The sequence below is a fragment of the Cornus florida genome, unplaced genomic scaffold, assembly GCF_030987335.1.
Source record: "Cornus florida cultivar Cherokee Brave unplaced genomic scaffold, ASM3098733v1 CherokeeBrave_3.0.0_Hap2_Chr09, whole genome shotgun sequence".
NCBI lineage: Eukaryota > Viridiplantae > Streptophyta > Magnoliopsida > Cornales > Cornaceae > Cornus > Cornus florida.
In genome coordinates this window covers 2358969-2431057 of record NW_026775579.1, presented here as the reverse complement: position 1 = coordinate 2431057, position 72089 = coordinate 2358969, and the positions used below count along the sequence as shown (strand labels likewise).

Sequence of the window (72089 nt, the reverse complement as noted above, 5' to 3'; positions counted from 1 at the left end):
TAAAAACTTGAACAAGGCATGCTCACAAGTTGTATATGCTTATAAAACAATTAATACAACAATAATATAAACCTAAGACACTCCCTACCTCAATTTGAGATCAAAATCTCAAAAGCCATCAAAACGAAACGGCTCCGAATCCGACAATACTTTGGGGTTTCGTCGGGGACAACGCCATGAACGATAAACTCCAAAGAGGACCCATGAAAATCACAACTTGACTTCAAAGCCAAACTTAAAATTTGGCCAGAAATGGGTTCTAATAAGGGTGAAAGAAGCGCGTAGTCAACACGAACACAAAATGCAAAGGCCCTACTATGTTCTGACAAAGAAATAAAGTTCAAATGAGGAGATAGATGGTGGCAGCCTCCCTTGGACTGCAATGGAAGCTTCAGGTCATGCAAGCGAGTGGGGAAGATGAAAAAAATAAAATATCTCATCCCCCTTTTATAGAAATTTCAAAAAGTGCCCCGAACGGGCCCCGCCGGGTCCGGAAAAGTGAAATTTGAGCAAACGCGCTCAAATGATGAAACTCTGTGAACGAAAAAGATTCAAAATGAGAAAATAAGAATAATGGAAGAAACGGCGTCAAGAACTGAGTCCCAAATAGAAAGTTATGCCCCAAACAAGTTTGGCGCAAACCGGGGCCAGAAACCCTAAAACTGGAAAACATCGACCAGAAGGGACTTCTAAGAGTTTACGACTCAACCAAAAGTGAAAATGAATCCCGTACGAGGATCCAGGCTCAAAACAAGATAATTTGCAACAACTTTCATTAATTGCACAATGGCCCCCACAAAAAGGGTTAACTGCAAAACTGCCGCAGAATGAAAATATCTTAGATAACCCTGAAATAAAATATCTTCAAAAGATATTTATGAAAAACACCCAAGAAAAGAAATTAATTTTAAAGAATTATGCATCCATGTCCCTATTGACACCGGGAGTAACCAGAATACTTTCCTACAAAAGTAAAGATATGTATTTCATGGAAACCACTCATGATAAAGATACATGAAGTCAAAAACCAACTCCGAGCACAAGAAGTGAGGTTTTACCAACAAAGTGACAAATGGGAAAAAGACGAAATAGGGAAAAGGACGAAATAGGAATAAGGACAAAAAAGTGAATAGTGTTGAAAAACGAAAATTGTGGAAATGACTCAGTCCTCAAAGGAAGTTGTCAATCTATGGAAAAGAGTCTCAGAAACCATTTCTGAGCACTCAAGAGGACACTAAGTGACGAAAAACCATCCACAGAAAAGAAAAGACAATGGAAAAAATTTATCCGCAAAATTTGACGAAAAAGGAAAAGGAAGAAAATGACCGGGTCATTACATACATGAACTGGCTCACCACACTTATTACATAAGCTATGTCTGACCTTGTGTGTGACAAATAGATTATTCTCCCAACTAAGCGTTGATAACATCCCTTGTCAATTAAGACCTGATCCACATACTCTCCAAGATTGTGATTCATCTCTATAGGTGTCTCTACAGGTTTGTAGGCTAACATTCTATCACATATTTTTGTTGTGATAGGGAAATTCCAGCTTTTAACCTTGAGACCTCAATTCCTAAAAAGTACTTGAGTTGATCGAGATCTTTCATTTCAAATTTTGCTGCCAGGTACTCTTGTAATGCTTTTCTCTCACCTGGATCATCTCCTGTCAAGACCATATCATTTACGTATATAATCAATGTCGTTACCTTCCCCTATTTATGTTTTATAAACAAAGTGTGATCCAAATTACTTTTCTTATAGCCAAATTCCTTCATTGTGGAGGAGAACCTTCCGAACCAAGCCTGGGGTAACTACTTCAGACCATACAACGCCTTCTTCAATTTACATACTCTAGTTCTACACAAGGATTTGCGTTTAGCTCCAGAGGGTAACTCCATATAGACTTTTTCCTCTAAATCTCCATTGAGGACAGCATTCTTGACGTCGAATTGTTGCAAAGACCAATCTCGATTTGCTGCTAAAGATATAAGAATGCGGATGGTATTAATTTTGGCAACCGAAGCAAAAGTCTCTTGATAATCCACTCCGTACTTCTGTGTATATCCCTTCGCAACTAATATCATTTTGTACCTATGAATACTGCTATCAACCTTGAGTTTCACTGTGAACACCCATCTACACCCAATCGTCTTCTTCCCTTTGGGTAATGACAAAGTTCCCAATTGTTATTCCTCTGAAGAGCCTTCATTTCTTCATTCATTGCCCTGGTCCACTTTGGATCTGCCAATGCATCCTACACACTACTAAGAATAGACACAGTAGACAATTGATTAATAAAAAATGCATACGATTCTAACAACCTTTGGGGGGAAACATAATTACTAATTGGGTACTTAGTCTTGGCTTTGGTATCGGGTTTATATTGTTTCTTCGGTACTCTCCTATTTGACCTCTGTGGATATTTATCGGTTACATCTTTTGCATGGATAGAAAATTCATTTGGTTCATCAAGAATAGGATTTAGGGTTACCTGGGGAAGAACATTCTGGGTTGATCCTTCGGTTAATGGTGTAGCCGTGGCTAACTCTGGAAACGAAGGGGGTCACTGCTGGAAAACATGGATCTGTGCACAATTCCGGGTCAGCGCCGCGGCCTTGACTAATGGGCGCCGCAGCGTTCGGGCCTGTTTCCTCAAAAACTTCAAAACATCCCCCATTTTCCTCCAATTCGAATAATTCTTTTCCACCATCTTTATTCTCTTCACTATAACTCTCTACCTGAAGAGAAGACCCAGAAACTCCCCTTATATAGTACGGTTCCAATTCACGAAACGAAGCATCCAAGGTCAGATGTAACTTCTGAGTTTGAGGATCATAACACCGATATCCCTTCTGAAACTTTGAGTATCCTACAAACACACACTATTTCGCACATGGATCAAGTTTACTCCGCAGGACTTTAGGCACGTTAACATAGACCGTACATCTTGTAATGATTCGGTCATTTTTTCCTTTTCCTTTTTCTTTTTCCTCAGAATTTTACGGATGAATTTTTTTCGTTGAAAATACTTTTTTGAGTTCAGTTTCTCATCACTTAGTGTCATCTCGAGTGCTCGGGAATGGTTTCCGAGACTCTTTTCGATGGACTAACAATTTCTTTTAAGGACCAAGTCATTCCGTATTTTTACTTTTTAGACACTATTCACTTTTCGTCTTTTTCTCTATTATGTCTTTTTCCTGTTTATCAATTTGTTGGCACAACCTCACTTTTCGTGTTCGGATTTGATTCCAATTTTGCATGCATTCACGATATTTAAATTTCATGCTATGTGTATTTTTACATTTGTAGAAAAACATTCTAGTTGCTTACTTTTCATAAAGGGCATGGATGCATATTTTCTTAGAAATATTATTGATTTTTTGGGTCTTAGTGTAATTATGAAAAGTAAGTATTTTTTGTCTTGGTGACCATTTTACAATTTAATTTGGAAGATATTTTGGAAAAAGGACCTTTTTGCAATTTTTAGAAAGTGTGACAAGTGTCACCTTCTCATGGTGCCACTTGTTGGCATTGGGGTGGAGTGACTTGGAAGCATAATCTCTTGACATTTGGAGGGTGGAGATTCACCCACTTTTTGGCCTAGGATAGGTGCACTTGTTGGCTTAGATGGTTGACAAGTGTAGGCTTAGAATTTAGCCTAGGAATGAGCCATGGATTTGTGACAAATGTAGGCTCACAATTTAGTCTTGCATTATGTGTGTGAGAGAGGTAATGTATGAGTACATAATGAATGGAGGAATACTAGATCCTCCACTCACCATTTTGATTTCATCTTTTTCATTTCACTTGTTCTTAAAAACCCTAACCTAGCCACCATTGGAGAAAAGCTTGGTTAATAGCTTATTTCTTCATTTTGGCCTCCTTCCACTCACCTTAGACCATAAAGTTTGGAATATATTTTATTCCCCTCATCCTCCTCTACATAACCTTTGAAGGGTTTGCCATTTTGTGTTGATTTGCCTTAGATTTAAGAGGAACAATCCTCTTGTGAGGTAGGGGATGTCTTAGGTTTATATTTATGTTGTATTGATTGTTATATAAGCAAATACAACTTGTAAGCATGCCTTTGTTCAAGTTTTAGAATTTAATTTAATTATTTTCTATGTTTAAGATTTAATTCTCATGAAGGTGTGTACCTTAGAATTAAATTGTGGCATGCTAGTAAATTAGGCCTTAGTATGTATATCAACATATATTAAATTGGGAGCATTTGAATAAGAAATGCAAATTTTATTTAATATTTATCTTTTGTGAAAGATTAATTCACATAATTGTAACAAGTATGAAATCAACTTGTAATGTGATATTAAAATAGGCCTTCATATGTTCTTCAATCTATGTAAAATTGAGGACATTTGGAGTTATTTGAAAATCTAGAGAAAATTAATTAATGAGTTTAATTAATTTTATTTTAAGTGTTTTAATCCCTTGATTCAATATTTAATGTGATATATGTGAAGACTATGATATGTCCCTTAACATATATTAATTAGAGATTATTTTGAATTGATTTGAAATCTAGAGAATTTAATTATTTTAGTTAATTAAATTCTATCTACTTATTCTATAGATTTAACTATGTCTTTGAAATTGTTTCTATGTTTAAATCAAGGAATTGGACTTAGAATGATATAAGATATCATTGTCTAGCAAGACTTGTTTAAATATATCTTGTGTAGGTATATAACTTGTTAGAATATCACAATTGTTTACCTTGAAAGCTAATTACTAAATTGAAGCTTATTTAGTACTTATGGCTTAGGATGGCAATGTAGCTCAATTGTTGTAAAATATTCTTGCTTAGTGTATAAATTGCATATTGAGGACATGACATGTCATATGCTATTTAGACTTGAATTCTAGGACATGGTTTGTGTGAATTCAACCTTACTTGCGCATGGAATGTGGTAACTTGCATTTGATTTTTTGTATAAGTTTTGAACTTATTGATTTTGGAAAACTTGTAAGGACAAAATACATGTGATGGCTAGGGTTTGGCTCTAGTACGGAGATAAGAGTCTTCTAAGTCATAAGTACACACTAGGTGGTACCTTGTGGGTCGTAATTACCCGAAAATACTTGTTTGGTCTAGCGACCGCATGTCCCAGTCTTTCCACTATTTGATTTCGCATTTAATTTCAAGTTGTTAATCATGGATTACTTATAAATTGTGAATTTGTGCTTGTTTTACATTTTAGATCTTATTTAGTATACTTGAAACTGTATACTTGCTTCGTGTATTTAGATGTTATTTAGTATACTTGAAACTGTATACTTGTTTTGTATATTTAGATCTTATTTAGCATACTTAAACTTGTATTATTGCTTGTGTATCTAAACCCTATTTAGTATACTTACGCATTGTATGCTTGATTTGTGCAATCAGATTTCATTTTGTATACTTGTGTCGTGTATGCTTGTTTTATGCGTAATTCATTTAGCTTAGTATACTTGTGCCTCTATACTTGATTCATGAGTTTTCCATGTTAATTGTATATTTGTATATGCATGCTTAGACATTGCATAACTTGTTTAATATGGTTTAGTATACTTGTAAATGTATGCTTGTATATCATATATTATGTTTTAATATTGACTTGCATACTTGAACATGTATACTTGTATGCCGTGGTTCAATTCAATTGCATGAGTAGCTTAGGATGATCCCTAAGTCTCACTTATGACATAGACGTTAAGTAGCATGATCCTTTCATGTTTAGTTTTCCCTTTTGTTTCCTCCGGTCACACTTAGTGCGTATGTAGGTTTTATAATGGTTCCATTATGAGATTCCTTGTGGAGGAGTTTTCACATTTGTTTTGTTTTGAGCTGTCTGCTTCCCTAAGGTGGGAAGAACGCTCTATTTTTGTGTTCGTTGTGTTAACACTCGTGGGGGGATAGGGTTCCTCCTCTTTTTCTTGGTTGTCTCTTGTCTTCGTCGCCTCATGCACAGTTGTGGGTTTGGTTGGTCCGTGCGGGTCACCGTGGTTGTCTTGAGTCCTTGGTGAGGGTTTGGTGGATTTTAGTCGACTTACTTCCAAGTAAAGGGTGAAGTCTTTAACTTTGTTGTCTTTTGTTTCAGAGGTGGAGTCGTGGTGTTGTCTTTCTTAGGACTGATGGTTTTCTTTCTTTCGTGTCTTCCCTTGGGGAGTTTTTACCGTGTTTGTTGAAGGAGTTATGGTGCTCAGGGTGGGTTGATTTGTGTGAGATCATTTTACGAGGACTTGTGTCCATATTATTGAGGATTTTTTTTTTGATTTGTGAGGTGAGCTCAAGGCTCTTTTGAGAATGTCTTTTGGAGACTTGTTTCGATTTTGGAGACCTGGATGTGGTTGACCCTTAGGAGATGTTTTGAAGGATCGCAGTTGGATTTGGCTTGTATGTGAAGTTTTCTCGTCCTAGTTATGGTTAGGCATCGTTTTGAGGAATTGTAATTCCAGTGATTGGGTATGGAATGAAATTGAGGAATTTTGATTTAGCTTGGTATTGCCAAGCACGGTTTTGAGAGACTCTGTTTTTATGACCATGGTTGTCAGAATTTTGATGTGTATGCCACGTGGTGGACTTGTTTTTCGAGGACTTAGTTATCCATGATAAGGATGTGGATCTGATGTTTAATTTCAGTGTAGTTTTGTAGTTGATCTGTTTTAGGGAGATATGTGGGACTTTCGATGAAATGTCTTGTATTGAGGTTCGTTTTGATTCATGGTGGGGTTGATTTACCTGTCAGGTTTTGGATTCCTGATTATTGTTAATAGAGGTATTTTGAGACATTGGAGATGTTGGTTTTGTTGTATTGAGGATTTAAGGCCTTAAGCATAGCGGTACCTATAGCATTATTGTCTGAGTTTTGGGATTGGCCAGGATGGTCCGGCCGGACATCTTTGGACCATATCTCAACTCTAGTACAAAATGTTGGTCCCCGTAGTGCTTTTGGTAATGATCATTTTTGACATTGATGTCATTTGTATCAAGAGGTTTCTTGGGTAGACCTAGTGGGGGGCAGGTTATGAATTAGTGCTTTATACTGCCATGCTACCATACAAAGTTGTGTGTTGTGGGTGAGTACTAGTTGCCGTCGATGCTACCTTACTGACGAGTAAGTGTGGGTGGGCACTAGGCACTGTCATTGCTACCACACATTTGAGTACGTCGTGGGCGGGTTCTGGTCGCTATTCGTACTACCGCATCATCTTGTTCGGTACCCTGATATGATACGTGGTTATCTTGGAGATCTTTTGGTGGTCGTTTTTGGATCGGTATGATGGTTCATCTAGAGGGATGTTTACGGTTGTTGTCTTCTGTTCCTTTGTCTCACCTTGGGTTCTATGTGTGAGTTCCTACTTGTTGGGTGGCCATTTAGTCACTTTCCTTTTGAGAGGTTGTCCTGTCATTAGCACGTGGGTGAGAATGACATTGGTCTGTGCGTTGTCTTTCAGCTTTGGGATTGCTTTTGGATCGCGTTGTGTGGGATACTCGGAGATGTACTCCGTAGTTATCCTGGTTTCGCCTTTTTGTTTTGGTTGGGGCTGAATTTCGGGGACGAAATCCTTTTAAGCTGGAAAGGTTGTAATGACCCGGATTTTCACGCATATTTTTTTTTCTTCCGTTATCTTTCCTTTCTGAGTTCAGTTCCTCTTCGCTTAGTGTCATCTCGAGTGCTCTAGAGTGATTTCTGAGACTCTTTTCTGTGGATTGACAACTTCCTTTGAGGACTGAGTCGTTTCCACATTTTTCATTTTTTCGACACTTCATTTTTCGTCATTTTCCCTATTTCGTCCTTTTCCCTATTTTGTCTTTTACCCGTTTGACACTTTGTTGGCATAACCACACTTCTTGTGTTCAAAGTTGGTTTTTGACTTCATGTATCTCCATCTTGAGTGGTTTCCACGAAATACGTATCTTTACTTTTGCAAGAAAGTACTCTGGTTGCTCCCGGTGTCCATAGGGGCATGGATACAAAGTTCTTTGAAATTATTTTCTTTTCTTGGGGTGTTTTTCATAAATATCTTTTGAAGATATTTTATTTCAGGGGTTTTTAAGAAAATATTTTTGGAAGATATTTTCATTTTGGGCCATTAGTGCAGTTTTCACTTTTTGGAGGGGCCATTGTGCAATTAATGAAAGTTATTGTTAAATGCCTTGTTTTGAGCCTGGATCCTTGTACGGGATTCATTTTCACTTTTCATCGAGTCCTGTACTCTTAGAAATTCCTTCTGGTCATTGTTTTCTAGTTTCAGGGTTTTTGGCCCCGGTTAGCACCAAACTTGTTTAGGGCATAACTTTCTACTCGGGACTCATTTTTTGACGCCGTTTCTTCCGTTGTTCATATTTTATCATTTTGAATCTTTTTCATTCATAGATTTTTGTCATTTAAGTGCGTCTGCTCAAATTTCACTTTTTCAGACTCGGAGGGGCCTGTCCGAGGCACTTTTTGAGATTTCTATAAAAGGGGGGTGAGATATTTTATTTTTTCATCTTCCCCACTCTCTTGCACGACCTGAAGCTTCCATGGCAGCCCAAGGGAGGCTGCCACCTTCTCTCTCCTCTTTTGAGCTTCATTCCTTCGTCAGAACATAGAAAGGCCTTTGCATTTAGTGTTCGTGTTGACTACGCGCTTCTTTCACCCTTATTAGAACCCATTTCTGACCATTCTTTGAGTTTGGGTTTGAATTCAAGTTGTGATTTTGATGGGGCTTCCTTGGGGGTTATGTGCACGATGTAGTCCCCGACAAAACCTAGAAGTTTCGTCGGATTCGGAGCGGTTTCCATTTGGTGGATTTTGAGATTTTCATCTCAAATTGAGGTAGGGGATGTTCTAGGCTTTTGTGTGTGTTATATTGAGTGTTTAGCATGATTATACAACTTAATTGCATGCCTTGTATCGATTCTAGAAAATTAGTATTAATTATTTCTTTGTATGAAATTTAATTTACAAGGATGTGTATAACTTAGAATGGAATTGTGGCATGTTAGAAAATCATGTTTTAATATGCTTGTTAACATATATTAAATTGGGATTAATTGAATAAGAATTGCATATTTTATTAAAGATTATTCTTTTGTGAAAGATTAAATCACATGGCCGTACCTAGCATAAAATTGACTTGTGATATGCTTTTAAATTATGTCTTGGCATGTTGTTTAACATACTTTAATTTGAGAGCATTTGGACAAGTATGAAAATCTAGAGATTTTAATTAAAATGATTAATTAAAATCTAATTAAAGGTTCTATTGGCCTAATTAAGTGTTTAACTTGATATTTGTAATAACTATGACTTATGTTCTAGCATATGTTAATTTGGAACCATTTGATGTTGTTTTAGAAGTTAGGGATTTGATTATCATGATTTAATTAAATTCCACTTTATTGTTCTTATGGCCTGATCGAGTTTTGATGTGGTGTATGTAATGACCATGCTATATTGTTTATCATGTATTAATTAGAGGCCATTTGATTGAGATTTGAAACCTAGGGAATTTAATTAGTTTATTGATTAAATTCCGTTTTTATTGTATTATTGATTAACTCATGTATTTGACATTGATAGTATGTTTAAAGCATGACTTTTGACTTATAATGGATTTATGAGTTATGTTTCAATATTGGATTATAATGTTATAGCATGTAACGAATCGCGCTCTGAAGATTCGACATTGTCATCCTATAGTATTTGTGGATTTAGAGCATGTGTTGTGTGGTTTCAGCCTACTTGTGCATGAAGGTAGTTTCGTGTACTAGTCAATACGTATATAAGTTATAAACTTATCTATTTATTTTGGAACCACTTTGGACATTGCATGATGGCTAGGGTTTGGCTTTAGTACGGGGACAAGAGTCCTCTAAGTCAAAAGTTCGCGCGTTGGGTAGGCTACCTGGGGGTTAGTAGCTCCAAATTAGCCCAGAAAAGTTCGCGCGTTGGGTAGGCTACCTGGGGGTTAGTAACTCCAAATTAGCCCTGTATCGGTCTCATCCGACTGATGTCCAAGTCTTCCACTATTTGTTTTCGCATTCAATTCCAAGTTATCAATCATGTTTATATTGTGACTGTGGTTTTGGCTATTGGCGATTTGATGTTGTTAAGTACATCCATACTAAATTGCTATATTTAGTTAATTCAGCATTTAGGTTTCAAGTTGATAACTTTGAGAATCTATATCTAGTTGCTTTGTGTAAGCATATTTCTATCTGGTTGCTTTGTGTAAGCATGTTTCTAACTGGTTGCTTTGTGTAAGCATGTTATATCTTGTTGCTATGTGCAGCATGCTCTTGTGTTGTTGAAATTGCATAAAGGATGTGTTTTATGCTAGAAATGATCTTAGGTAGCTAGGATGCTCCCTAAATCTCACCTTTGACATAGACGTTAGGTGAAATGAACCACAATGATTAAATCATGTACACTTGTAAAATGTAGGTCGATGCATGCTCATTTCCTACGAGTAGCTTTATATTACTCACCCCTACGATACTGGGGCATATTTCAAGTACAGGATACAAGATTGGAGATTGCAATTGCTTGGGTGATTTACTGAGTTGAGCTTCTTTAGAAGCATTCTTATTCACATGCAAGTGTTAGCATGTTCATGATTTGTCTATGAAATATAATTTTTCTAACTTGGAGGTTTGACATGTCAAATGTTGTAAATGTATTGTAATGAGGCCATAGGCCATTGTAGCACATCTATTTTATCATATTACATACACTTGCATGCTCACTTTGGCAAACAATACCTTCCTTGATGAAACAAAAACTCTAAGTAGCATTTTTAGGGAGTTTTACCCTATTCTGTTTCAGGGGCATTTTCGCGAGTCACGTAGAAAACTCAATTTTGAGGGGGGTTTCTTCTTTTTGTTTTTCCAGAAAACATCATTTTGGCCCTCAAAAATCAATATTTTTCCGAAAAGTCCTTGCTACCAGGTTTTGCAAATTTTTAGTACAAATGTAGTTGGTACTATTCATCGACTTTTTTTTTTAAATTGTCACGACCGATCCGAAACTTCCGAAGGTCTTGTGGGTGCATTTTAAGATTGCATTTTCAATTTAGAAAATTTAAAAACCTCCCGAAGCCCTATTTCCAAAACTTGGGCAGTAGCTCGGATTAGTTTTTTTCCTCTTGATCTGATTTTCTTGGGGGCATTCTGGGCATTTACAATGCACTTTTTTTTTTTCCGTTCGCAATCAGGGTAGGAAACTTGATTTTAGGGGGGGTTTCTTCTTTGAGTTTTTCAAAAAAAGTCCGTTTAGATGCCCGTTTTTACTCTCAGTTGCAGCAGTGGTGGGTTGTCCTCGTCAAGCCGCCACAACATCATTTTTGTTTTTGACCTTTCTCCCCTGTCCGGACTCCAAATTGAGTAAACTTTTTTTTGAACTTGACTAATTTGTCATTTTCTTTCCAGCGGTGTGCTCTATAGCACCTGAATCCACTTTTTGCAAAATGACCATTTTGCCCCTAGGTTCTTTTTATCCGTTTTTGAAACGCCACTTCTACATTTGTTTCCTTTGGGTTCCGTGACCTCATTGAGGGTCACATTGGGGTCTTAAAGACGCATTGTATCTCTAGAGACTGTTGTTTCACCTTTCGCTTCCGCATTTCAGATCCATTATCGGGTCATCTTTTAGTCATCACTGACGCACCGGGTTTACAAAACTTGGGCCGTCACAAAATACTTGTGGTTTAGGAGATGAGGAACGAAAAACAATGATTGCATCTTTTCCTATGGAGTTTGGAACTCTATCACACTAGATGGTGTTCGGTTGATTAAATAGGCAGTCGATTTCCTGTCTCGCCCTAATAGAATTTCGGTATATTCATACCAAAGAGGGAGGCCCGAACTATTTCCATAATCTGTCTATTCTTTCACTCTACCAGTCCATTTTGCTATGGAGTATAGGTGCAGGAGGTTTGATGTCTAATTCCTTGGTGGCCTAAGAAAATACCTAAAATCTTATCCACAAACTCTTTACAATTGTCAGATTGAAGTGTGCGAATCTGCCTTTGCTATTGAGTTGTCACCATATTATGAAATTCCTGAAATGTTGTACCTACATCACTCTTACTTCGAAGAAGAGATATCCCGGTCATTCGAGTACATTCATCAATAAACGTAACAAAATAACGAGCATTAGAAAGTGAAGGAATTTTTTCAGGACCCCAAACATCCGAGTGAATAACCGCAAAAGGTTATGAACTTTTATTCAAACTTGGTAAACAAGAAATACGATGACTCTTGGCTAGTTGACAAATTTCACAATGAAAGTCTAAATCACTTAAACACGAAAACAAATGCGGTTGTAACTTCTTAAGATAACCAAAAGAAAGATGCCCTAGCCTTCGCTTCCATAACCACACAATTGCTCGAGCTTTATCTTCACTACTTGTTTGATTCGCTTAACTGAACTTTAACCCCCTTTTCCCATCAACTCCAAATAATAAAGTTTTCACCGTCTAACACCATAACCAAGAATCTTTCGGGTTAGAATGTCCTCAAAAACACAAAAGGAAGGCCAAAAAGTTACAGCACACGCAAGGGTAGAGGTAATTTGGCTAACAGAAATAAGGTTATATTTAAGGAATGGAACAATAAGAATAATATCTAAAGTGAGAGAATCAGACAAAATAACAGACCCTTCCCATGTAACAGGAGAGGTACTACCATTAGTTGTGGAAATAACTAACTGAGAAGGAAGGTTAAGAGATTTTAACTGACCAGAGTCCCTAGTCATATGATCCGATGCACTTGTATCAATAATCCAAGCCCTATTCTTAGAAGTCACAGAGAGTACAAAAGCTCTACTAAGTATACTTAGGTGAACAACATTTGCCGTTGGTTGCACATGTTCCTCTTCCATAGAAGTTACCATGGTTTTTCCTCCAATTTTCTTCTGAGGCTACTTCGTAAAATCTCACCAATCAAGATAGCCAATAATCTCATAGCATCGTTGTTTCGAATGGCCTGATTCACCACAATGAGTACATACTCACCCACTAGATTTTCCAGTAGCCTAATTACTCCGATTTTTTGAAGGGCCCGATGGTGGTCCTTGTCGAGTTTGGTTGGCCATCATCGCCAAGCTCTCAGAGATTGGATGAGATCCTCCCATCGTCTGTTTCTACTGATACTCTCTTTGGACATATGCATATGCATTCTCGAGGTCAAGCTTTGGATCTTTTCGCAAGATTTCTCCACGACTCTATTCAAACTCAGAGTCTAGTCCGCTTAGAAAATATGAACTTAAAGTCTCACCATAGTCGAGTGCAATTGAACCACTCCTTCAACTGTGACATAGTCCAGTGATCAATCTCTTGAAAAATAGTAACAAGTTCATTATAGTATGTTGGCAGAGGGCGGCCATTCTCCTTGGTAGAAAAAGACCTCTGATTCAATTCAAAAATACACATTTCATCTGATCCATCATAGAAGGTTCTAGACACTGCCTCCCATATCTCCTCAGTCGTGGGAAGACAAATAATCGCTGCATCAATGATGGGCTCATCGAGTCAATAGTCAATGAGCCAACTCTTGACTCGATGATTTGAGGTTATCCATACCTCCAATTTCGGATCTCCAAGTGCGGGTTTTGTCGCTTCTCAGGTGAGACACCCAGCCTTGTTACAAGAGCCAATCCGTATCTCCATGAGCTGGAGACCATAATAAGTAATTAGTCTCATCCAGTATAATTCCAGTTGGAAATGCAAAATTGTTTTGGTGGGCTATGATCCGCAGTGCCAGAGTCAGGGTTGGTACGGTAGTTGCGCCTGAAGTAATCACCATTTAGACTAACAACAGGAATAAAATATGAAATACGAAGAAGGAAAAATAAATAAATAAAAATTCTTAGAGTTGCTCTGATACCATGTTAGAAATAGAGAGAAGGAGAGAATACAATGTATTGTATTACTGTATTGAATGAAAATATACAACCACTGATGGGGTTTATAGAAGTGACGATGGAAGGTAGGTGAGTGAATGTTGCCTAAGCAAATCTATACATGGATATAAAGGGTAGGTGAGCCGACGGCTATACAAGGTGAAAACCCTGACCCTAACAATCTAACAATAAGAAATAAATTACAATATATCGGTCAACCATCCTAATTATAACAATTAATTACCAAATCAATTTAGGAGAATTTACATAAATATATTAGGAAATACAGCTCATGCTAACAATAATTCAAATAAGTTAATTCATAAGTCAAAGGTTAATAAGGTACTTTTACCTTGGTTTGAGAGTGTCATTGTTCAATTTATCAAACTTGGGGAGTGTCATTATTATAATGGTGCCCAAGTTATAAATGACAGTCGTCTTTGACCCAAACCTAGGGGGTGTCAGTTCAATTTACCCTAGTTTCTTTGATTCTCTCCTCAATTTGATAGAATGAATACATATATAAAGCAATGGTGCTCATCATAGATATGCAAATTTTGAGAGCATAATAAATAATTCATTATGGCCATACAAAACATATGCAAATATGGAAAGCTGGTGCTCATCAAACAGAAAGCAATGGTGCTCAACAAAGATTTGGAAATATGCAAAGTTGGTCCCTTGTTTGCGTAGTTAATAAATTAAGCAATACTGGCCGACAAAGGTGGCACGAGCTTCTTTACAACCTGCAAACACACTTGTGATAACGGATTCTTTGCCCATGCATTCTTTAGATATGCTTGGCTTCTGCGCCTTTTGTTATTTGGGTTGGGTTTAGATCAAACATTTTAAAATTGATCAATTTAGAACGTATAGTATTTAAAAATAATAAAAAAAGATAAAGTACAACATCACCCCTTAAAATTTGCCAAAAGAATACACATATACAAGTTACTTATTTTTTGAACAATAACATCCTTTTTCTGAAATTCTAACCAAACAAGGCCTTAAATCATTTGAAAAAACAAAATTACCCCTTAATATTAAAATCAGATTTATTGTAAAATATTAGACATGTTAAAAGGACACAATTGCCCCTAAAAATTTAGGGGCACAAATTAGTGCCACTTGGATCCAGATTAAACCACCATCCTCTCAACCAAAGGTCAAGATTCCCTCACAAATCTCATCTCTCACAAATACTGACACTCCAAATCTTACCTATCACGCTCCACTTTCTCCTGTTATTAATTTCAATGACAATTTTGTCATCAGACATCTCCTTTCTTCAACCAAGATAAATAAAAAATCTCCTTTCTCCAACCGAGAGAGAAAAATTCTCATCTACGCACATGTATACATATACATGTTATAATTGAAGATAAATATAGAAAATGAAGAAAGCAAACGACACAAAGAGCCGAAAGGGATACATCACTCTTATTATATTCTCTCTTGAGATTGTTTACAATGAGCACATCTATTTATAGGTGAAAGAATACAAGTGATAAATATGAAAAATATATTGATAGAGGATTCCTAAAATCAATCACATAAATGACTCTAATCAATATTCTATTGTAGGCTAAAATCACTTCGTTAAAACATAACAAATGATATCTTACCGCGCCTCTTCTGCCAGCATTGTAGTGCATACCTGGGTTGCATTCCCAGCTGGTGCAGCTTATTCAATAATTTTTCATTTTGCAGTCTCAGATTTCATTTCAGTTACTAAATCAGAAGCAAAGGCCAGCAGTGTTTCAAAATTAGAATCATGTTTACAATCAGCAACAAAATACATTCAACATGAAGCTATATCTATTATTTACTATTAATTGGATCCAAGAAACCTCAAATTCCCCTCTAACAGCATACCAGCAGCTTTCTCAAAATTTAAATTCAGTTCAAAATCAGAAACAGAATACATCCAAAATGATGTTATCTTCTCCATTAATTAAAAGAAAATTTCTCCAAACTTCTCTATAAGAGAAATTTTATGAAGAAATAGCAGATAAGGGACGAAGGCTGTCAATGATGGAGTCTATAGCAGCGTGAGAACCCTTTGTAGCTGCGACCATAAGGTGTTTAGGCGCTTCAGCTCTATCAAAATAAAATGCACCCGTTACCAATTTTTCTTTTGGCTGTAAAGCCAACCAGATAATCGTATCTGCACCTTCCTCACATGTTCTAAGCTTTCCTGATAAGCTGTAATGCATGTACAACAATTGACTTCCATTTCCCTAAGAATTGGATGCTAAATATAGAATATTAAAGAAGTACTTGTAGAACAATATTGGTATGAGTGTTCTTACCTTTTCGAAAAACTAGGCAAACTTTTAGCAACCCCAGGTGTCTCAGCCCAACCCGGGTGCATTGAGTAGAAGCCAATGCCTTTGTTATTGTACATTTCAGCCCATTTTTCTGTCAATGCCAACTGAAAACAAAAAATTAGAGAGAAAAAACAAATTATATAATCATTTTTTTTTCAAGGACATACACTAATTTAATATAGGCCTTACGGCCTTTCCTAATTGGAAAAAAGAGCCGTTATAGGGTTTTTCGGGAGCTTGGAAAAACTAGTGTTTCTTTGAGGAAGAAGACGGTTTCACAGCCATGGAGGAGGGTCAAACCTCCTCCCAAACGCAGCTGGGAGCGTCTACTACCCAAAACTATTTTCCCCCATGAACGTCATGGAGAAGTTTGAACAAAAACTGAACTGAAAACCCCTTCATGAATCTTTCATTTACAAAGAATGTAAAACTGCAGACAACGTTACAGTAGAGGATAAAGGTCACTGTGAAAGTTAAAATAATTGGGAAAATTTAACCACAATGGTATTTATCCCAATAGGGGTATATGTGTGTTATATAGAAGGTGTTGAAAAGCATAAAACGGAAGCGAAGAGATGAATAAAACAAGTAGAACACACAGATATTACGTGGTTCAGCCACTAGGGCGTACATCCATGGCACAAAGAGTTCAAAGGGCTACATCACTTATAATACTCTCTCAATTCATATAAAATACGATGGTGGAGGCTCTTTTATATAGGAGAAGAAATTATGAAAATGGAAAGAATTAGAAAATAGGAAACAAGGAGGATTTTTCTCCATTGATTCCTCTAGTAATACCAAATTTTCAATAATAGAAAACAACATTAATTACTGAAAAATTATTCCTCCATTAAATCTTCAATACTCCCCCTCAAGTTGGAGCATGAATGCCCAACTTGCCATTGAGATGATGAGTAACAAGAAGTGTAAATGATGAAGAGAGGAGAGAAAACGAAGAACAATGCTACCGAACACACCGACAACCCATACAAGTCAACAAAAAACTGTTGGAGACACGCCAAATGCGAGGACAATACTACCAAACACACCGACAATCCAAACAAGTCGATAAAAACTGCCAAAGACACGGCAAAGGAGAGGACAATGTTACCGAACACACCGGCGGCCCAAACAAGTCAATAAAAACTTTCAGAGACACGATAAAGGAGAAGAACATTACTGCCAAACAAGCCGGCAGCTCAAACAAGTCACAAATAATACTGAAAAACCCTTAGCAACATTTTAAATGCTAAAGCCTAAGAGAATACCCTAAAATAGGGGTCCGAACCTAAGAAGAGAAATTAAGCTTTAATGCCATGTTAACAACCTATCTACTCTAAAAGCTTAAGCTACTAGAGAGGGTGTAACTTAAATATATAAATCCTTCAACACGCCCCCTCAAGTGTAGCCTTTTTTTAGTCCAACAAGGTGACAGTGAGGTATGAACATAAGACCTTTGACTCTGATACCATGTTAAAAAGCATAAAACGAAAGCGAAAAGAGAAATAAAACAAATAGAACACACAGATATTACGTAGTTCAGCCACTACGGCCTACATCCATGGCACAAAGAGCACAAAGGGTTACATCACTTTTATAATACTCTCTCAATTCATATACAATACAATGATGGAGGCTCCTTTATATAGGAGAAGAAATTATGAGAATGGAAAGAATTAGAAAATAGGAAACAAGGATGATTTTTCTCTATTGATTCCTCTAGTAACACCAAATCTTCAATAATAGGAAACAACATCAATTACTAAAAGATTTTCCTCCACTGATTCCTCAATTAAATCTTCAATAGAAGGCAAGACTAAATCTAAAAGACTAAATGTCAACTAAAGTCTATATTTAAGCCTAAACACAAGTAACATAAGATATGTAAATATACAAGCTAATATCAAGCCTAAATCTAAAGGGGCATGTCTAACAGTCCCCCGTAAAGTCTAGGGACGACAAATTTGGATCGCAGATGCCTAAAAATATGCTTGTGAAGCCCTTTAGTGAAGATATGTGCAGTTTGGTCAGCGGAAGGACAAATTGAACACGATGGCTACTAGAGAGAACAAGTTCCCGAATGAAGTTTTGGCCCAAATTTGGTTCCGAATCGCATCGACCGGAAGACCTGCTTATTGCTTGCGGACCTTGGACCCTATTTAGTGCTCTCTTTTAGCCCTATATATAGTGGCGTTTAGGGTTTAAAGTGGGACATCGAGACACTGGAAATCACGAAAAGAGAGTGAGCAAGAGCTAGGGTTTGGAGGCTGAAACTTGTAATATCCTGTTTTTCGCATAGTAAAATCTTTTGTCGGATCTCCATCGTGGACGTAGACACACCTTATGTCAAACCACGCTAAATCTTTGTGTTCTTTGTGTGTGGCGTGTTTATTTTTCTGTTGTAATTTCGTGATTGTTACTTAGTTCATGGTTGTTTGTTATAACATAAATGATAATCAAGCTCAATATGCTTGGTACGAGCATGGAAGACACGATTGGATTCCATGTAAGTAGTGATGAGGTAGTAGAGCATCACTAGTGTAGAGAGGCACATGAAGCTCACGTAAAAGGTGTCGTATCCAAATGGTCTCTGCATATACTAAAGCGAGTGACAATACTCGGACTAAGAACTTGAATGAGAAATTGTAGGTTGTTTCTTAGCACTCCAAGAAATGAGATTCAGATCTAAGAAAAACAGTAGGCAGAAAGTGGATCGCGAGTATCCAGACAACCAGCCCAACCAACATCGGAGAACGCACGAAGGACTAAAGCACCGGAAGAGGAGCGAAAGACCAATCCAATTCCAAAGTGCCTCTGAGATAGCGTAGATGAGTGGTCTGAGGGGCACTCATGAACTGAGTAACATGATGATCCTATAACGACCCAAACCTGGGGGTCCGGATCATTATCCTGGTCCTTAACCGAACCCGAGGTCATCTAAGGGCATTACGGTCATTTCCATTGTTAAGATATAATTAATACATCAAAATATGCTTTGTAGTGCACCATGGCATCGTTGGATGGGTCGGGATTGGACAAAAGAGGAGAAGAAATGAAATCTGGGAAGAAACATGAATTGGTCGACGTGTGCAGGTTACACGTTGATTAGTTCAGCTAAATCAGTCAACGTCTGGTCTAGACGTTGACCGGTTTGGCTCTGCAATTGAAATATAGTTCTGCTGAGATACTGGTCGACGCCTAGTGTCCCACACATCGACTGGTTTGTGCCTCTTTGGCTTTTAAGGCTTGTTTTTGATGGTTTAACCCCCCGGCATCCTCGTTGGTCCATTTACAACCTTAAATATGGTCTAAACCGGTCCCGAAAGCAAACATATAATCCAATACAACACAATTAACTTTCATGCAATCATAAAATCATTGAAACAAGTTTAATAAATCATAAACGGCCAAAATGAATCCGTTTACATTACAATACGGCCTTAAGGCCTTACATGGATTTAGAAATCCTAATGAGACCACAAAGATGGTCTCAAAACTATTTCTATCTATATACAAACTTGTGGCAAAGGAATTACATAGCCAATACAATTCAACATTCACATCAAAATAACAAATTCAAAATAGACTATGGGCCTAGTCTATAAAAGAAATCCACGGGGCTATCATGGAAGAGGACCAAGAAGTTGTGGGTCGTCCATTACCTCTTTTTCGGTTCCTGAAAAATAATAATAAAGGGGAGTGCATAGCTTGGTGCCTAAAACGCACTCCTTAATGATCCAGTGAATTACACGCAAAGAATGGAATAAAGGAAGAGGGATCATGCTCACATTCAGGAAAATAATCAACATACTCTTCACCATACAGTCCAAGCATAATAAATATAATGTTATGCAATGCCAATTCAATGCAATGTCCACTCCCCATTTCCGAAACTTTTACTAACCATAACAACCGTCAAACCGTTAGCATAACCTGGCCCAAGGTGACTCCCCGGTGCCATGAGAGAAGGATTTGCTAACTATCCTGACCTAAGGTGACTCCTTAGCATCATTTGGGGCCTAAGTAATTCAACCACGCATAGGGCAGTCTCCCTACGTTCCCTCTAGGTTCCATTAACGCCATGGGCACATGGTGACTCCTTGCCGTCCGGTTTTCGCAAACATCTTTTCAAACCTTTCCAAAATTAAATTTTCATTCGAAATTCAATTTCCCTTTTTTTCTCACCCAATGCCAATGCATAAATGTATCATGAATTTCAACATCATGTCAATATAAAATTTCACACATTAGCTACCATTATACTTGCATTCTTTGGAAGTGAGTAATGCAACAACTCACATGTTATCAACTACACAATCATAGCATTTTAGATATGTAAAGCATGTATGTAGTAACAACAATTCATCAAATAATATCACATTAATTCATATAAGCATGCAATTTCAACACATATACCACATAAAGCCATAAATATCATGCCTTACAATGATAAACCCTAATGGTCGTACATAAATTTCACAAATTACAAATGCCACAATACAATTTAAGGGCATTAATTCACAAAAATCAAAGAATGAGAGGTTTAGAGACCCCTACCTTAAAAATCAAGCAAAATGCCTAAAATTCCCCCAAATTCAAAAATACCAAAGTCACCCAAATGAAAATCTTCTCCGATCAAATCATAGCCCTCGTCGAGCTCTTTAACTTTAAGTTCAAATCCTAGAGGAAGATGATGAATTTGTGTCTTGAAGTTTGAGATTTAAAGAAAGTGGTTTAGAGAGATAAAAAAAGGCTTGGTAGAAACAAGAAGAAAAATGACCAAAAAATGATCATGTGGTCCTTTGTATAATGCTTGGTCAACGTGGGGTCTGCTTTGATCCTAGAAATGACTAAAATGCCCTTTTCCTCATATATATATACACTAAACATGCCACAATGATGAAATAAAACACATAACATAATTATGCTCCACATAATGATATATGAAATGTAATGACCTTGAAAAATAATCCCGAATACAAAAATCCGAGTGTTGGGCCCACTCAGGACCTTCCGACCTAAAAATCCAAAAAATGGGAAAAAGACCATAAATGCATTTCTAAGAAAGAAATGCCCCAAACCACACTCGGAACCCTCGAGGCATGCTAACCAGTGCGTGGCACGCAAAACTAGGCGAGAAAATAAATAAATCCAAAAATTCAAAAAATGCCCGAAAAATTGAGAAATGTCATAGATCCACAAAGGCAATGTATGGATATGTCTAGACAGGTCAAATACTAAAGAGATCCAACCAAGCGGCAATACTTAATACTCAAGATAACCCTCCTCCAGAGCCTATACCGCTCAATGCCAAACCTCCACAACCACTTACCTAAAAGGGCCCTATTAAAAGGCAATAACCTCCTAACCCCTAATCCTCCGAACTTAATAGGCTTACACACCTACTCCCAACGAACAAGATGATACTTCAACTCACCCCCTAAACCTCCCCACAAGAAGTTCCTCTGAAGTCTCTCTACCGAGGACGGAATCTAGAAAAGGGATAAGATATAGGTAAGAAGGCTCGACAAAGTACTTTTCAGCATGGTAACCTTCCCACCTTTTGATAAATACTGCTTCTTCCACCCTGCAAGCCTCCTCTCCACCATCTCCACAACAGGATCCCAAGCACTTATTATCCTCGAAGAAACCCCTAGAGGCAAAACCAAGTAAGACATCGGAAAAGAACGACTCCACAACCAAGAACAGAAGCTAACTCCTCGATATCCTACACCTCCCTCCCCCACTGGAATCAAAGCACTCTTCCCCACATTCACTTTCAAACCCGAAACTGCGTAAAAGCATATCAACACCGACCTCAAAAGTCTCATATCAGACTCCTCAGCCTCGCAAAAAACCAAGGTATCATCCGCAAATAATAAATGGCAAATCTCCAACTAATGCATATCATCCCTTCCCACCCTGAATTCCCTAATAAATCCCAACTCCACAACCCTCCCCATCAATCTACTAAGAGCCTCCATGACAATAATGAACAAAAATAGGGACAGGGATCCCCTTGACGCAAGCCTCGTGAGCTACCAAAGAAGCCCCATCGGAGACCCATTCACCAACACCAAGAATCTCACTAAAGAAATGCAAATGAATCTCGCTAAGATGAAAGCCATTTTTTCCTGTTTTGAAGGCATTCATTCATCGTCGGTGGAACCCTAATGCGAAGGTAATCACTTTATGTGAAGGTTTTTTCATGGTTCAATTTGAATCAGCACAATATATGGAGAAAGTGTTCGAAGGGTTCCACATATTTGAGGGTTGACCGATTATAGTGAAGAAGTAAAATGACTAGTTGATCTTCAAAGTGATAATCTTGGCTCAGTTCCAGTTTGGCTATAGATCTATGTTCTTCCAATCCATTGCTACAATAGAACTACCAACAACTTCCCCCCTCCCCCCAGCAAGCAACGTCACATTTTCCTTCCTTTTACCTACCCAAAGTAAAAGTTGGATTCCAATGAGATCACTCTAGTACAGGAAATTTTTTTATTAAGTAGTGAGTTTAGCGTAAGTTAAGAGAGGTGTCACAACATTCCAGAAGGTATGTGTTTTTTAATGAAATCCAAAAAAAATTCCTATTCAATACTGGACTTTCTTTGTCCAAATTGACTATTCAAGTAGGATTAACGTGTACATCCCATGTAGATCATTTTTTGTAGCATGATTGTTAGTTATGTCTGTTTTCTTCCTTTCCAGAATTAAATTACTAGAATATTATCTAGATGTAGGAGTTCCTATGCAGAAAATCAAGGTTGCTGATGTACTTGAGTCGGTGGATCTCATATGTTGGTTTCTTTGCTTGTGTGCAAATGCATGAGAGCGAGAGAGAGATGACACAGTGAAGCCACTATTGCAATTACAAATTGTAAGAAGACATCCAAATTTTAATGAAAAGTAATTTGGTAAAATTGGCGTACTCAATTTGAGAGCCTGACTGTCATTATATACAAGAGGAAAATTACAAAAATGGAAAGAGAACAAAAATCAAATCAGAATAAAAATTAAATCCCTAAACAAAAGCCTAAACATTAGCCTATAATGAAGACCCAACCACAATCATTAAAACAACTTATAGATATGATTTCCAACACTCCCCCTCAAGCTGGAGCAAATATGTTGACCATACCCAGCTCAGAAGACTGGAGAAGAGAAGGCCCAACAGACTTTGTGAACACATCTGCAGTCTGTTATGAAGAGGGAACAAAAATAAGATTAATGATACCTGATCGAACCTTCTCTCGAATTAAGTGAATGTCTACCTTAATATGTTTCGACCTTCCATGTAAGACCGAATCGGAAGCAAGCATAATGGCTGATTTATTGTCACAAAACAGCCTCAAAGAACCTTTCTCTACAAGACTTAACTCTCCCAAAATTAATTGAAGCCAAAGAAGCTCACAAGTACCTTGAGTCGTAGCTTGGTATTCACCTTCAGTAGAGGATCTGGAGAGCTTCTTACTCTTCCATGATATGAGATGATTACCATAAAAAGTACAGAAGCCAAAGGTAGAACGTCTATCTGTCTTACATCCAGCATAGTCTGGATCAGTAAAGCATGAGAGTTCAGATTGATTTCCTGAGGCATAGAACAGACCAAGCCAGGGCACGACTTAAGATTCCTCAAAATATGGTAGACTGCATCCATATGAGCTGAGCGAGGGGCATGTATGAATTGACTAACCACACTAACAGCAAATGTCAAATCAGGCCTTGTGTTAGTCAAGTAGATAAGACAACCTACCAAACATTGATACATGGACGGATCTGAAAGTAATTCCCCTGACTCAACAGAGTTTGAGATTGGGATCTATAGGAGTGGAAGCGGATCGACATCCAAACATGCTAGCATCTTGAAGAAGATCTAAAACATATTTCCTTTGAGATAAGGAAATTCCATAACGGGATCTAGCAACCTCAATTCCAAGAAAATATCGAAGAGGACCTAAGTCCTTCACATCAAAGAACTTTTGAAGATGAAGTTTCGCCTGAACAATCCTTGAAACATCATCACTAATGGTAATGATATCATCCACATATACTAATAACATAATGCAGTGACCATCATAGCGACGTCGAATAAAGCAAGTATGGTCTAAGTGGCAGTGCATAAAGCCCAGCCCATGGATAGAACAAAATCGCTGAAACGACTAAACCAAGCTCTAGGAGATTCCTTCAGACCATAAAGAGACTTCCACAGCCGACAGACTTTCCCAGCATACTCCCCCTCAGCCCGAAATCCAGGGGGTGGATCCATATATATAGTCTCAAGTAAGTCTCCATTAAGAAATGCATTCTTGACATCTAACTGATGCAAAGGCCAAGAATGGGTAGTAGACAAGGAGATAAGCAGTCGCACAAACGTCAACTTTGCAAAGTAGCAAAGGCAGCGCCAAAGTCTTTTCCTAGAATCTGAGTAAAGCCTTTTGCCACCAACCTAGCCTTGTACCAATCAATAGAACAATCGGCTAAGTACTTCACAGTAAAGACCCATTTGCAGCCAAGCGTTTTCTCCCCAACAGGTAAAGCAACAAGTTCCTATGTATTATTACGCTGTAAAGCATCCATTTATGTTGTCATGGCAGACACCCAATTAGGATCCTGGGGGGCTGATCAAGGAATAGAAGCAGTCCCAATCTTGCCAAGGAAGGATTAATATGCACCTGAAATACCATCATAGGAGACATATTAGGAAATAGGGTGGTTAGTGCTACTAGAGAAACCATACCAATTAGAAGGGTGACGATCACGGGTAGGATAACGGGATGTATGCTCAAGAATGGTAGGAGCCACAGGAGAAGGAGAGTTACCTGGACCAGGTTCTGAAGATGATTTTAGCAGGGGAGGTTGAGTGCGATAGCGACAAGAATAGACCTGCAAAGGCGGAGGGGAACCTGCATGGATGGAGAAGGAGATTCCAAGATAGTGTGATTTTCAAAGAGAGGAACAAGACAGGCAATAGGAGAGATCTCCTTCTCCAGACCACAACAGAGAGAATCCTGTACCACAGAATTAGTACTATAAAAGGATCAACTTCATAAAATGTCACATCAAGAGAATGATACATATGTTTGGCCACAGGATCATAACAACGATAGCCCTTTGACATAACAGAATACCCCAAGAAAATACACCTAATAGATTTATCAAGAAGTGTAGAGAAGAACTACGATTATGAACAAAACAAGTTCAGTTGAAAACACGAGGCAGAAGGTGAAACAATGTATAATCAGGCTGGAGAATCTGAAGTGGGGCCTTACCACCCAAAACTCGACTGGGAGTATGATTAATTAGGAAAGCAGTTGTAAGAACATCCATATGCCAATAGAATTTAGGCACATGCATACCAATTAGAAGACATCAGACCACAGACATAAGATAACGGTTTTTGCATTCAACCACGCCATTTTGCTCAGGAGTGTATGGGCAAGTGAGTTGATGTAAGATCCCCTTTTTATTAAATTCAGTCCGAAACTCATTCGAAACATATTCACGTCCATTATCAGAACGAATATTACAGACAACAGTGTTATACTGGATTTTGATCATTTGAAGAAACTGGGTAAATAAAAGAAGCACTCCAGATTTCTTTTTCAATAAATAAACACAAGTACAACGAAAATAATCATCAATAAATGTCACATAATATCGATGCCTAGAGAAAGCAATAACTGGGGAAGGACCCCAAACATCAGAATTAATAAAATCAAACAAAGAGCATATGAGATATATAGCTAGTTCTAGTATGTTTAGAAAGCTCACAAACTTCACATTGAAACTTATGGTCCTTACATGTTTTATTTAACAAAGGAAAAAATAAACATAGATACTGAAAGTTTACATGCCCCAAACGTGCATGCCACAGACTAAAAGTGCGAAAAGAAACATCATAAGCACTAGAAGCAGATAGGACAAAAGCTTAAAGACTCGTTCCTGGTGGTTCCCCAAAGTAGTAAAGCCCATCACGCTCATAATCCCTGCTAAAAATCCTCTTCGAACAAAGGTCCTACAACAACAGACAGTAATCTGGTAAGAATATAACTGCACATTGGAGTTTTTTTGCAAGCTGGCTAACAGATAAAATGTTAAAGGCAAATTTAGGTACATGAAGGACAGATGAAAGAGTAATATCAGGAGACAGACAAATATCACCCTTACTGTGAATGTAAGATGTGGAGCCATCCGCAAGATACCATGTGATCATTGCCCAGAATTTAGAACCTAAGTAGGTTGTTTGGCCTTAACATAAAATGCTGTAGCAATAGTGGCAGTGGGAGCAGCTGAAGGAGCACTAAATCTAGAAGCAAGGGAGCCAAGCTGGTCCTGGATCCGCCCAATTTGAGACTAAAGTTGGCTCAGTCCAGGAAATACAGTAAATCCGCCAGTCTCTGCAACAGCAGCAGTACGAGAAGAACCAGTTCTTGATAAACAGTTCCTAGAAAATTTCTGCTTCAGTTTAGGATGAAGTTTGAAACAGCAAGCCTTAACATGTCCAACCCTTCCACAATGGTGACAAATAATTTGACCTCCAAATGTACGTGATCCAAAGTTGGCTGCAAAAGCCATACTATCCCCAGTAGGCTTAAACACTGGTAGAGGAACAAGTGAGGGCTAAATTAAACAGTACCTGCATTCTTCACCATCAACAGTAGCAAAGGCTTCCAACAGGGATGGCATTGGTGATGCATTCAAGATCTAAGACTTTAAGTGGTTCATATTCTGGGCGTAATCCCATAAAAAACTGATAGGTATGCAGACGATCAAGACGTTTGATAAGAAGAGAGGCTGCCTCGGGAGGAAATTCACTGAGAGGCTCAAATTGAGCCAGTTCCTCCCTACGAGATCTCAAATACCTTAAGTAATTAGCTACAGACTAATTCAGGCCTTCCTGCAAGGCTTTAGCAATATCTTAGTATAACTCAAAAATACAAGCATCATTCCTAGAATGAGCATATACATTTGATTCAAAGCAGTTCACAAGTCATGAACAAAGTCATAAAACATGAATATATTATAAATTCGTTCCGCCATAGAATTAAATATCCATCCTAAAATGGCACAATTGTCTATATCCAACTGAGCATATTTAGGATCTTTAATATCTGGCATCTTTTTAGTACCCAAAAACTACCCTAATTTACCTTTTCCACCAACATAAAGGCGGAGGGAACGAGCCCAGAATGCAAAATTACGGCCATTCAACAGCACACTAGTAAACAGTTGAGCCGATGTGTGTTACGCCAAAGAGAGTTTTTTTTTATTATTACTTGAATCAGCCATAATATTAAATAGAACAATTCAACAGATCACAAATAATTTCAAATAAAGGAGGAATAAACCTGATTTTGATCAAACCAAGAAGCCAGAGACACAGCGGTCCGATCCGAAAATGCTGCCGAATATCCCGACAGCCCAAAAAATTTGCAAACACGTCTTCTGACCCTTAATGCATGAAAAAGACTAAGGGAATACCCCTACAGGGTCAAACCTAGAGGAGATTGGCTCCTCTAGGACTGTTGCAACAGCGGCCTGAAGAAGAGAGATGGTCTACGAAGAAAAGAAAAAAAGAAAGAGGGAAGGAGTTGTGACGAGATAGAGAGAGAGGGGAGGCGTAGGTTTGAGGCTCTGATACCAAAAAGTAATTTGGTACAATTGGCGTACTCAATTTGAGAGCCTAATCATTATATACACGAGGAAAATTACAAATATGGAAAGAGAATAAAAATCAAATCAAAATAAAAATCAAATCCCTAAACAAAAGCCTAAACATTAGCCTATAATAAAGACCCAATAAATCTGCCACAATCATTAAGTCAACTTAGAGATATGATTTCCAACATAATGTGAAAAACTCTTGGGCCTAAACGAAAAACCAAATTGCCTGGAATAATATCATCCATGGCATCAATGCTTTATGGGCTATTGTAGAATTATCATTTTGATATTTCTTTTCTCAACTCTGGAGATAATATCCTCTATATTTAAAAAAAAAAAAAAAAAAATTGACTACTGTCTTTCAAAATACTATCTTATCCACTGGCCTCTTTCAGATATGGAAGTCTATTTTTGTGGTTGGCTGTAAAGGTATCTACAAAATCAACTACTTGGCCATTCTGTCACTTAAGGAACATATCTGATGTAATTACAACGTGCAGTTGAGTAAGTTCCAAAAAACCAATTTGTAGATTCAATATTTTCCTAAGACCCGACACCCCCACCCCCAACAAATATATATATATATATATATATATATATATATATGATGATATATTTCTTTCTGCTAGAAACACTATCCATGAAATTACTTTCAACCAAAAAGAAGGCGGCAATGGGTCAATTTATCACGGATTAGAAGAAAAGAATCACAACCATTTCTTGGAAATTGCTGGCTGGCCTATTTAACTTGTAGAAAGTTTTTTGCAAGAATAATTATACCTTCTAATTCTAAAGGAACGGTGTGTCTTGAAGAAATGGTGCGTAAATTGATAAATAGAAAGTTAATCCACCTTCTTAACATTTACAGAAGTGATAATATCTATTGGCAAATTTAGAGCAAATGCAAAAGGAAACAATAAAGAGGGATAGCAACCTCCTGGAGTCATCAACGTGCTACGAACCATGAACCGAGTACTGAGAACAGTGGCTGTTAAAAACGAGAAAAGAAAAGATATCACGGCAAAGAGAAGAGACAAGTCGGGTATTAATTTCTTGGAAGCCAATTGAATCCTAACATATAATCACTACAAGAAATTCTAAAATCTTGAGTGACTAGAACTCTTAAATTTCTTTTTATTTTTATTATTATTATTTTTAGGGTAAAGTACAGCAACACCCCCTGAGGTTTGCCAAAAGGACACACAGGTTAAACTTATCTGTTTTTTGGACAAAAACACCCCCTCAACTTTGATACAGCTACCAAAGACACCCCAATGATAATAAATTGACATTTGTACCCTTTGACTTTTATATTAACCAATTTGAATATTGAAATGACCTTTCTAACCTCATACCCATAATTTCTTTCCTTCTCTCCTCTCTGTTCTCTCCCTCAACTATTCTTGGCTTTCTCCTCTGTTTCGTGAAATTCTCATGAAGCAGCTAGCTCTATTCAAAGCTGAAAATCTTTTAAAGAATCAACTTCCTATCCCTTTGGTCTATCGCGTAATTAGCTTGCAATAAAAGAACCAAAAGTAGGATTACCCAATCCAATGGATCCAATACTGCCATCAACGTGATTCATTTCAGCGCTGACTTGGCCTATTCCTTTTCTTTTTTTTTTGTAGAGGCTTTAAACTTCCTGACACCATCACCAGTTCAGTTGGCTAAGGACTTGAAGGGAAAGCTCTTATTCTGAAGCCTCAAATGGTGGAATCAATGAACCATCTCAACCATCAATACCGTCAAGTCTTCTTCCCTTGGGTCTTTGTTGTCATCGGAAAACATATACCATCAATACCGTCAACCATCACACACATATATATATGTATATACAAATACATATATATATACACACAAGGCAACGATGAGCGGCGGCGGCGACGGTGGAGGCGACGGCGGAGTTCGTCATCACCACCCACGCGCCCGACACGCTCCTGCAAGTAGATCTAACTCGCGCCGAACACGCCCACGCACTTCTTCTTCAGCCTTTTTTCCGGTGCCATTAACCCCCCGCGAGCTTCACCGTTCTAGCTTGCGAGCTTCAGCGACCCACAACAAAGACCAGAACTTCATCTCCATTCAAGACCCAGAAGTTCAACGTTAAACCCAAACGGCGGCGAACAGCGAACAACTTAAAAGGCTTCATCAATCGGTCAAGATAGCTAACTTAAGTGCAGGTCAGTGAGCATGAAGAAGATACAGTGATCTTAAGTGTCTCCATCGGTGCAAACACAAGGCCAGAACTCCACTGATTCCGACGAACTCCGAGAAGCTAAACTCCATTGATTCTGGCCAAGCTTCATTCACACCATATACATCCGGCGAGGTTTAGCAACTGTGAACACCGATGAGTTTCCTTTAGGTAGAGACATACTGTTGAGTTACAATCCTATGTGCCTCCGTCCAGTGACAAATAGTTCCAGCACTATAGTCTGCAAACGGCGGTGAGAGCATCACCTCAGCGGTTCCAGCGAGCTTCCCGTTTCAGACTTGTGTGCTAAGGTTTAGTTCAATCTGCTATAGTCTGCGAGCTTCATCTCTGGTGTACTCTGTCCATGTAAACCATCTTCCGGCGAGCTTCTCGTTTCATTGGTTGTGAATTTTGGTGTGGTGGCAGCGCTAGGGTTTAGGATTGATGGGTGCTGAGGGTAATTTGGTCATTTAAATATTTTGATATTTTGTAATTAAAATTAATAAAATAGTGAAGGGTAAAATGGACTTTTTGGATGGTAAATTTCACAAGGGGGTGTGGTTTCCAAAAATAGGCTAACTTTCATCTGCATGTCCTTACCCCAAACCTCAGGGGGTGTCTCTGTACTTTACCCTTATTTTTATAAAATTAATGTTACTATAAGCATCTTCATTATCTTACTTATAATTAAGGATCATAGTAATAGAGTGACAAATATAAGAGCAAAAACTTAAGTCCAAAGAGCACGTGTCAAGGGATTCCAAAAGATTCTTTATACAGAATATTATCCTTATTTACCTGAACACGCTTGTTGCGAGCATACTGTTCCACCCCATCAAAGTTGCTATTATCACTAAACTGCATTAATACGATCGATCAGAATTTCAATATTGAATGTGAATTAAAAGCAGATATAAGTTTGTAGAGAGAGGGAAATTATTATTATTAGTTATGATAATATTTTATGTGCACATCATATGACATGTTATAAATAGAGTGTGAAAACACGTGTAATTATGGTGCAAGTAAATATATTTGTTCCTTTAATCTATGGTTAAATTTAAAAAATAAATAAATATATAAATAAAATGAATAAGCCACATTTGGTTTAGGTTTGAATCAAATGTACTGAATAAATTTAGGCTTATATTTATATGTGTGTGTGTGTGTGTGTGTGTGTGAAAATATAATGTTATGTGTTGGCAATTAATTCCATTCTAAAACATGTGCATACCTACATGTATGGGCGACATTGTTATATATATACATTATTATGGGTCAATGTCTTTTAGTTAATGGGTTATGTTTTGATCACCATAATTAATGTGTATGGAGAGAAACAAACTGACATGAGATTAAAGGTGTATTTTCTATAGTTACTAACCTTGACGTTTGTGCCAGGAAAAAAGAAAAAGAAAAAGAAAAAGAAAAAGAAAGGGACTCAGTGCTTGCGCCATGCAAGAAGAAAGAAAAAAAACAAAAAAAAAGGTATCGGACCTCAACGTTTGTGCCCAAGTAAAAAAAGAAAAACAAAAAAGGGATTTGATGTCGGCATTTGTGCCGAGGTACAAAAAAGAAGGGAGAGAACGAGAGTACAACAGAAACGAGAAAAGAAAAGGAAAAAAAAAAAAGAGGGGCAGAACCCTAATTTCTTCTCCCTCTAAATTTTCTCTTTTAGCCCCTCCTCTTACAAATCTAGGGCAAAATAGTGAGATTTTGCTTAAAGGTCCAAGAATAAGAAGTGTTCATCTGAACTTCCTCCACGGTGCTACGGGTTCCTTTGAACTTCGGCAATGTCAGTCTAGCAAGGACTATTCTAACTCTTTTAACCCATAATCTGTGATTTGTTTCCTTTTGTGCTCTTTGTGAATAATTATGCTTATGTTATAGTAGATTGTCATATATATGTTGTTACATGACGATAGCACACTGTATGCCTGATAATTGTGTAGAAAATTTTTGCAATAACAGGATGTATGTGATGAGAACATGTTCTTTACTATGGCAATGGGAATAAAAGTGGTAAAACAACATGTATAAATGTATATGCATTGTGATATTATTGTGTCCTGATTGGTATTTCTGTTGTATGGAAATTGGTTGGTTGATGGGGTTTTGCCGGAAAAAGAAAGGCAGGGCCAGGAGCCCTTGGGTGAAAGACCCTAAACTTAGCCAAGTAGTGCTAGACTAACCCATAAAACTGTCATATGCGTAACGTGGCTTGCACACAGGCAAGTTGCACATAATTATGGACAATGCCCGCAATTTTGTGAATGAACTGTGGTTTACACTTTGGAAATACTTGACTGAAATCTAGACAAATTTTGAAGTGGTTGGTGATGGAATTAATATAATGTTTTTGTAGTATGATTATGTGTTCTGTTCATGAAATATCCATGTTCTTATCTTTAATTGTTGGCATGTCCATGTATTTACCTGTTAGTGCCATTTCACAGTTGTTGGTTAATTTTTTTGAGTATCTCCTATTGGGCAGTAACTCACCCCACCATTTTGCAGATGAAGGAGACGGTACTAGGGGTAATTAGCTTTAGTTGGAGATGATTGCTTATGTTTTGCTTTGCTTGGGAGTTCTTGGCTATTTTATGTTTCATCATCGTTTTTCTCTATTGAGAGCTTCCTAGGGCATTTGGAGAAACTATGTTTATTTGATTATTTTGAGTATGAACATGTGTGGTGTCGTAACTTTTAATTCAGACATGTAATAATTAAAATTTAAATATTTTTGAGAGTTGTAGTATGTTTTAAATTATTATCTCAACTAAACATGTGTTAGAATAATTATTTGGATTTATATTTGATTATCTGCTGAATATTTAAAATCTGTGTGAAGTGAGTATAATTTGTGCATCGTTCTCGGTATAAGAACATACTCCCAGGTGTCTGTACATAATTCATATCTATGTAAGTTGGATGCATAATTGACATGACAGGAAGAAAGAAAAAAATCCTTAGGAAGCATCGACAAGCATGAATTGCATACATGTAATAGGTATATAGATATATATATATATATATATATATATATATATATTTATATATGTGCGCAGTTGTGGAGAACCCTTGGTGAGGCATAGATTTTTCTCGGCATCTATGCCTCACCTGTACATTCATTTTTTCTTCTTTCTTTTTTTTTTTTTTCTTTTTCCCCCACACACACATAACGGAGAGCTTTCATTTGGGCACCCAAGGCATCCTCGGCATCTATGCCCATGTAAATTCCTTTTTTATGAGGGGAGTCGTGATATAAGAAAGGCAACATTTAAAGGGCTGGTTCTAATGAAGGAAAATAAAATGAATAATAAAATCATAAAATAAAAGAAGCGGTTGAATTTTAAGGATATTTATGTTAAAATTTTAATTTGATTTCTTTTCTCTTATCACAAACCGGGTGTTGGAAACCGGGGCACGACAATGTGGTATTAGAGCTTTAGGTTCGAACAGCTTAGGACGATGGTTAAGGGTTCGAATCACATGTTGATTTGGAATTACATGTTTGATTTGCTATTACATTATGTTTCATGAAATGGGATAGCATACAAAAGACCATGAGGGTAAGACGACATTGTGTCCGAAGAGGGGGTGATTGTGACGTCCCACATCGCCCGGGGGGGAGGTTATTGGCACTTATATGTGTGGAGATCTACTAACTGTGTAGAGGCATTTTGGAAACCATGAGCATGGGGAGTGTGTAAAGCAGACAATATCTACACAAGGGTGGGTCATGACAGAGTTTTACCAATATTCTTACCTGTAGATCTTTCGTCAAGGGGGCTGTGTACATTCCACCTGAGGAAACTGTGATAACTCGAGCATCAGGTGCAGCTTTCTCCAGCAATGGCATCATCAATTCTGTCATGATAAATGTCCCTAATACATTTACAGCAAAATTCAACTCGAATCTGTTGTTACGTAACATAAACAAAAAAAGGAGGAAAAAACACTGCGTTAATTTCTCTGCACAGATAAAATGGAATAAAATGTATCAGATATGGTCCATAACACAATTGATAAGCGCATACCCTTCGGACGTAGTAATACGGTTATGCTCAAGCACGCCAGCGTTGTTAACCTAGAGGCAACAAAGTATTTCATCAATTACGGAGGAGTTACACTGGCAAACCCATTAAGTGGACGAAAAGATAGTCACATTAAATAATGCAGGATAAACTAAAAGTTTACCACTAGTGCAGCTTATTTAATAAGTTGACCTCTCCCGAGGACCTCTCTGGTTCAATGGCAAAACTGCAGTTTCTTTGCAACAAGGTTTCTAGCCGAGAAGTAGAAACTTAAGCATGAAGGGAGACAGCTCCCCTCCCATCAGCCATTCATCTTTCAAAATCTCAGGCTTTTTAATGGAGGCTCTAAGGACGACATAGTGCAGATTGGAGAGGATGACATTGCTGATTAAATCCATTATTGGAAAACATTTGTTGTGGGGGTTATGTGACTTAAAATGGGAAAACGACTATATTTTCTACTTTTCAAGTCCTTTCTCCAAAGGGCAAGGACCTCTGTAGTTCAATGGCAAAACTGCAGTTTCTCTGCAACAAGGTTTCTAGCCAAGAAGTGGAAGATTTAAGCATGAAGGAGACAGCCCTCCCATCAGCCCATTCATCTTTTAAAATCTCAGGCTTTTTAATGGAGGCTCCAAGGACAACGCAGTGCACATTGGAGAGGATGACATTGCTGATTAAATCCATTATTGGAAAACTTCTGTTGTGGGGTTATGTCACTTAATGGGAAAACGACCCTATTTTCTAAATGACAAGTCTTTCCTCCAAAGGGTTTGCAAATCTTAAGGGAATAGTCAAAGTTCTGATCCTCATATATGGCTTTTTCATTGCTCGGTTCTCTAGTGAATCTGAGGTTGATGCTGTACTTCAACAGATTCACACTTATGAAGGGAAACATACTGTACTAGAACACTTAAATAAGAATGTGAATTGTGAGAAAGAAATCTTGGGGTCTGTCCGAATATGGCTTCATCTTCATGACTACCAATTTACTGCCGGGGTGCCATTGCTATTTCACGATATGCTCTGAGTTTTCAAAACCTATATTCCTTGATGAAGTGTCATCCACGAGAGAGAGAGAGGAACATTCATTAGGATTTTCCCTATGCACCTCTACAACACTGATGTGAACTCTACTATTGATGTTGTTCCTTGTTAGCCGCAAGGTTTCAAGCCAAGTGAAACTTGGTGACTTTGATGAAAACAATTATTAATGTGAGAATTTAATAGTCCAATTGAGTGTGACGCATTTCTGGAAAATATTTATACTCAAATACCCAGTAGTGCAGAAGCTATTAGTTGATTTGGTTGTGATTAAATTCCTAAATGACCTAGATGAAATTATTAGGTCAACTTGCCCAATTTTTGTGATTGAGTTATCAAACAGTTTCTGGGTATAAATCCTCATAAACAAAAGCAGCAACAAAATATGTAGAGAACCACCTCTCTAACACACAAACTTCAACTATAAAGATTACCGTCTTCTGATATGCATAAAAAAGTGACCGCACAGTCATCACACAAACCCTAGAAGGCAACAAAGTAGACTATACCAGAATCGCGAACGACGAAGAAAAAACTGTTGTTGCAGAACCTCGCGAACACAAAAAAAAACACCAATTGAGATTGCAATAGATAAAAAACAGAACCACGACAACATAAAATGAACACTGATCGAGACTGCAGTTGGATCCGTGGTACGAGTGGATGTGATTAACCCTACTTTCTTTCAAACAAATCCTATCTTAGAATCTCTTCAAAACCCTTTACACCCACCAGGGTTTACACAAATTTGCTCTAGGGTTTCAACTGTACACCTAGAGCTTTACAAACCATGCTTTGATACAATGTTGACTTTAAGATATAATTAAATTAGGAGTAAGTGATAAAGAAGAAGAGAGAAAAAAGCGGATGAGAGAAAAAAAGAGAGAGAGATGGGGAAAGAGAGAAAGAATGAAAGAATAATTTCATCCTTCCACCAAATTATATTTATAATAACAAGTTTCAGAAATAAAACATAAGCCCAAAAATTATATAAGTAATAACAAATAATCCCCTGACAATAGTAATTGTGATGTAGAATAGCTCGCTCACGATTATCTAAACATACAGGATCATCGCAAATCAAGGAGGCTGAAAAGGTAAGGAGAATATAAGAAAATAAATAAATAAATAAGAAAAAGCCAAAAAGAGATTTGGTGTAGTTGCCAACAATAGAAGATATTATTCTCCATTGCAAGATTTAAGGAGAATTTTGCTCCATCAAATCTCAAATTTTCCCTTTAATATTATTTCGCGCATGCTTTCTTATTTTATTTTATTTTTGACTTGCCTATATAAAGGCAAGACATGTAAGTCTGCAGACATCATTATTATCAATATAATTTTAGTTTCTCTCTTGTGTGTTCTACGTTAGTTGGTATCAGAGCAAGGTTCTGAATCCAAGATTCGCCTTTGTTATGATGGCCGATTCACGAGATGGAAGCAACCCCTCCAGCGACAGTGATCGTGATGGAGTAGCTCTTTTGAGGGCTGAGTTTACTGAGTTCCAGACCAATGTTAATCGAACCTTACTTGATATGCATGAAACTATGCGTCAAGTATTGGTGAGATTGACAACGGTAGAACTTAACTGCGAGAACAAGAAGCAGCCCAACGACAATGATCATGGACGTGGTAATTACAACCCAAACCCACCGATTAGGCAACCAGTCTATGAGGAAAATGTTAGTTTGATTGAAAATATGCATTAAGTATTGGCGAGATTGAAAATAATAATAATACAGATATTTCAACAAAAACCAAAGATGAAATTCATTCCATTTTTAAAATCTTTCATAAGATGATATGTACTCAGTTTGGTTGTCCCCTCAAAATCATTTGATGGAGGAGAGTTTATGTATGGTGGTCTTGCCTCTTTTTTTACTGATAACGGGATTGTCCATCAAACCTCTTGTGCCGATACACCACAACAAAACGGTGTAGCTGAAAGAAAATACTGTCACATTACGGAGGTGGCCCGTTCTCTTCTAATTGGGATGGGAGTGCCTAAAAGTAATTGGGATGATCCAACCTTAACACCTACATAACTTATCAATCACATGCCTTCTAAGGTTCTTAGCTATCAACCCCCCTTCTCTGTCTTACATAATCACACTGCCTTGTTTACTTTTCCTTCGAAAGTGTTTGGTTGTGTTTTTTTATGTTCACATTCATCATCGCAAGGACAAATGGACCCTAAGGCAATCCGACGTGTCTTTCTTGGATATTCCGCCACTCAGAAAGGGTATCGGTGTTATAACCCTACCACTCGCCATCCGTTTGTCTCCATGGATGTTACATTCTTTGAGTTTGTTCCTTTTTTTTACACTACTCGGGATTCTCTACAGGGGGAGAGTACTATACCGGTAGAGAATCCTGTTGTCAGGGGCTTATTTGTTATTACTTATATAATGTTGGGGCTTATGTATAATTTCTGAAACTTATTATTATAAATAGAATGTGGCGGAAGGATGAAAGTATTCTTTCATTCTTTCTCTCTTTCCCCCATCTCTCTTTCTCTTATCCGCTTTCTTCTCTTTTTCTTCTTTATTACTTACTCTTGATTTGATTACATCTTAAAGTCAACATGGTATCAGAGCATGGTTTGTAAAGCTCTAGGTGTGTAGTTGAAACCCTAGAGCAAGTTTGTGTAAACCTATGAAGCACCGACACGTTGCCAATGTACAAGTGTCGGACACGTGTTCGACACGGATAGACATGTCGGAGCTCTGGACACGTGTCCGACACCTTGAAATCGGTGTCTTAATTTTTTATTATTTAATATAGAACGGACACGGGGGAGGACACGCAAAGGACACCGTGTTTGTCACTATAGAAATTTTCTTTTGAAAAAAAATGAAAAGAAAAACAGAGAAGAAGAAGATGACATATATATATATATAGTATACACAAAGAAAAAAAACAACTGAATTTACAGATCATGTTCTTATATGCCACTTGATCTGAAATTTTCGGTAGATGACTTTTTAAAATCGCTTGATGCAGAGACGTATAAGGTCATTGGGATGGCCACCAGTGAGAGGATCGGAAAGAAAAAAAAAAAAGGAGAAGATGAGAAGAGTGGTGTTGTGGGAAAAGAACGGCTGAAGAGAGATAAAAAGAGTAAAGGAAAGAGTGGATAAGAATAAAAGTTAAGCCTTATCTACTTTTATCCCTTGTTTAGTTACAGATAAAACTTAGCCTTTTGAATATACAGATATTTATTTCTTTGTTTATATATTAATAGAATTTAGGCCTTACACTCAAAATATTTAGTGGGCCAAATTTAAAAGGGTTAAGAATGGAGGAGAAATTGAGAAAACACAATTATTAGTATTAATTTTTTATATATATAATAATTATTTATTTTATTTTATTGTCGTATCCTTGCCGTGTCCGTGTCCGTGTCCTATTTTTTTTAAATTTGACGTATCGCCGTATCCATGTCGTATCGTACCCGTATCCCGTGTCCGTGTCCGTGCTTCTCAGGTGTAAACCCTAGAGGGTGTGAAGGGTTTTGAAGAGATTCCAAGATGGGATTTGTTTGCAAGGAAATTTTTTGGAACCTGTTTTTTATCTATTGCAGTCTCGATCATTTTTTTTTTTTGGGTTGGCGAGGTTCAGCAACATCGGCTTTTTCTTCATCGTTCGGGATTCTGGTATGGTCAACTTTGTTGCTTTCTAGGGTTTGTGTGGTGACTGTGTGGTCGCTTTTTTATGCATCTTAGAAGACGGTAATCGAAGTTTGTGTGTTAGAGAGGTGGTTCTCTACATATTGTGGTGTTGTTTTTGTTTCTGAGGATTGTATAGCCAGAAATTGTTTGATAAAATGTCTGGCTTAAAGATGACTTCAAAAGAAGCTGGGTCTTCTCCTAGTTTGACTGCAGTATTGGGAGGTAGAAGTGATCACCATCCAGGCCTTTGTATTACGACTGTTAGGCTGGATGAGACGAACTATACGGAGTGGGCTCAATCTGTTCGTATGCATATCACTAGTCGTAGAATGATCGACCATATCGAAGGGACTGTCACGTATACCTCCAAGAGCGATCCTGAATTCAAAGAGTGGAGTGCAAATAATGCACTAGTTATGGTGTGGTTGTTGCAGTCAATGCAGCCACAGATCAACAAAGGGTTTCTGTTTGTGAAAACAACTAAAGAGCTATGGACGGCTATGGAAGAGACGTATTCCACGGTTGGTAATTTTGCAAACTGTATGAACTCCAACAACATATTTCAAGATTCAGGCAGGAAGACCAAACTCTTGCTACATATTACCACACTATACGTGGTAAATGGGAAAAGTTAGATCATACCAAGACTACATACCTGTGTGTGCAGCTGATGTTAAAGCATTTCATGCTATGGTAGAAAGGAATCGAATCTATGAGTTCTTGGGTGGTCTACATCCAAGATACGAGCATGCCAGGGTACAAGTGCTAGGCAGGTATCCATCCCCTACTTCTTTTAAAGATGTGTTTTCGTATATCCAGATTGAGGAGAGTTGAATGAAGACTATGTCTACACCTGTATACACTAAACCTGAGTCAGAAGTACCATTATCTGAGAGGTCTGCTCTTGCCACACAATAATGGAACAAGCCCAATCCTCTAAAAGGAGGGAAACAGGATAACAAGAGCAAGTTGAGGTGTGATCACTGTGGGCGTAAAGGAGGGAAACAGGATAACAAGAGCAAGTTGAGGTGTGATCACTGTGGGCGTACGCTCCACTCAAGGGAAACATGCTGGAATCTACACAGCCGCCCTACTCCAGCTCCTGCTAATGCGAATGCTAGGCCAATGCCTGGTCCATTTAAGGGGTCATCTATGGGACATACTACAGAGCGTGAGACTGCTTCTACTAGTCATGCCTCCTCAGGGCCACCGAGTTCTTTGTTCGGGGCTGAACTTGATGCTTTCCGACATCTACTAGCACAACATTCCTCTGTTTCCACCTCTAACTTCGCTCAGATAGGTACCTCTCATTCGGCACATCAAATTTCCACATTATCTAGTGGGCCACCCTTGATCATTGATTCAAAAGCCACAGATCACATAACTAATATGGCTTCTGATTTTTCTTCGTACAGTTTATGCTCTGGTAAAGATAAGGTTAGAGTCGCTGATGGCACCTTTACCTCCATTACGGGGAAGGGCACTGTTTCTGCCTCTCCTAATCTTACCTTATCCTTTGTTCTTCATGTCCCAAAGTTTACCAATAACCTCCTTTTTGTCAGTCACATTACAAAAGGCTTGAATTGTAATGTAACCTTTTTTTCCATCTCACTGTGTGTTTCAGGACTTGGACTCGGGGAAGACGATTGGAAGTGAACGTGAGGACAATAGCTTGCATTTGCCGAACGCGAGGCCAACTTCTTATTATGTAGCAAATCAATCTAGTATTAGGAATAGTAATGTCAATAAAGATCTGTTAATGCGATGGCATAATAGACTAGGTCCATTACCACTTCCTGTTTTAAAGCATATGCTTCCCCAGTTTGCTTATGTTGAATCTTTTGAGTTAAATTGTGAAACATGCGTTCTTGCCAAACAATGTCATGTTTCTTATCATACTAGTATTAATAAAAATACAGCCCCTTCGCAGCTTGTTCATTCTGATGTGTGGGGTCCTGAATCTACTACTTCATTACTTGGTTTTCGTTACTTTTTTGTGTTTGTTGATGACTTTAATCGATATACTTGGCTTTATATTATGAAAACCAAAGATGAAGTTCATTCCATTTTTAAAACCTTTCATAGGATGGTATGTACTCAGTTTGGTTGTCCCCTCAAAATCCTTCGATCTAATAATGGAGGAGAGTTTATGTATGGTGGTCTTGCCTCCTTTTTTGCTGATAACGGGATTGTCCATCAAACCTCGTTTCGATACACCACAACAGAACGGTGTAGCTGAAAGAAAACACTGTCATAGTACGGAGGTGACCCGTTCTCTTCTAATTGGGATGGGAGTGCCTACAAGTTATTGGGCTAATGCAACCTTCACAACTACATACCTTATCAATCGCATGCCTTCTAAGGTTCTTGGCTATCAATCCCCCTTCTCTGTCCTACACCATGACACTGCCTTGTTTACTGTCCCTCCGAAAGTGTTTGGTTGTGTTTGTTATGTTCACATTCATCATTGCAAGGACAAAATGGACCCTAAGGCAATCCAATGCGTCTTTCTTGGAAACTCCGCCACTCAGAAAGGGTATCGGTGTTATAACCCTACCACTCGTCGTTGCTTTGTCTCCATGGATGTTACATTCGTTGAGTTTGTTCCTTTTCTTCCACTGCTAAGGATTCTCTACAGGGGGAGACTACTATACAGGTAGAAAATCCGTTGTCCATTTAGAGGGAATGCCCCCTTTCTTTTGCCTGTTCCCATTCAGGGGGAGCTTCTTACTGAGGTGCCTATGCCTAGTCCTCCTAACACTAATGATTTGCAGCAGGGAAAGCAGCCAATTGTCTGCACTAGGAGGGCAAAACAAGTTATTGACTCACCCCAGGACCAAGAAGTCTCCCTAGATCCAGGTAATTCCTTAGTTGACATTGATACTGCTGATTCTTTTCCCAATAGCATTCGTGTTGATCTTGATGTCCCTATTGCCTATCGTAAGGGTGTTCGTAGTTGTACAAAGCATCCCATATCTTAGTTTGTATCCTACGATGCCTTATCTCCAACATATCGTGCTTTCAATTCATGTATCTCCTCTATATCTATTCCTTCTAGTGTTTCAGATGCTCTCAGTCAAACTCCATGGAAGAAAGCTATGCTTGAAGAAATGAAGGCCCTTGAGAAGTATGGTACTTGGGATATTGTTCCATTACCTAGGGGTAAGAAACCAGTAGGCCGCAAATGGGTCTACACAATAAAGTATCATGCAGACGGAACAATTGAGAGATATAAAGCTCGGTTAGTTGAAAAGATCTTCACTCAAACCTATGGAATTGATTATCTGGAACTATATGCTCCAATTGCCGAGATGAACTCTATACGTGTTCTTTTTTCTTTGGCAACTAATTTGAATTGGCCCTTACATCAGCTAGATGTAAAAAATGCTTTCCTTCATGGTGACTTGGAGGAAGAAATGTATATGACTATGCCACCAGGGTTTAAGCTTGCCAATGGTCAGAATTTATTGTGCAAGCTAAATAAAGCCCTGTATAGGTTAAAGCAGTCGCCACGTGCTTGGTTTGAGAGGTTCAGCAATGTTGTGAAAAGAGTAGACAGAGTCAAGCAAATCATACTCTCTTCATCAAGAAGCACCAGGGCTACCATTGCCATTATTGTATATGTTGATGATACTGTTATCACTGGAAATGACTTATCAAAAAAAAAAATTGATATCACTGGAAATGATCCGGAAGAGATTCGTCAAATGAAGTCATTCTTAGGACAAAGTTTGAGGTTAAAGACCTCGGATCATTGAGATACTTTCTTGGCATCAAGGTGTGCAAATCGAAGAAAGGGGCGTTCATTTCTCAACAGAAGTATATGTTGGATTTGTTGGTTGAAACAAGCAGGCTTGGAGCTAGACCTATTGATATTCCCATTGAGTAGAACCATAGGCTTAATGATGTAGATGGAGACCCATTAGATGATGTGGGAAAATTTCAGCGATTGGTTAGGAGACTAATTTACTTATCTCTCACGCGCCCGGATATTGCCTACGCTGTTAGTGTGATTAGTCAATTTATCCATGCTCCACGTACACCTCACCTTGAGGCAGCTCATCATGTTCTTCGTTACCTCAAGGGTTCACCTGGTAAGGGTATATTGTTTGGCAATCATGGCCACTTGCGTGTTGAAGCCTATATTGATGCTAATTGGGCAGGGTCTATGACAGATTGACGATCTACTTCAAGATATTGCACATTTGTTAGAGGTAATCTTGTTTCATGGCGAAGCAAGAAACACTCTGTAGTAGCTAGATCTAGTGCAAAGGCTGAGTTCAGATTCATGGCACATGGAGTTTGTGAGTTGTTATGGCTACGTACGATGTTGGGTGAGTTGGGTTATCTTGTTTGCGAGTTAATGAAGTTGTATTGTGACAACAAGGCTGCTATTAGCATTGCCCACAATCCAATTCAACATGACAGGACAAAGCACATTGAAGTCGATCGACACTTCATCAAATAAAAGCTTTGTCTTGGGCTGATTTATACTCCATACGTCAATACACATGATCAGGTTGCTGATGTTTTGACTAAGGGTGTGAGCAAGACTTGCTTGCAAAATATGTTAGTCAAGCTGGGCATGATAGATATCTTTGCACCATCTTGAGGGAGAGTGTTGTCAGAGGCTTATTTGTTATTACTTATATAATGTTGGGGCTTATGTGTAATTTTTGAAACTTGTTATTATAAATAAAATGTGGTAGAAGGATGAAAGTATTCTTTCATTCTTTCTTTCTTTCCCCATCTCTCTCTCTTTTTCTCTCATCCGCTTTCTTCTCTTTTTCTTCTTTATCACTTACTCTTGATTTGATTATATCTTAAAGTCAACAAATCTGTCGTCCATTCAGAGGGAACGCCCCCTTCCTTTGCCTGTTCCCATTCAGGGGGAGGTTCCCATTCAGGGGGGAGCTTCTTACTGAGGTGCCTATATCTAGTCCTCCTAAAACTAATGATTTGGATGCTATGATGCCTTATCTCCAACATATCATGCTTTCACTTCGTGTATCTCCTCTGTTTCTGTTCCATCTAGTGTTTCAGATACTCTTAGTCAAACTCTATGGAAGGAAGCCATACTTGAAGAGATGAAGGCCCTTGGAAGAATGGTACTTGGGATATTGTTCCATTGCCTAAGGGTAAGAAACTAGTAGGCTGCAAATGGGTCTACACAATAAAGTATCATGCAGACGGAACAATTGAGAGATACAAAGCCTGGTTAGTTAAAAAGGGCTTCACTCAGACCTATGGGATTGATTATCTGGAAACATTTGCTCCCGTTGCCAAGATGAACGCTATACGTGTCCTCCTTTCTTTGGCAATTAATTTGAATTAGCTTTTACATCAGCTAAATGTAAAGAATGCTTTCCTTCATGGTGACTTGAAGGAAGAGGCGTATATGACTATGCCACCAAGGTTTAAGTTTATCAATGGTCAGAATTTAGTATGCAAGCTAAATAAAGCCTTGTATGGGTTAAAGCAGTCGCCACGTGCTTGGTTTGAGAGGTTCAACACTATGAAAAGAGTAGGGTACACACAGAGTCAGGCAGATCATACTCTCTTCATCAAGAAGCATCAGGGCTTCACCACTGCCCTTATTGTATATGTTGATGATATTGTTATCACTGGAAATGATCCATATGAATAATGAAGTAATTCTTAGGGACAGAGTTCGAGGTTAAAGATCTCGGAACATTGAGATACTTTCTTAGCATCAAGGTGTGCAGATCAAAGAAAGGGGTTTTCATTTCTCAACAGAAGTATGTGTTAGATTTGTTGGCTGAAATAGGCAAGCTTGGAGCTAGACCTATTGATATTCCCATTGAGCAGAACTTTAGGCTTAATGATGTGGATGGAGACACATTAGATGACGTGCGAAGATTTCAGTGATTGGTTGGGATACTGATTTACTTATCTCTCACGTGCCCGGATATTGCCTACGTTGTTAGTGTGATTAGTCAGTTTATACATGCTCCACGAACACCTCACTCTTAAAGCAACTCATCATGTTCTTCGCTACCTCAAGGGTTCACCTTAGGGGTGCACAAAAGAATCGTGGAACCGTGAGAACTGAACCGAACCGAACCGTGGGCTTCAGTTTCGGTTCTCACGGTTCCGATTCCGGTCCCGGTTCCGAGTTTAGGAACCGTGGGTGTACGGTTCCGGTTTTAGTTCCAACCCGTGGGAACCGGTAAGAATCGGAACCGTATATATATATATATATTTAATTATATACTAAAGACTGAAAGTAAACTAAACAGTGTAAATTGTAAAAGACTAAAAGTAACTAATGTTACTAAACTACACTCATCAAGATTGAGGCAGCCACCGAGCCACGTGGTCCACACTAAAGTGACTAAACCACAAAAACATACTTTTTTCATTTTTTGCCCTAAGCTATCCCTCATCAATTCAGTCCTCGCCTCCTCTCAATCTCTCATCTAAACAGACTAACCCTAAGCTAACTTTCGCCTCCTCTCATCGCCCTCGCCTGAGTCGCCTCCTCTCATCTCCTCAGTCCTCATCGCCCTCGCCTCCTCTCAAGTCTCATCTCAAGCTTCCTCGTCGATTCAGTCCTAAGCCATCTCAGATCAATTTCATCATTAATCGTCTCCAACATAGACACCTCGTCCCATTACTCTGTAAGTCCTTGATCGATCTGTCACATATGTTGCTTTCTAAAGTCTTAAACTATTATTTCCATTATCTATCCACTCCTCATCAGTCATTCACTCATTCATCCTCACTCCCATCTCAGATTCCTCACTGAGTACTGAACAAGGGAACAACAGTGTTGTAACAGAGTAAAAAAACCAAACAGTTAGCAGTCGGTTCTCATGGAACCGAATCGGATTCGCTGTTCGGTTCCATACCTATCCGGTTCCCTTTTTAAGGAACCGTTGTGACCGGTTCCGGTTCCGACTAGAACCGAACCGTGTGCATCCCTAGTTCACCTGGTAAGGGGATATTATTTAGCCATCATGGCCACTTACGTGTTGAAGCCTATACTGATGTTGATTGGGCAGGGTTAGTGATAGATCGATGATCTATTTCAAGATATTGCAAATTTGTTGGAGGTAATCTTGTTTCATGGCGAAGCAAGAAATAGTCTGTTGTAGCTAGATCTAGTGCAAAGGCTGAGTTCAGATCCCTGGCACATGGAGTTTGTGAGTTGTTATATGGCTACAAACTATGTTGGGTTAGTTAGGTTATCTTGTTCGTGAGTCAATGAAGTTGAATTGTGACAACAAGGTTGCTATTAGCATTGCCCACAATCCAATTCAACATGACAGGACAAAGCACATTGAAGTCGATCAACACTTTATCAAGGAAAAGCTTCGTCTTAGGCTGATTTGTACTCCATACGTCAACACACACAATTAGGTTGCTGACGTTTTGACTAAGGGTGTGAGCAAGACTTGCTAGCAAGAGATATTGGTCAAGTTGGACATGATAGATATCTTTGCACCAGCTTGGGGGGGGGGGGGGGGGGGGAGTTTTGTCAGGGCCTTTTTTGTTATTACTTATATAATGTTGGGTGCTTATGTGTAATTTCTGAAACTTGTTAGTATAAATAGAATGTGGTGGAAAGATGGAAGTATTCTTTCATTCTTTCTCTCTTTCCCCATCTCTCTCTCTTTTTCTCTCATCCTATTTCTTCCCTTTTTCTTCTTCTTCTTATACCTTACTCTTGATTTGATCATCTCTTAAAGACTTAAAGTTTAACATCTTCTTCATTTTGAAATTGCATTCCTCTGCAAACACAATCCCTTTAATGGAGACACATGTTGGAAGTTAGAAAGTTATGAGAAATAATCTCACCTATAGAATTGGTGACTGCAATTCTATTAAAGTGTTCCTAAATCCTTGGTGGGATGGATTGACTCTCAGCCAAAGGTTTGGGCACACAGTGGTCAGGGATTTTGGTCTTCAGAAAGATGCTTTGTTTTGTTCCATTATTCAGAATGATTCATGGAAGCATGGGGCTTGTAATTCCAGAACTGTTTGGAAATGCTTAGCTTAGGTTTTTGTTGGGATCTTGGTGAAATCAGATCCTTTCAGTAGCTTATTCAATGGTTTTCCAATCATGTTCAACGTAATTCTCAAAGAAAGTCCATTTTCAAGATGCACTTTGCTACCATAGTATGGATTATTTGGAAGGAAAGAAATTATAGACTTCATCATGATTCATCTAAGAGTTCTTAAGTGGGTTGCAAAAGCTTCATGGTGGGAGGTTCTTGATATCATTGGGCTTAACTTAGATGATTTGGCAGGGCGGTAGTTATTTGTGCTCCTTTGTATCTCGTACAGTTTTATTTTCTTCTTACTAAGAAGTGGAGATTTTTCATTCCTTTGGATGTAATGTGAGGTTATTCCCTTACTTCTGTTCTTGTACTTTATTGTTTTTCATTTTAATATATTTCCACATTTAGGGGACAAAAAACTAAAGAGTGTAGTAAAGAAAATAATTTACACATTCAATATCGAAGACTAAAACAGGTCAAAAAACATGTTATAGTGCAAGTCCAAAAGGTAGATTATTAAACATATATGCCCAAATTATGTAAACATGATTTGTATATCTAGAAAATAGTATGGTAGATTTATAAATAGGGGAAACATTTACCAAGACATGAACTGGCACATCCTTTGAGGAAAATCTGGAAGCAAATGACTTGATCTCGCTGACAGATGAAAGATCACATACCTGTGAGCATAGTTATATAAGCATTTCATATGAAAACACAAGTGAACATATCTTACAGCTTATTTATCAGGTTGTCAATCAGAAGATCTCAATAAAAACCAAACCCATATTAATCAAAGTCCAATGATAATAGACAAAGCCCTTAAAAGGTACTCAAAGAGCTATACGAAGAGAAAAGGGAAGTCAAATACCTCCAGGTAAACATTCTGGTTGCCAGTCACAGACTGAATTTTAGTAAGAGCAGCTTCTCCCCTCTCCTTATTACGGCATACCATATAAACACTAGCCCCACTGTAAGAACATCAGGCATAAACTAAATATTGACTGAAAATAGTAATAATAAAGTTTAAACTTTAAAATACAGACAGCTAATGGGATAATTAATAAATACAGCACCGTGAAGCAAGACCCTCAGCAGTAGCATAGCCAATGCCGGAATTAGCTCCTGTAACTATGCAGTTCTTTCTCTCTATTTTTGTTTGCATGTCTTCAGGTTTGAAGTTTTTCGAGTGCTCCCTGGAAATTCATAAACCACACATGAATAAATTATAAATAACAAATTGGAGTTCTAACAACTCCATAACATAAAACTGCATTAAGTATACCAATATATTGTAATATCTATCAAATGCTCAAAACTACTGTTGCTAAAGAATGGGGACGTTAGAGTTGTGGCTCAAATTCTGGTAGTGAATTCTATTCTAGACAAGTGGAACCGGTTCCGCTTTAATAGAACCGCTTGCACTTGGGTAGAATGGTTGAAATGATGTTTAAAGAAGCGGAACCAGTTACACTTTAGTGGGACCGGTTGTGCTTGCCTAATATGTGCAAGAAATAGTTTCTTAATCAGCTTTGGAAGCCAAAAGACTTGGGAAAAAGGCTGAAGATTTGGGGAAGAAGTTGTGCCTGCTATTTTAGAGTTGAAGATTGATATGGTAACTCCTTGTAGGCAAGTTACGAATACTTGTCCAACAAGAAATTGGGTTTTGAAGACTCCATAAATAGAGATGGGTTTGGGTAAAGAGAAAGAGAATAAAGAAAAAATGTAAAGGGTTTAAGGGCGAGTGTTGTGAGGAGAGGGGAGAGTATATATAATTCCCGAGTGTATACATATAGCCTCAAAAGAGATGACGAGTGAGTGAGTAGTGTTTTGACATCTGGTTGTATATTCTCTTCATTGATTCATAATAGTGAAAATCTCTCTATGAACGTAGCCCTAAAGTTTGGTGAACCATATAAAATATTGTGTTGTGTGTAGATGTGAATGATTGTTATCTCCATATATGCTTGTGTTGATGTGATGTGATGATGCATCCACTGTATGTGATGAATGAAGGATTTAACTCTCAACAACAGCTGAGCGTTGAGTGGGTTGGAGGGGGTTAATTAACCCCAACAGGGGGCATAATTATCATTCATGCAAATCCCATTATGAGCATAATGGCACCGCTTTGTTTAATCATTTCCTTATGAATTCAGAACTTCTAGCTATTAATAAATAAGAGATGGATTGACATTATAACTCCGGGAACAATTTTACTCCATTAGATGCAAAGTTTTACCCTTGAACCTTGCAAAAAAAATACGGAGTAATATTTATCTTTGAAAATTACATTGGTTCACAGTTTCAAATTCATGTAATTTAACCATAATTTTACAGGTGATGACAATTTACCATATAAACAAGATTCAAAACCCATTTACATTGTTACACTGACACAACCTTTCATGTACTTACCTGAGTCATATGTTCTACATCAGATGCTGTTGGTGATATTTTTAAAATATATATATATATATATATTGTTGACCTTAAATCTAAGACTTTTGATGATTACAATTCATTAACGATGTTCTATGCGTACTAATATCTACTTTAAGTTAAATCACAGCTCTTAGCATCCATCAAGGCATATCATGAAAGCACAGATGAAAAGTTGCACCACAACACAGAAGGATCATGAAGGAAATACTAAAGACATCATGTCTCAATCAGAAGCTATCAAGATCATCCTAGCAATCAAACGATCATGCAAATACTAATGAAAAAGGGGTAGCTAAGGTGGTGAGTGAATAGGAACCTTTGTCAAAGTATGTATGAACATTTTGAAACTCATATATCTAGGGTTATACATTAAATTACTTACATCATAATCAAGAAACATAAAGAATAAACATCATCTATAAATTAGAACAGGTTTCTTGAAGGTGAAGTTCCATTTCGGCCGACCGAAATGGAAAGACAATTTGAATCGGACGACCGATTTGGGCAGTAGCTAAGCTAAAACTGAAGTCACAACCGGTCGACTGAAATGCCATTTCAGACGACCGAAGTATAGCTGCAACAAGGCCTCAGGCTAATTCGGACGACCGAAATAAAAGCCTAATTCATTTTGGCCGACTGAAGTAAAAAAAATGCAAGACAGCCTCTGGTTATTTCGGAAAACCAAAACAAACTGGTGATTCATTTCGATCGACCAACTTAGCGCGGATTCAAATTTGAACGGCTATTATACCCTGAACTGTGTGCCCAACAGCTATAATATGTATCAGACACATCAGAAACTCTATATAATGAGTTGTTGTCTAAAGAAATAGTGTGGAACAGTTGAGATACATATTTCTGAAATCAAAAGGTCATCCAACCAACATTCATACATCTTATATCATCAATAGAGTATTAAGCTTCAATCTATTCATACATACTCTAGAGTGAGCTGAAATTTGTACTACTAATCTGTGAGAGATTATCTTGTACTGCATTTCTCTTCTTCAAACTTTGTAAGGGTTGGTGTGGCTTAAGGAAGACTAAGAGAAGGTGGTTCTCTTAGCAATTTGAAGCAAGGAGGTGCTTCTTGTAAAAGGTTAGCTCTCCACCCGTAAGGAGAAGCCATAGTAGATTGGGAAGTCTCAAGAGGGGTCTTGAGCCGAGAAGTAGGAGTTTCCGAACCACGCTAAAATAGCTGAGTACTTATTTGCAATCTCTCTCTTTATCTCTTATATTTATTGCTTAAAGTTCAGCATGAATAATCACTTGATAAATGCTATTAATTGAGGCTTAAAACTCTGTTTTCTTTATTGAACAACTGCTGAGAAAATTAGCTTAGTACTTGCATATTAATTGAAATCAAAAATTGACCATTGTTTGCAACTCTATCACACACACAGTCATTACTTGGGCAACAATTGGTATTAGAGCCTAATCTCTATTGAAAAGGCTTAAATGTATTAGAGAACGATCATGGCAACCTTAAATGGTCACTTTCATCAAGAAGGTCAATCCAATTCTAGACCTCCTTGGTTCGATGGAACAAACTATAGTTATTGGAAAAATAGAATGATAGACTTTCTTCAATCCGTAGACTATCAAATTTGGCTTGTCATAGTTAATGGACCATTTGTTCCAATGAAAGTAGTTGATACAAAAAGTGTTCTTAAAACTGAGGAAGAATGGGACACCGAGAATTATAAACTCATCTCCCTAAATGCTAAAGCCAAAGTAAATCTGAATTGTGCTATAAGCCCTAGTGAGTACAATAGAGTTTCCACATGCACCACAGCTAAAGAAATCTGGGATAAACTTCAGATTACCTATGAAGGAACATCACAAGTTAGAGAATCTAAAATTGATATTCTTATGCATCAATATGAACTATTTCGCATAAATGAAAATGAATCTATAAGTGAAATGTTTGTGAGATTTACTGACATTATAAATGGCTTAAAGCGTCTTGGTAGAACTATTACTAATTCGATCATGCAAGGAAAATTCTAAGAAGCTTACCTGAAAAATGGGATACAAAAGCTACAGCAATTAAGGAAGCTCACAATCTCAACACACTTGAGCTTGATGAACTTCTTGGCTCTCTTCTTACATGGGAGATCGCCCTGAAAGATAGAGAAGGAGATCATCATCGAAAGAAAGAAATTGCTCTCAAATCCTCTCAAATGGAAAAGGAAGCTGCTGGCAACGAAATTGAAAATGATGATCTAGCTCTCATTACTTAATCCTTCAAAAGATTTCTTCAAAGGAAGAAATTCAACAAGGGTAGATTCAAAAAGGGTGAATCATCCAATGAACAAGGCAAACGAGACAACCCTACCTGTTTTCATTGTGGAAAAGCAGGGCATTTCAAAGCTGATTGTCTCATTTATAAAGAGGAGAAGAAAAAGAGAAGAGCAATGCAAGCCACTTGGGAAGATGATGACTCAAACGGTTCCGAAAGCGATGAGGAAAAGGCTATTCTCTGTCTCATGGCAAATAGGGATGAGGTAAACTCTAACCTTGACTCTTCATCTGAAGGTGATATGTCTAATGATGATTTGGTTGATGCTTATAATGAACTACTTGATGTTTTTAAAGAATTACATGATGAACTGGGAAAAATGGTCAAAAAGTGTGCTTCTCTAAGAAGAGAAAAGTTCATCCTTGATAACAAACTTCAAACTCTTTAAAATGAAAATCATTGTTTGAAAAAGGAAAAGGAATGCATCTTACTGAAAGAATCAGTATCACATGATCTTATTTCTGAAAACGAATCCTTGAAATTAATTACTAAAGACCAAATTGATGGTCTAGGAAGGTTTACTCAAGGTACAAAAAATCTGGAACTTATGCTAGGTAGCCAAAGAAGTGTTTTTCATAAACATGGATTAGGATATGATCCTTTTGACAAAATTGTATGCCTATTGAAAAAGAGAAAGTCTTTGGTTAACTATTTTGTTAAAAATGAAGCCAAAAATATTAGATGTAACTATTGTAAAAGAATAGGTCATCTTATTCAATATTGCTCAAAGAAAAGGCTGAAAATCATAAAGAAGTGGGTTCCTAAAGAAACATACATGCCTCTACCTAACTCTTACGGACCCAACAAAATTTGTGTACCAAGTGAAGATTATTGAAAATCTCTCTTGTAGGATGGTTTGAAGGCATCCTCATCTTTCAAAGACAAGTGGTTTTTAGATAGCGGATGTTCAAGACATATGACGGGCGTCTACTCAAAATTATCTTCTCTAAAAGCATACAACGGAGGAAGCGTCACATTTGGTGACAATTCTAAAGGCAAGGTGATTGGCATCGGAACCATAGGTATTTCTTCCTCCTTGTCCATTGATAATGTTTTACTTGTTGAAGGATTAAAGCATAATTTATTTAGTGTTAGTCAACCACGTGACAAAGGATTTGATGTGATTTTTAAAATGGATAAATGCATCGTTAAAAAGAATGGAACTCAAATATTTTGTGCCCCTAGAAGTGGTAATGTGTATACTTTGCTTTTGGGTGAACTTCATGATCAAGATGTTAAATGTTTTATGTCATCAAATGAACATAGTTGGTTGTGGCATAGAAGGTTAGGTCATGCTAGCATAGATTTGATCTCAAGATTGTATAAAAATAAATTAGTCAAAGGTCTCCCAAGGACAAATTTTTCAAAAGACAAACCTTGTAGTGCTTGTTAAATAGGTAAGCAAGTTAAATCTTCTTTCAAAAGGAAAAAGGATATAACGACTTCAAAGCCACTTGAATTAATTCATATGGATTTATTTGGGCCGGAGAAAATTGCTAGTCTTGGTGGAAAACTCTATGTTTTTGTAATTGTTGATGACTACTCTAGATTCACTTGGGTATTCTTTCTTGCACGCAAAAATGAGGCTCATTCAATTCTTTCAAAATTTTGTAAAAGAGTCGAAAACGAAAAGGAGTGTAAGATTAAGATTATTAGAAGTGATAGGGGTAAAGAGTTTGATAATCAAGACGTAGAAAGATTTTGTGACGAAAATGGCTATAATCACAATCTTTCGGCACGTAGGACTCCTCAACAAAATGGAGTTGTTGAAAGAAAGAATAGGTCTCTTCAAGAGATGGCTAGAACCATGCTAAATGAGCATAAATCACCTAGATCTCTACGGGCCAAAGCCGTTAATACCTCATGCTATGTCATAAATAGAGTTGTCATTAGAAAAATTCTCAACAAAACACCTTATGAATTATGAAACGAAGGAAACCTAATGTAGGTTATTTCAAAGTTTTTGGGTGTAAATGTTTTGTTCTTAACGACAAAGACAATCTAGGAAAATTTGATGCCAAATCCAATGAAGGCATTTTTCTTGGCTATTCTTCTAGAAGCAAAGCATTTAGAGTCTATAATAAGAGGACCTTGGTTGTGGTTGAATCTATACATGTAGTATTTGATGAATCCCCAACTCCACCTATAAAAAGTATGATGGAATATGATGAAGAAATTGAACTTGAAAAGGGTACCAATGAACTCAATGTAAATGAGTCTCCTATTGAGCTTGAGAAAAGTATCAATGAACTCAATGTAAATGAGTCTCCTATTGATATCTCTCAAAAGACCAATTCTAGTGATGACATCTCTCAAAATAAAACTACTCCAAATGAATGAAAGTTAGTTCATAATCATCCAATAGATCAAGTTATTGGTGATCCATCCAAAGGTGTTAGTACAAGGGTTACAATTAAGAAATGTATGCAATTTTGTAGCCTTTGTTTCTCAATTCAAACCTAAAAATATACATGAGGCTGAAAATAATGAATCTTGGCTTTTGGCAATGCAAGAAGAACTCATTCAATTCAAAGGAATAAAGTTTGGCATCTTGTCCCTATACCTCAAAATAGAACAATTCACAAAATGGGTTTTTAGGAACAAAAATGATGAATCGGGAATTATTGTAAGGAACAAGGCTAGACTTGTTGCAAAAGGCTATAACCAAGAAGAAGGCATTGATTATGAAGAGACTTTTGCTCCTGTTGCTAGACTTGAGGCTATAAGAATGTTGCTTGCATTTGCATCTCACAAAAATTTCAAATTATTTCAAAAGGATGTAAAGAATGCTTTCTTAAATGGTTTTATAGATGAAGAAGTGTATGTAGAACCACCACCGGGCTTTGAAAGCTATGAAAGTCCAAACCATGTTTATAAATTGTTTAAAGTATTATATGGTTTGAAACAAGCTCCTAGAGCTTGGTATGAAAGACTTAGTGGGTTTCTACTTTCAAATGGTTTTGGTAGAGGTAAAATTGACAATACACTCTTTACCAAAATCATTGATGGCAATTTGTTGATCATTCAAATTTATGTTGATGATATTATATTTGGATCAACTAATGACTTGTTAAGCAAAGAGTTTGCCAACTCCATGCAAAACGAGTTTGAAATGAGCATGATGGGTGAACTCAACTTCTTCTTAGGGTTGCAAATCAAACAAACTCTTGATGGAATTTTTGTTTGCTAATCAAAGTATACTAATGATTTGCTAAAGAAATTTGGCTTGGAAGACGCCAAACATGCCAAAACTCCCATGAGTCCATCCTTGAAGCTTGATAAGGATGAGAAAGGCAAAGATGTTGATATTAAGAAATATAGAGGAATGATTGGAAATCTTCTATATTTAATGGCTATTAGACCGGACATTATGTTTAGTGTGTGTGTATGTACTAGATTTTAATCATGTCCCAAAGAGTCTCATTTAAATGCAGTCAAACGTATATTCAAATATTTGAATGGCACTATTAACTTAGGATTATGATATCCTAGGCATACGTCCTTTGAACTTGTCGGTTTTTTTTATACGGATTTTGCCGGGTGTAAAGTTAATAGAAAAAGTACAAGCGGTGCCTGTCACTTTATAGGTCAATCCCTCGTGTCTTGGTCGTGCAAGAAACAAAATTCCGTCGCATTATCCACTGCTGAAGCTGAATATGTAGCTGCTGTGCACAAACTTTGTATATCAAACAGTAGCTGGAGGGCTTTGGATTGTTCTACGACAAAATTCCTATCAAATGTGACAACACCAGCGCCATTTGTATATCCAAAAATCTCATTCAGCACTCTAAAACAAAACACATTGAAATTAGATATCATTTCTTAGGGGATCACGTATCAATAGGAGATATTGATTTGATATTCATTAGCACTGAAAATCAATAGGCCGACATTCTCACAAAGCCACTTCAAGAAGATAGATTTTGCACTCTTCGACGGGAAATCGAGATGGCCATGGAAAGCGAGATTCAATAGCAACGGATAAATCTTTCAAGAGTTTGCTTCTGTACTTATTTCGGCAGACCGAAACATCACTTCGGCCGACCGAAATAAGCATTTCAGCCGATCGAAAATATATTTCGGCCGACCGAAATAAGCAAGTCAACTTGCTTCAGGGTGCAAACCAGCCGACCGATGAAGTCATTTCGGTCGACCGATTCTATGCGGCTCACAGATTTAAAAGCACATGTTTGGTTTAAGTTGCCCTCACGAACCATTTTCTCTCCAAACTCATATACCATCCCTCTCTCTCTCTCACGAAAAGCGACTGCAGAACTACTTTCTCTCTCCTCTTCGCATTTAAGGTAAGATCCAACACACCTTCTCAAAATCGATTGTTTCATTGATATTCTCTGTTGGTATCTTCGGTTGCTACTCTATGTGATTAGTTTTTCTTAAAACTAGAGGTTGTTTTACACCATTCTATCTAATCCCTCAAATCTAGAAAAACCCTTGACTTTGTTTCTCATGGCCTCTAGGAAGAATCCTTCTAGGTTAGCAAGAGGATTAGAGAAACGCACCAAGCTTGCTCATGACCATGATGCCGGAGGGTCTGAGCCACCCAATCCTGAGCAATCCAATCCTTATCTTGCCCCAACCATCCGTCTCTACAAAGAACCCCACTTCAAAGAAATCTATGAAACTAAATTCCTCCATAGGACAGTTGCAAATAGCAAATTTCTTAATAGGAGTGAATGTGAAGAATTGATTATAAACACTTACTCACTATTTGATGCTATTGGTTTAGGTGGATTTGTGTCCCTCAATGTTCCTTTTTACCCCAAGCTTGTAAAACTGTTTTATACCCATCTCCAGAGGGTGCAATGGGAAAATACTTTACTTTCCTTCGTTGTAGGCACCAATATTACTATCACCTTAGCTGAAATACGCCGCATTCTTAAAATGCCTCGAGGAGATATCACATATTACACTGCCTATGATTGGTATAATGGAGAAGGGTTTGACAAGCACCAAGTGGTTCAGCAAATGAGCTAATTTCCTACCGACAATACTGATAAGATAGTTGCAAGTCAGTTAACCGTGGAAGCTGGACTCATTTACCATGTTATTATGCACACCATACTTCCTGAATCCGGTGGACGCTCGGATGTGTCTTTTATGGAAGCCTTCTTAATCTGGTGCGTACTAAACGACAAGAAGTTTGATCTAGCCTATCTCATCTTTCATCACATGCAAGATTGTGCCAAGAAGAAGAAAACTCATTTATTCTATGCCATGGCTCTTACTATGATATTCAAAGCCAACAAGGCACGGATAGCAGGAGAGGATGAAAAAGAGCTAACTAATCTCTATAGGGTTGACGCAGATCTGCTTGGCCGAATGGGTCTCAAAAAATCTGAAAACAATACTTGGTATGACCCTAAATTTGGTGATCCAGCAAATGTGGGCCAAGAGATTGTAGCTATAGCAGAGCAACAAGAAGAAAATGCAAAGGTAGATGCTGCAGCTGCAGAAGTAGAAGAAGAGGTGGAAGCAGACGAAGCTGAACACAATGAAACCAATGATTATCAAGCTCCTCCATCAGACGAAAGCTCTCTCCATGAGCTTATGTTGGAAAGCATTGCTCTTTCTAAAGAGCAAATTGCTATTGGTAAAGAAAACAAGGAACATATTCTAGCTCTGCGAGAACGGCTTGAAGAAGTGGCTAATGAAGTCGAAGCGCAATATTATTGATCTACGAGCTACCGGACTCCCTTACTTTTGACTTATTCCTTAATGTGCATCTACCCCACCTTTTTGATTGATGACAAAGGGGGAGAAGAATGTAGTAGTTAGTGATAAATTTTGAACTTAAAGTTATATGATCTTGTTTGAATATTGCTAAATTATTGGATCTTTATATATAAATGCTTTGAATCCATTTTGTTATATATCTGCAATCATTGTATGAAAATTCAAAGTAAATATGTTTTGTGCCTTGAAACTCTTAACGTTGTCTATAATATCAAGACAGAAGCACATTGACAGGGGGAGACATATAATACACTGTTTGAACCTATTTTCAAAACTATGCATATTGAAAGGGGGAGAAATTTTGTTCAGTAAACACTCTTCTTTTATGAACTCATCAATGTATTGTCATTATCAAAAAGGGGGAGATTGTTCACCTTGAATCTAAGACTTTTGATGATTACAATTCATTAACAATGTTCTATGTGTACTAATATCTACTTTGAGTTAAATCACAGCTCTTAGCATCCATCAAGGCATATCATGAAATGCACAGATGAAAAGTTGCACCACAACACAGAAGGATCATGAAGGAAATACTAAAGACATCATGTCTAAATCAGAAGCTATCAAGATCATCCTAGCAATCAAACGATCATGCAAATACTAATGAAAAAGGGGTAGCTAAGGTGGTGAGTGAATAGGAACCTTTGTCAAAGTATGTATGAACATTTTGAAGCTCATATATCTAAGGTCATACATTAAATCACTTACATCATAATCAAGAAACATAAAGAATAAACATCATCTATAAATTAGAACAGGTTTCTTAAAGGTGAAATTACATTTCGGCCGACCGAAATGGAAATACAATTTGAATCGGACGACCGATTTGGGCAGTAGCTAAGCTAAAACTAAAGTCACAACCGGTCGACCGAAATGCCATTTCAGACGACCGAAGTATAGCTGCAACAAGGCCTCGGGCTATTTCGGACGACCGAAATAAAAGCCTAATTCATTTTGGCCGACCGAAGTAAAAAAATGCAAGACAGCCTCAGGTTATTTTGGACGACCGAAACAAACTGGTGATTCATTTCGGTCAACCGACTTAGCGCGGATTCAAATTTGAACGGCTATTTTACCTTGAACTGTGTGCCCAACAGCTATAATATGTATCAGACAAATCTGAAACTCTATATAATGAGTTGTTGTCTAAAGAAATAGTGTGGAACATTTGAGATACATATTTCTGAAATCAAAAGGTCATCCAACCAACATTCATACATCTTATATCATCAATAGAGTATTGAGCTTCAATCTATTCATACATACTCTAGAGTGAGCTGAAATTTGTACTACTAATCTGTGAGAGATTATCTTGTACTGCATTTCTCTTCTTCAAACTTTGTAAGGGCTAGTGTGGCCCAAGGAAGACTAAGAGAAGGTGGTTCTCTTAGCAATTTGAAGCAAGGAGGTGATTCTTGTAAAAGGTTTGCTCTCCACCCGCAAGGAGGAGCCATAGTAGATTGGGAAGTCTCAAGAGGGGTCTTGAGCCAAGGAGTAGGAGTTTCTGAACCTCGCTAAAATTGCTGAGTACTTGTTTGCAATCTCTCTATCTCTTATATTTATTGCTTAAAGTTTAGCATGAATAATCACTTGATAAATGTTATTAATTAAGGCTTAAAACTCTGTTTGCTTTATTGAACAACTGCTGAGAAAATTAGCTTAGTACTTGCATATTAATTGAAATAAAAAATTGGCCATTGTTCGCTAAGACTCCTCCCCCCTCTAGAGTCATTACTTGGGCAACATATATATATATATATATAACTTTTATTTATTTTGATTTTAATTGAACTTAACATGATTTAATAGTGTTTTTACTGGCCTCTTTTTATTTTGTTTTATTCTTGTATTTACAACACATTTAACAGCTACATTTTTTTTTTGATAAGTATTTAACAGCTACATTTTTTAAACCCTGTAAAAAGAGGCATCTTCCATTTATTGGTGTACTTTCTCTTGAATTTTGTTACTGTGTCACTAGTTTACATATTTTTGGGAGAACTCAACACCACCTTGTGCTTCTTTGGACGCCCAAAGAAGACCACTGTTGAATTTTAGAACAGAGCATAGCATGCCTCTTATTTATCCAAGTGATTTCTTTCCTTCCAATATATTATTTTGTGTATTATATTATGATGTTTATTTTATTGCTTCATGCTTCATATTTATCAGTAATGATAGAATTTCCCCTTTGCTCATCTAATATATCTTTGTTGTTGTCTAGTTAGTTAGATTAATTTTTCAAAGCTTGTTACCAATTATTCAAAAGTTTCAAAATGACATTGGTCCTAATAAAAAGAACTCCAAGTATAATATACAACCGCCCTAACACATACCTTGAATTTTATATCAGAGGATTCTAAGAATGCCAAAAAATTGATAAATAAAGTACCCTTATAACATTTTCATGACCAAACCGCAACAAAATAAGAGAACTTCCAATTTCCAATACAATACTTGTATTCATACACATATTTACGTATATATATTCACTGAATTGGACTTACATAAAACCAGATTTAGTGAAATTCAAGTAACCATACAGACCAAAAGCCGTTGATCTCCATGTCTATAAATTTCAGAGAAAAGGGGAATATTAAAAATCAAGAAACAGAACAGAAACATAAGAAATTGAGAAAATTAAAGAAAACCCAGAAAAGAAAAGGAAACAGTAGGAATGTGTATTACCTTGAGAAGGAACATTGTGAGTAAATTAATCGAGATATGAACTTGAATTTGCATTTTCCATGATTTGATAGTTCGAAAAGTCGGGTCAGGGTGATACTAATTACTAAAGGCCGCAGTGGGGCGTAGAATACTTGGCTTTGTCGAAAGGCTTGTCTTGTTCCACGTAGAAGGTGAGGCTGTCACTCGTTCTTGGCCTTTGAGAGTCTTATTTGTCCATTCAGAATTTGGATTTAATTGCACAACACACATTTGTGAATAATAGCGCCTATGCTCCTCTAAGTACTAATTGACTGCATAAGTCCTACATATTTAAAAATTTACAAGTCCTACACAAAAAAATAATAATCTACATCTGTATCTATAGCAATATACTGTAGACCCCTTTCTCTATTTTTAAACATTTTTCACTTTTTAAAAATAAAAAAAAATGATCTTGAAATAGAGAATTTAATTTAGAATTTGAATTCACTTTTTTTTTTTTTTTAATTAAGAACAAGAAACTGAAAGAGAATTTTGGTTTTTGCTCATTGTACTAATTGTTAATTCACTATCCAAATTTCAATTACAGAACTTATTTGTGTGAGTTGCGCAATGTAGAATGGATTTGAAAGTTCGATATAAAAAATAACCTAAAGGGGGTGAATAGGTTTTACTTGCTCCTTTATACAATTTTTAATTAATTTAAATTTATCGAAATAAAAATAAAATATCAACCCACAAAGCAAAAATAAAGTTTGAGAGATGACACTGGATTTTTGTGCATGGAAACCCTAGTTGGAAGAAATCCAATCAACCGGGATGAAAACTTGGGAGACTTTCACAGTCTCGAGTGAAACGATCTACTATTTTGAAGCAAAGGACACTAGAGTTTGACACAGGCTCACACTCTTTCACTCTACCAAAACTCAACTCGTTGAACGTCCATAGGTTTGCGACTCCCCTGTCCAACAACTCACTACGTTGGGCTTACTCCTTGAACCTTGTAGAAAGATTGCTGGTAGATCAACAACACTCCGCGAATGCTTTTGACTCCTTTAAAGTGTGATCGCACCCTCATTTTCTTCAAATCTAATTTTGATGAAGAATAATAGACTGATTTTTTTGAACGGTATCAATGGATCTTCAATGATTCGTACTCCGATCAGATAAAGAACATTACCCTAAGATCACTCAAGTGTAATAGTGTGTGCTCTCAAATATATAAAAATATACAGAACAATAAAGGTGATTTTTTATAGAAAAATACTCTCAAACAATTCTCTCAATTAGAAAAATAATAATAATAATCTTCAAGCCCTTAAAAATTTAGGAGAAAAGGAGAGTTTATATAGAGTTTAGAAGACCTAATCATACTTGGAACACAAGTTAAATTCGTGCATAAAAGTCTCCAAAATTTTGATAAAAAAGAAAACCAAGTTGGAGTAGAAAAATAATTTCTAATTTGGTTTCAGGGAACTTGGACCAGTTGGAAAAAAGTGCAATTAGTCCAACTTTTACAAATTCAAAACCTTTTGTTTCAGGGAACTTGGACCACTTGGGAAAATTGGTAACCAGTCCAACTTTGGTAGTGCATTTTGTGAAGAAATATTGTTGAAAATATTTACCTAAGTGCCTAACCCTAAAATCTTACCAAAGATCAAGAATATGTGTCATCACACACTTACCTATTCTAATATATCGTTTTCATTGATTCAGAGTATGTTGACATATTCCCAATACTTCAATTCCGCTTCTAAACTCGAAACTCAAAATTAAACAATAAAATTACACGTCGATCAAACTTGTTTTGACACCGAAATTTGCTAATTAAAAAATTTATATCTCACAAGGGCTGCCATTGTCTCAGGGTACCATACCCCTGGGGTATTTAATACTTTCTCCTCCCCCTTTAGCAATTTCGTGACAAAATCCTAAAAATAAATTGTAATCTATCCAAGCAGAAAAGAAAAATTACAGTATTGTCAAAAATAAAAAATAAAAAAATAACGAAACTTTGATCATAGAAGCTTCATCAAGGTAGCAGAACATGTCTTCAATGAAAACAACTTGTAAACATGCACAATGCTCAAACAAAACTATTTGTGAAATCTTAATAAAAAAATATTAATAACATGTATCAATATATTTCCTCCTCAACATATATACACATTTCTCCCATTTTTTGTTACAAATTGATAAATAAAGCTCAATAAAGAAGGAAAATAAATAATAAGAGAGAATTAACAAGAAAAGAGACAAAAATATCAATCATGCGAGAAATATAACCATAAGCATAAAAACATGATGATATATGGTAACAAAGATAACACGTGTTTCATCCACAAAATAAATTGTACAACATGCTCTGTAATACCCCTATATTTTGAAAAAAAAAAATTTATTTAATTAAATTAATTACTTTTAATTTGATTTAAATGATTAGTTGTTTTTAATTTAATTTAAATGATTTATTTGATTTTAATTGAATGTTTGAATGATTGATTTATTATTTGGCTTGTTTCTAGTTAATTTGTGTTTTTTAGTATTTGATGGTTTAGCATGATTGTGTTATTTGATTTGTATGAATTATTTGGTTGTTGTATAAGAATGGTTGAGTGTGTGCTTATGTGTACTAATTGTGCAATTATTCTTTGTTTTAATTGATTTATTTATTTATTTATGTTTATGTGGATTGGATTTGGGATTTTGGGCCAATGGATTTGGTATTTGGCTAAGGAGAATAGCCTTAAGAGGCTAATGGGACTTAGGGCCCAAGGTTGTAAATGTGTGTATATATATATATATATATATATATATATATATATATATATATATATATTATAAGATGTGCAAGAGAGGGATTTTGAGACATTAGAGAAAAAGAGAGAGGAGGCATCTGGGAATGAGAGAGAAGGAGTTACCAAGAGAGAAAGAAAGAGGAAGGAGGAAGAGAAGAAGAAGCTAAGGCCGAGCAAAAAAAGGTTGGACCAAAGGAGGACGACACCGGCGATCAAGTAGGCTGCCAGAGTTGGAAGAGAGGACCAGAGCTTGCGGCGTTAGTTTTTGTTCCGAAAACTTCAAACAAGTTCTTTTTCTACTTCTCCTCTTAGAACCCATAAATCTCACCCCTTAGGTACCAGAATCTTAGAATTCAATCGTATGCTTAAATCACTTAGACGTAGGGTTAAAAGCATGAAATGAATCGGGTTGTATATATGTGGTTGTATGTATGTGTATGTAAAAGAGATGTTGGATTTAGGTTAATTGGAATCTTGATTTTTACTTGTTTATAATACATTTATGGATGCAAAATCACGATATAACATAACCTAGAATTAACTAGGACCGTTGCTACACGATCTGGGGCAAGGTGATGGATTTATAGACTTGAAATGAACCTATCGAGCTAATTTTACAAACCAGTACTCAAGCACTGTGGTTAGTGCTCGAGCACTAGCTAATTAATGAAACAGTGCTCGAGCACTGTTGGACAGTGCTCCAGCATGGGGACTGTATTGGCCAAAAATGTTCTGAATGGCGCCGAATTGATTTTTTAAGGTCCTAAGTATATTCTAAAGCTTCGGGAATAGTGTTATATGATTTAATTGCATGAGATTTGTATTAAACTCATATGTTTCAAGATTTTATGAAAAAGCTAACAATAATCATGTTTGAAATTATAGTATTTGAGTTAAACATGTGTTAATTGACTATTAAGTTACTATATGATATTTATTTTGTTTATACATGTTGTAAAATGGATGGAAATCATAGTAGGTTGTTTTATATATTTTATTCATGCTTATACTCTGCATGTGTTGCCTATTGTGATACCTACGGATTTCTGAATGCGGGTTGGCCAGGCCCACGCCCAAACACCCAGGGATATCAAAAACAAATCGGCAATAAACTAACACAGAGTACAAAAGAATAAATAGGAATAAATAATTTGCTGAAAGAAAATTAAAAGAATAATCCAATAATAAAACCTCTTAATAAATTTTCATTAATAATAAAATCATTTTGATACAATAAATCCTCCATTAATACAACTCGGGAATCTATACTGTGTGGACCCCTAAAAACCAATCTAAACAAGTGACAACAATAACTGTCTACAACTGAAGAACGAAGCATAAAAGAATCTCCCATGTAGAATCGGAAGAATGAAGTAGACTGATCCATGCTTAGCACAAACAACCTCTACTCCTGACGAACACCTGAAAAATAATGATGGGTCAGGCCCGCAAACAAGTTTTACTATACTATAGTCCAAGCAGAGATTCGATACACGTATACATCCTAGTCGATCCAACAATAACTAGTAATCCGTATATATATATATATATATATATATATATATATATATATATAAACACACTAAATGAACCTCACTAGACTATATGGTTGCCTCAACCTGAATAGTAGGCAACATGCAAAACGCACATATAGTGGGCATGAGTACCTAGACCTACCAGGGCACATAACTACACTATATATAGTTACACATCCCTGGCGGTATACGCGTCCCAACCACTGATCCTGAGATTCAAGCTCATGTCATGGCACCATAATTATATATATATAATTCAGTAACCATCCTATCTAGTATAAATTAATCCTCTACAAATAATCCTCTATAAGTCATTCAACTTGTTCAGCTAAATTGACTTGAATATAAGTAGGACTTAACATTTTAGTTAATCCGTTCCCTTATACAAAATATGTAAGACTTAACTGATAAGTTAATCCGTCCCTAAAGTGCCACCATCCCATACTGGTGCACTACATCCACACAATCCAATAATCGATGTAACAAATACAATAACACATCAATTAATCCAACAATTAACATAATAATATAATAGCATACTATCACAAAATAGGAATAACTTAATATTTCTTTAATCTTCCTACATCTTGTATCCTACACAAACTGAATCTTAAACATGTTGATATTTTACTAATCAGTCAAGTAAGATTTCTCTACATACAATTCATGTTACACATTTAATCTTAATTGTTAGAACAAAAATAAAGATTAAATCCATTCATTCCTCCAAGCATTCAAATAGCATGCATTGTTGCATTTAAGTTTATTTAAAATTTATTTAAACTCATCCCTAGTCCTTATTTAATGTTTAGGACCCTTCAAAATTAATTAAGATTAATTCAATCGCTTTTATGTAAATTCTCCAGGTAAGGCTCGAGCTTTTGGTCCTAATTGCTCGAGCTTTCTGTCCAAGGCTCGAGCTTCCTATCCGTTGCTCGAGGTTTACATCACAGGCTCGAGCTTTACATCCAAGGCTCAAGCTTTTCACTTATGGCTTGAGCTTTTCATTTCAGGCTCGAGCTTCCTAACCATAGCTCGAGCTTTTCTTTTCAAGCTCGAGCTTTACATCCATGACTCGAGCTTTGCCTCCAGGGCTCGAGCACTGTAACAGCAGATCGAGCACTGTTACGCGAATCTGCCCAGAACTTCTACTGTGATCTCAGTCTTTATTGTTTAAAGATTCCTAGGCATGTTTCTAAGTTCCATCAATTCACAGATATGAAAATACATCATTTAAACATGTAAAAATTCATAAAGGAAACCAGATTAAATCCATGAATTTAACAATTCATATAACAAGAACAAATATGAACAAAATTCAAAAAACCTATGTTCTAATCCAATTAAACATGCATAATTATTTAATTTTAATGTTTAAGCACCCTGAAATTTCTTAGGCATGTATAGAAACACGAATCAAAGGGAAAGAGATAGAAGAAGAACTTGCCTTAAACTTTCGGATCGAAAGTTTAACTTCTTTTTCCTTGATCTTTTTCTCTAAAGGCTTTTCTCCTCATTCTTTCCTCTTCCTCTTTCTCTCTCTAGAATATATTACGTGATATATTTTTAACCCCCTTTTACAACCTATAGTTATATATTTATAGGCTAAATAATAACCCTATTCCTTTTCCCAATCCAAGTCAACTTAATAAATAAAATTAAAATTAAAATATTAAAAAGGTAACTTAAAATATGTTACGTATATAATTTATATATATCCTTATTAAATAAACAAATTATATACATCCGATTGTTTATTAACAGATTATTTAATAAAACTCAAGTTACCATAATATTAAAAGGTAACTTAAAATATGATACGTATAAAATCTATGTAAATCCTTATAATATAAATATAAAATATATACATCAGATTAAATATTAATACTAAAGTTATCATAAAAGTAATTAATAAATTACTTTCCTTTTATATATGTATATACATATATATCTATATATATACATTTACAACTATCCATGGGTAATTATCCATACCCAACAAACCTCATATCTATGCAGTTCATGGGACCCAATTGGTTGGCCCATTATTATTAACCATAACCATAAAATAAAATAAAATAAAATATTTAATCAATTAATTTATAATTAATTACAATTAATCAAATACATCATTTAAGCACATAATCTAATTAAACAAATAATACTTAAACAAAATACAAATAACACATAGACAAATAACCAATTAATCAAGTAATACTTAATTCAATTAAACACATAAACAATTAGTCAAATAATCAATTAAACAATTAAAAATGTAATAAAACAAATAAATAAATACCGAGATTATCCATTTAAAGTTAGGCGTATTACATCTTTCCCCCTTAACAAAAAGAATTCCGTCCTCGGAATTCGCCCTTACTTTCTTCCATTATGTTTGGAAACTATGAGCGAAAAACATCATCCTATTCCCAAGTAGACGCAACCTCACTATGATAGCTCCACTTAACTCTAATTTACCAAGTAGTATACATGGTTCCTATATTTAAGAAACACAATAATCATACAATTCACAAGTTGTATCGAACAATAACGTAATCATCCTAATTTGACAAGGTAATGATTTATAGTCCTCCAAGTGCCATAGAATATACGTATAAAACTCCTATGCACCCAGCGCTAATGATTTGGTAGCGCTAATCCAGAGGCGACTGCCTCAATTTATAAACACAATCCTCTAAAAGTCAATGTACGAAGTAAAATTTGACCTTTCTCCAAAAATCGCCTTGCTTCCTATATGGAAAACAGAACGAGCAAACTACTTCCTGATAGTAAACTCTAGTATAAAAGTTCAACTCTTTATAACATCCCACTGCCGCCACCGCACGCAGTCCATTCCAAAGAGGAGTTTTTTTCTCTGACATATTTTGAAATGAAGTCAAGGTCTGATTATACAACCCTTACTTCCATTTCAAACCAACAAATGAGAGGCTTGCATTATGAAAGATACAAAACCTCCAAAGTTGTCACACTAACCTCCTTGTGCCAACAATACCACAGACAAAAACTGAAAAGCGAAGTAAATGCTTCCAATTGACCATGGAAACCTAGGATATACGCCTCAAGCATATCCTTTATGGTCTAATCTAATCTCTATATCAATTCTTCCGTCTAGAGATATGAAGCAAATCTGCTGCTCCAAAATCTTTATAAAGCTCCTTCGAAATAGCACTTTGCATCCACTATAATGGACTTCCACATCCTATAACACCACTATTGCTGTACTACAGAACTACTATGAAGCTCTAAAATTGCCTCCAATTAATGTCCTCAAGCGAACTTTCTCAATCCACCACTCTTATTCCATATGGAAAATTGAGATTCCAAATCAATGTCGATAATTCCCACCGACCGTCCACTCCTGTTTAGTTCTACTTCTATATTCGTTATAGGAAGTGGCTAAAGATTCCTATGATATCTGATGATTAACTTTTCACCTTTTGAGCAGGTGTTACACTTAGGGTAATCATATACATGTCCCTATCCGTACCTGTTCACCAAAACCGGCATTTGATGTCGTGATGTACCTTCTAACCGTCTGAGTGTACCAAGAAAAATTATTAGTGTCCATCTCAGTCGCCCGACCGTCATATTACTATTTATAGAAACTACGAAATCCTCCTCCAGTACTTAGACGCCATCTGAGTAAGGTAAAATCATCTCCAGGGCCAGCTCTAATATTTAAAGTTGACCTTCTCAACTACCTTAGTAATAGCTAGTGTTATTATTACACATGCTAACCGAAAGATTTAAATATTTTATCGTTTGTTAAGAGCATCCATTTCCACCTTTGCTTCTAACAGACGGAACTTGATGCAAAGTGTGAATCACCACTAGAATCCATCCAAACCGTCTCGTGATCCGTTCTATTCGTATGAACTGAAGTCCTACCAATTTGAAATAGACAAGAATTAAGCTGAACTGATTTATCAGTCAACCAATATCCCATCCAGAATCCTGACCCGTGCATAAAATCATCAATCCCTCAACTAAATCCGTAAAATGCTCTCTCATTTCCACTTTAGTATAGGAAATGGCTACAAGGATCTAATGATATTTGATGGTCCATCTTGACTATCTAATAAATATTAAACTTAGAGAAAAAATCACTATGTCCTTCCTCTTGCCTGTCCTCCAAAAATCTGCTTCATATCGTGAAGCATGATATGGAGGGAAAAAAATCATACCAATTACAAAACAACACGTGGCGACAAAAGGCAGCCCACAAAAAAGTTAAAAAAACTGGAAGCCCATAATGAAACATAAGCCCAGCGAAGGAAGGCCTACTTAAAACAAAGGCAGAATGAACAGGCCCAATTTTGACAAGGCCCAAACTCCATAACGCCCGCAATAATGTCAAATGCACGATCTATAGGCATAAATTACCCACGTTTAGGAATAAAAGCCAAGAAACGACTCCATGTAAATTCCTAAGCAAAGAAACACTTATAAATAGAGCCTGAACAAAGGTGAAAGGCATGAAACTCTGAATATTACTACTATTTCAAAGATTTACTTGCTCCCTTCTTAATTTTTTCTATGTGTTTTATGCAGTCGATCCCTTTAGGTGTTTGGGTGTAAAAAATTGCAGCCACACTTTGGCGCCGTCTGTCGGAACATCGATACAAAAAGTTCGTTCCCTATCCTTTGCATACAGCATCACTCCAGAATGGCAACAGAGCCAGACACTGTTCAACCATAACAATAGGAGACCATGCAGAAGATACGCGAAGAGATGCAAGCGCAACTAGATGTCCTGCAACAAGCAAATAAAGCCAGCGCTGAGCAAATCAATTTGCTAAGGCAGGCTCAAGAAACCAGCGTGGCACAAATCAGCACTTTACGCAAAGAAAACGAAAGACTCTGAGGCAACGCTCGGCGGAATGAACAGCCGAACGACCCTCGGCCCGAACGTTAGAATGAAGATCCCCCCATAGAGCCAGGCAATGATAATCTACCCCACCAATAGAAGGCTCCACGCCAACAGCTCAATGGAACGCTGGAGGACATCCATGATGCCATAAGTCAGTCGTGCACCTTGGGGAACTCCAATATTGGGGGGCCTCGAATCACCAAAGCCCATCCATCAGATAACCCTGATTCAGGTTGAAAAGAAGTGTGGACCCCAGCAACTGATCAGCCGTTTTCGGGGAACGACTTTATCACCAGGCTCCGGAAAGAAATGGACGAACAAATCAAAGGGCTGAAGGCCCAAATGCCCGAAGACATGGCGAGAGAATTTACTACATCAATAGTGAAAACCCCTTTCACAGATGAGATAGAACGGGTCGCAAGACCCAAGAAATTCACATTGCCCAAGTTTATCAAATTCAATGGGACTGGAAATCCCCTCCAGCACCTCAACCACTATACTCAGGAAATGACACTAAAGGCTCACAATGATCTATTCATGTGCAAAATATTTCTATCCAGCCTGACGAGGGTAGCCTTAGAGTGGTTTAAGAATCGCCCGTGCAAGTCGATCCCAAACTTCGAATCACTATACGTCGTGTTTTTGGCCCAGTATTGTTGAAATAAAAATCAAAAGAAAACCATTGCCAGTCTCTTTACGATTCGGCAGATGAAGGGAGAAGGCCTGCAAACCTTCCTTACCCGATTCAACATGGAGTTTTCAGGCATACCAAATTGCAATCAAGACATATCCATAGAAGCGTTCAAGATAGGCATGGTGTAAGGCTCACGTTTCCATTCTTCTCTGGTGAAGAAGACCCCAACTAACATGTCGGAGCTGAATTCACGGGCATAAAACTACATCAGACTTGAAGAAAATGAAGTAACTAGGCAGCAGAGAACGACACTAGTCACAGTAGAAAATTGACTGAATGAGCGATCGAGCACCCCGAGGGCCCATCGGGAACCCCCGACTATTGAGGGACGAGCCCCTGAAAAGAAATCCCGAACAACCGAAGGGTCACGTAACGCTGGCCAGACTGTACCAAGAGACCAAGGCAAGAAACATCTTCCAGATCCCACCACCAATCAGACAGCCAATGGAGCAAAGAGACCAGAATAAACACTGTGCATTCCACAGTGATTTCGGTTACCTGACCAATGATTGTAGGAGCTTGAGAAGACAGGTGGAAGCGTTAATAGCTAAGGGTGAGTTAACTGAATACTTGATTACCCTGGGGCAACAAAGGCAGCAAGATCAAGCCCGGGCAATTCCAAAAGCAGCGGTAGAGAGCCATCCTGTCCGGGTAATTAACACAATTCATGGCCGTCCAGAAGAAAACGAGCAATCGGGAAATTTCTACAAGATCCAGCTCAAACAAGCCTATAAGCTGCGGAGGATTGGGGAAATCAATACCGTCGACGGTAAACCCAATCCAGCGCAAGTTTCTTTTCATAAAGGGGATCTCATAAGGGTGCAACACCTGTACGAAGACCCAATGGTAGTTAGTCTACTAGTGGCCAACTATCTGGTCAGACAAGTACTGATTGACCCCAGCAGTAGTGCTAATGTCATAATAAAGTGGACGTTCGATCAGTTAAAATTGGCTGCAGACCAGATTCGTCCCACTAAAAGTCCTTTGGTAGGATTCAATGGAAGAAGAGTGGAGCCCACAGGTGTGATCACGCTATCAGTCACTACTGCTAAAAGATCTCTGAAAGAGAACTTTGTGATTGTGGATATTCACCCGGCCTACAATTTGTTAATGGGTCGAGGATGGATCCACCGCATGGAAGGAGTCCCATCAACCCTGCACCAAGTCATGAGATGCATAAGCCCGAATAGTCAAGAGGTCATTGATATCTGGGGGACCAGGTAACAACAAATGAGTGCTACCACATGACGGTTTATCCTTCCGAAAAGGGCAAGAAATTGCTGAAATAGCAATTACCGAGCTCTTCCCCTCCAAAAGAGATGGAGGAACCCGAAAAAACACATCTTACTGTAGAACCCCTAGAAGCCATGTAGATAGTCGCAGGGGATGAGCGCAAGCTGACCTACATAAGGACTCTCCAGTCAGTTCAGGAGAAGGAGGAACGCAGACATCTTCGCTTGGAATCACTGGGACATGCCGGGAATTGACCCATGGACGGCCTGTCACAGCCTGAACGTAGACCCAGCCACCATCCGGTGAAGCAAAAACAAAGAAGGTTTGCCCCTGAAAGGAATAAAATCATTGCCGAAGAAGTCAATTGACTTTTAGAAGTAGGGTTCATCAGAGAAGTCCAGTATCCTCAATGGTTGTCAAACGTGGTGGTTCTCTAGAAAAAGAATGGTAAATGGTGAGTATGCATTGATTTCACAAACCTGAACAGAGCGTGCCCAAAAGATAGTTTCCCACTCCCCAAGATCGATCAGATGGTAGACGCTACGACCGGATATGAAAAACTGACTTTCCTTGATGCTTACTCGGGCTACAACCAAATCCTGATAAACCCTTCGAACGAAGAAAAGACTTCTTTCATCACCGAACGGGGGACCTATTGCTACAAGGTAATGCCCTTCGGGTTAAAAAATGCAGGAGCAACTTATCAAAAGCTGATCAACAAAATGTTCGAAGAACAGATCGGATGAACGGTCGAAGCTTACACAGACGATATGGTGGTGAAAAACAAAGTTAAGAAAGATCATCAGCAACACCTACTGGATGTGTTTGATACTCTCAGGAAACATAGAATGATGTTAAACCCAGCAAAATGTTCGTTCAGAATGTCCTTGGGACAGTTCC

The 72089-nt window shown here is 37.4% G+C and overlaps 2 protein-coding genes across 3 annotated transcripts; one reads left to right on the top strand and one right to left on the bottom strand.

The window, feature by feature from the left end:
• Positions 1 to 15318: 15318 nt before the first annotated feature.
• On the bottom strand, positions 15319 to 60236 carry LOC132273440 (uncharacterized). Of its 2 annotated transcripts, XM_059774399.1 has the most exons (10): positions 60060 to 60236; positions 59879 to 59940; positions 47944 to 48063; positions 47739 to 47838; positions 47467 to 47547; positions 34132 to 34181; positions 33861 to 34011; positions 30890 to 30949; positions 16210 to 16331; positions 15319 to 16102 (listed from the first exon to the last, which is right to left on the bottom strand). In XM_059774399.1, the coding sequence occupies exons 1-10, from the start codon at positions 60111 to 60113 to the stop codon at positions 15892 to 15894; spliced, it is 1011 nt and encodes a 336-aa protein (XP_059630382.1). In that variant the 5' UTR covers positions 60114 to 60236; the 3' UTR covers positions 15319 to 15891. The 2 variants fall into 2 exon arrangements, with proteins under 2 accessions (XP_059630382.1, XP_059630381.1); XM_059774398.1 differs by lacking the exons at positions 59879 to 59940; positions 60060 to 60236 and adding an exon at positions 51332 to 51474.
• A 9996-nt stretch (positions 60237 to 70232) lies between these two features.
• LOC132273914 (uncharacterized) lies at positions 70233 to 71180 on the top strand. Its single transcript, XM_059775020.1, has one exon. The coding sequence runs from the start codon at positions 70233 to 70235 to the stop codon at positions 71178 to 71180; it is 948 nt and encodes a 315-aa protein (XP_059631003.1).
• The last annotated feature ends 909 nt before the right edge of the window (positions 71181 to 72089 follow it).

What these genes read in the sequence shown, in the direction of transcription:
- LOC132273440 (XM_059774398.1), bottom strand. Translation starts at nt 51,462, where the DNA reads ATGATGATCTCCTTCTCTATCTTTCAGGGCGATCTCCCATGTAAGAAG. An exon ending in ATGTGCCAGTTCATGTCTTG is followed by an intron (nt 34,182 to 47,466) that starts GTAAATGTTTCC and finishes TGTTGCCTCTAG; the next exon opens with GTTAACAACGCTGGCGTGCT. An exon ending in CTCGCAACAAGCGTGTTCAG is followed by an intron (nt 16,332 to 30,889) that starts GTAAATAAGGAT and finishes TTTTGTTTTCAG; the next exon opens with TTGGCATTGACAGAAAAATG.
- LOC132273914 (XM_059775020.1), top strand. Translation starts at nt 70,233, where the DNA reads ATGAGCGATCGAGCACCCCGAGGGCCCATCGGGAACCCCCGACTATTG.